Source organism: Scyliorhinus canicula, chromosome 13 (genome assembly GCF_902713615.1).
Source record: "Scyliorhinus canicula chromosome 13, sScyCan1.1, whole genome shotgun sequence".
Taxonomy (NCBI): domain Eukaryota; kingdom Metazoa; phylum Chordata; class Chondrichthyes; order Carcharhiniformes; family Scyliorhinidae; genus Scyliorhinus; species Scyliorhinus canicula.
The window spans coordinates 14,649,913-14,722,001 of NC_052158.1; positions in this window are offsets into that span (position 1 = coordinate 14,649,913).

Genomic DNA, 72,089 nt, shown 5'->3' on the forward strand with positions numbered 1-72,089 from the left:
TCCCTTAGCAATGCCCTTTGGCGCTCTGGCAGTGCCAACTTCTAGAGTGCGAGGTTAACACTGCCAGGGTGCCAGGAGCAAGCGCCAGAACACTGACTAACCTGACCTGTGTCCGACCACCTGGCCTCCGAGCCCCGGAGAGGCCGTCGTGTCTGGTTTGCATTTTTGGAAACCAGCACCGATTCGGTCCAACCTCACGGGCTGCCAGTGGGGCCTGTGAACCTCAGATGCCGAGAGAATCTGGCCTCCAAAGGGATGAACATATTTGGATGAGTTTAAAGACTCATTTAAACATGTGACTCTGGCTCATTTCCAGTGTCGGTGTGATGCCGATCACACCGGCTGCCGGCTGGCACAGGCCGGGCACATCGTGCTCCATTCGGTGCCTGACACAAACCATGTTTCAGATCTCTCTTGCTATTCTCCATGCAATAGCGGGAGGTGAGCCAGGCACAATGGGGAGTTAGAATTGCCCCAATGAAATCAGACAGTAAAGGTTTCTACAAGCAGATAAAAAGGAAAAGAGGTGAGACTGGGAAATTAATGGGAAGCAAGGAAATGGCAGAAACTTTGAACAAACATTTTGTATCTGTCTTCATGGTAAGCATCTCAGGAACAGTAGAAAATCAGGAGGAGGGAGGAACTTAAACCATTCACAATTACTGGAGAAAAGCTGCTCAGAAAAGCAATGGGGCTGTGAACAGTGAGTTCAATCAAGGAGCTGGGAGAGTGTACAAGAATATGGGGCAAGATTCTCCGGACTCACGACGGGTCGGAGAATAGCGGGCGTCGGAAATTTTTACGGCGACGCTGTTCCGACGCCCTCCCGCTATTCTCCGAACCCCGCAAAATGTCGGAGTCGCCATTCCCGACAAACGCCTCCTTCCCGCCCCTGACACGACCAGAATCGCCACTGATAGCCCCCCCGCTATTCACCGGCCCGGATGGGCCGAAGTCCCGACGTCATGGCGCCCTGCACGTCGTGAAACACGCCTGCTTTTTAAATTCGTCAACCAGTCGGCCTGGCTGACGACTGCTTGGAGGAGGTCAGGGCACCACTCAGCGCACCGCTCAGCGCACCGCTCAGCGCACCGCTCAGCGCACCGCTCAGCGCACCGCTCGAATCTGGCCACAACGGGGAAGGCATCCCTGAGAACGGGAGGGGGTCCAGAGCGGGGGCAGTGTGGGGCGACGGGGGAGGCAGTGTGGGGCGACGGGGGAGGCAGTGGGGGGCGACGGGGGAGGCAGTGGGGGAGACGGGGGAGGCAGTGGGGGGAGACGGGGGAGGCAGTGGGGGGCGACGGGGGAGGCAGTGGGGGAGACGGGGGAGGCAGTGGGGGGCGACAGAGTGGGGGGGGTTAGGTAGAGAGTGAGCCGTCCAACCCCGTAACAATATGTCTGCCAGCATGCCATGGTGTGCCGGTGACGAGGACACGGCCGCTGGTTGCCCTGTGGCTTACGGCCACAGGCCACTGACGCACCCGTGAGGAGGCCATAGTTTACTGGCCGTTGGATGCAGAAAGTGACCAGGGGTTAGGCTGCCCGCGTGTCAGCAGCGCGACCAGGCCACCGGGACACACTGGTATCCCATGGCTGGCGGCTGCCGAGGTGTCGACTAACCTCCGTCTAACATGTCCCGTTTCTCCGCCCCCCACCACCCTTCTGTAGGTCAGCACAATGTATGGGAACAGAACGGCTATGTTCTGCGCAGTGGTTGGGGCCGCTCTACTGGATTTGGAGATGCAGCAGCATCCACACCCACAACCCGCAGTGGATGCAGGGCCAGCTGCAGCAGCAGAGGGAAGGGCCGAGGAGTTGCCAGTCGTCGAGCAGCATGGGGGGGAGGAGGAGGAGGAAGAGGAAGAGGAGAGAGTGAGGGTGCAGCCACGGCGCCAGAGGCGACGACCAAGGCCGAGGGTGTACCGTGTCCGGGTCTCTTTCCTAACAATGACGGACATCACCTGCAGGAGAAGACTCCGGCTGAGTAGGCAGACGGTGATACATATCTGCCAACTCCTGTCGCACCTCGCCCCACGTGGAACGGGGGGAAGACACGCGATCCCGGTTGCCATCAAGGTGACGGTCGCTCTGAACTTCTATGCTACCGGCTCCTTCCAGTCTCCGAGCGGGGACGTCTCCGGGATCTCCCAGTCATCGGTGCACAGGTGCATCCGGGATGTGACCGACGCCCTCTATGCCATCGCGGACCGCTACATCACCTTTCCCGAGGACCAAGCAAGTCAAGACTCACGAGCCCGTGGATTTGCCAGCGTGGCCGGGATACCGAGGGTTCAGGGGTCAATCGACTGTGTTCACGTCCCCATGCGCCCGCCTGCAGGGGACAGGGAGGTGTTCACAAACAGGAGGGGGACATACTCCATTAATGTCCAGGTGGTATGCGACCCCCACATGAGGTTCATGAACGTCTGTGCAAGGTTCCCAGGGAGTGTGCATGACTCCTACATACTAGCGCAGTCGTTCATCCCTGCGATGTTTGAGGGACGTCCCCCCCCGGCTGAGGGGCTGGTTGCTAGGCGACAGGGGTTATCCGCTGAGGTCTTGGCTGATGACGCCTATACGGAGGCCTCAGACCAATGCGGAAACACAATACAACGAGGCCCATGCAGCAACCAGGGGTTGGTGGAGCGCTGCCTTGGCCTCCTGGAGATGAGATTCAGGTGCCTGGACCGCTCCGGAGGGGCCCTGCAGTACCAGGCCGACAGGGTCACTCGCATTGTAGTGGTCTGCTGTGCGCTGCACAACATCGCGATGCAGAGGGGAGATGACCTGTTGCAGGAGGAGGAGGGAGAAGCTAGTGGCAGTGGTGCCAGCACAGAGGAGGAGGAGGAGGAGGAGGAGGAGGCGAGGGAGGAGGAGGAGGAGGAGGAGGAGGAGGAGGAGGAGGAGGCTGGCGGAGTGGCGGGCGCAGAACGCAGACACGACCCAGGTGCTGGTGATGTCCAGGAGGCGGCACGACGGACCCGGCAAGGACAGCGGGCACGCGACGCCCTGGTGGCAGCACGGTTCACGCATCGCATGTGACGTCCCCGATGAACACCAAACCACCACCTGCATCGCTAGTCATGCAGAGGGTCACCACACAACTGCCACCACCACAACCCCCCCCCCCCCCCCCCCCAGTGTACACTGCTCCACTTCGACATGACGCTTATCACTGGGTGCAGACGGAATGGCACAACATTGATGGCTGTGTCAGCGGGTGTGATCAGTGCCATGTGGAATGATGACAGCCCGCTCTGCGAAGAGCTGTGAGCTCAGAATCGTTAGAGAGAGTCTGACCCATGGCAATAGCTGAACCATCCACCTTGGTGGCCGCTGAGTTCGTCACTGACACTCCATCACGTGCCCGCGTGGGCTAGCTGTGGGAGGGGGTAGGGGCAGGGACTGCACACCCGGCACCGAGGTTTCACCACCCGTCACCCCCAGCGACACTCGGTCACCATCACGATTCCTGTGGCTGTGGAACAATCACACGGTATTACAAGTAAGGTGGAACAGTGCGTTAATATTAACAATTATTTACAGGTGCCCTAGCCCCTACAACTAAACTGTGCCCTTCACCCGTGCCAACTTACTCAGTGTCTATCTTAGTTGCCTTACGGGCCCTACCACTACGTCTAAGTGACTCCCCAGATGATACAGCAGGAGTGGAGGAGGATTGCTGCGAATCGCCCCCCTCGACTCGTTTCTCCTTGGCTAAGCGTTTCCTGGGGCGACCTGGCCTTGATGGAATAGGCTGCTCTGCGAGCGTCTCGGGTGACATTGTGCCACCCTGCTCTGCCTGCTGCCCACCCGATGCACCAGGGATGGGACGGGGGAGGCCGAGAATTCCGGGACGTCCCGTGATGGAGTTAATGGGACGGGCCCCGAAACCTCCTCCTCCCTCGGGGAGCTCGTGGCCCCCGGGCCTCACTTTGGGACAGAGGTGCGAGCGGGGAGGTGCCCCGTCGCACCACCGACACCTGGCGCTGCCAGTCCTGGAGGCCTGCAACGGTATCCACCAGGATCCGAAGGTTTGCAGAGACGGAGTCCAGGGAGTTAGACATTCCTGCCAGGGACTGTGCGATCTCAACCTGTGTGTGCACGACGCCATCCAGCACATGTGTCAGGCGGTTGATGGTCTCCGCGACCGACTGCTGCGACTGGGCCATGACCTGCTGAGACTCGGCCATGGCCCGCAGGGCGCCGGCAATGTCGTTTTGGCTCTGGCACATTGCTGCCTGTGAGAGGGCAACCCTGTCCAGGGCCGAGGATGACGCGTGCACATTAACCCCAACGTCTTGCATAACCTGACCCATTGCCTCCACCGCGGATGCCACCCGTGCGGTGTCGGACTGGGTCTCTGCCATGAGCGGCACCACTCCCTGCTCTTGGACGCGGTTCGACTCCTCTAACAGCGTCTGCAGAGCCAGGAAGGCTGCCCTCCTCCCGCCATTGTTTCCCTGGGTTTCCTGAGGCATCGGCTGTGCGGGTGGGTTGATAAACTCCAGGAACTCAGAAAACGTCTGGGAGCCAGCTGCATCCTTGGCCTGGTCTGGCCTCCGCGAGGCCGGGCCCTCTATTGCTCCGACCTCCACCTGCTGTACCTGCTCAGCTGTGATGTGCCAACCAGACTGTGCCCCAGGAGACTCATCACTAAATAGGCCCGCCGGGGTGTGTGTCTCTGGGATGATGGATGTGGTGGGAGAAAGCAGTGCCGCAAGCCCGACGCTCTCAATGTTTAGGGCCTCCTCCAGGGTGTGGGGCTGCTCAGCGACAGGAGGGTTGTCCCTGGCCATTTCTGGTGGTGGTGGTGGACTTCGAACCCTCTGTGCGTCCTGGTCCGCAGATTGGGTTGGGGCGGATAGGGCTGCCCGCTGATCGGGCACCCTCTGTTGTGAGGCCCCGGGTGAGGTGGCGGCAGATTCCTGTCTCCGTCTGGAGGCAGACGGCCCTGGTCGTTCGGCATCACGTCCTAGGGAAGAGAATGAGACGGGTTATTTCGATTTGCTCGGCAGGCCGCTGGATGGTCCCAGTGGGCAGGGTTTGTGAAGGGACAGAGGAAGGGGGAGGTGTCCCAGTGGGCAGGGTTTGTGAAGGGACAGAGGATGGGGGAGGTGTCCCAGTGGGCAGGGTGTGTGAAGGGACAGAGGATGGGGGAGGGGTGAGTGTTTGTCAGGGAGGGTTGGCTCACAAGGCTAAATCGCTGGCTTTTACAGCAGACCAAGCAGGCCAGCAGCACGGTTCGATTCCCGTACCAGCCTCCCCGGATAGGCGCCGGAATGTGGCGACTAGGGGCTTTTCACAGTAACTTCATTGAAGCCTACTCGTGACAATAAGCGATTTTCATTTTCACTTGCTGCAGTTCCGCCAACCTTGCATTGCGCGATATCGCGGGTGGCAGACCCCCCAACAAGGTCCAGGGCCCTCTGTTCAAAGGTGCTGAGGGGGTGCAGGTTGGGCGAACCCCCTCCAGTCTTGTGCCGCTCACGGTGGTTATGAGCGGCCTTGGCCTGTTGGGGGAGGGAACATAGGTAGAACATTACAAAACGGTAGGTATCAGCAGTCCGTTCAGATACTGGCACAGTTTGGGGGGGGCAAGTTGTCATCAGACGATTGCATCTCTCCTCGGGGCCAGAGGGCTGGGTCTGTGACAACTTTGTGAACCACCCTCAAATAACTCTGCCCCAATCTCTCCCCCCCCCCCCCTCTCCCGTGCCGGGGGGGGGGGGGGGGGGGGGGGGTGCTTAAGTTAAGGGGGAGGGATGGTTGTGACTAGGGGGCGCCCTCATGGCACTTACCCTGCAGACCTGGTGAGGTCGTGTAGCTTCTTCCTACATTGCTCTGCTGAGCGAGGGGTCTGCCCCACAGCACTGACGGCAGCAGCCACGTCACGCCAGGCCTGGCGTACCGCGCTGGCAGGTTGGCGATGCCCTCTCCGCGGGCGGATGATGCCCCTCCTCTGCTCCACGGCATCGAGCAGCGCCTCGACGTCAGCATCTACAAAGCGAGGAGCAGCTCTCCTCGGCTCCGACATCCTGCCCGACAGATTCTGTGGTCGCCCGCGCCTTTTTACGGCGTCGGGCGGCGTCACGTGGGCGTGATCGTGTCGTCGTCGCGTTCCGTCGTCAACACGCACGTAATTGACGCGGCCGCGCTACTAGCCCATTTCCAGGAAGTGAATCCGTCGGGAAATGAAGCCTTCGCGACCGTCGTAAAACGCTCCCGATTTTTACGACGGTTTTACGACTTTCCGCGGGTGCGGAGAATTTCGCCCATGACGTTTTGTTAATACTTCACAGATCGATGAAATGTGAGGCTATACAGAAGATCTTTCGCATCAACCAGCAGACTAACGAAATGGAAGGTGAGCTCACAACATGAGGCAGCAGTGCCAACCACTGTGCTACCGAGTCGCCCCTGTCTAGCACAGATCTATGTTTTCAATTTAACAGACCCTCTGGGACTGGGTGGGACAGTGGGTCAGACACTGTCCTTTCCCCCTCTGGGACTGGGTGGGACAGTGGGTCAGACACTGTCCTTTCCCCCTCTGGGACTGGGTGGGACAGTGGGTCAGACACTGTCCTTTCCCCCTCTGGGACTGGGTGGGACAGAGTGTCAGACACTGTCCTTTCCCCTCTGGGACTGGGTGGGACAGTGGGTCAGACACTGTCCTTTCCCCCTCTGGGACTGGGTGGGACAGTGTGTCAGACACTGTCCTTTCCCCCTCTGGGACTGAGTGGGACTTGGTCCTGACACATCTTTTCCATTTCTCTCCGTATGCCAGGTAGCCCTTACACGAATACAGAGGTCATTGTGTTGAATCCTACAGATAGTTACTTGCTCCTGGAGACAGAGCTGAACAAGTCGGACGCACCTAAAAGACTGATTCTTTACGGTAGGAGTCAACTTATTGGTACAGCCATTGGCAAACACAATGATCAAAGCCAACACAGACTGGTTGGACCAAATGGCCTATTTCAATGTTGTATTCAATCATAAAATCTAAATAATGAGGACAGGCTTCAATCACTAGACTTCCATTACCTTGACTATCAGAGATTAAGAAATAAGCTAATTCAGATGGTTGACAGGATAGGTAGAGGGAGACCATTTCCTTCTTGGGGGAGAGTTCAGAAAAAACTTGGCCTTTAACTTAAAATTAGAGCAAGGTTGTTCAGGCTTATATCTGCAAGCACTTCTTCATATGTAGGTCTCTCTCTCCCTCTGTCTCTCTCTCTCTGTCTCTCTCTCTCTGTCTCTCTCTCTCTCTCTCTCTCTCTCTGTTGAGGCTGGGGTTTAATTGAAGATTTCAGAACTGAAATTGACATTGGACTAGGGCTCAAAGAAATCACTGCTTCGGCCTTAGCTGAAGGATTCTGCCTAATTCTGGGCACCGCACCTCAGGAAGGACGGCAAGACCTTGTCGCGGGTATAGACGGGGTCTACAGGAGATTACATTAAGGATGAGGAACTTCACTTGGAGAGGCGAGAAAATCTGAACTTGTCCCCATCAGAGCAGAGAGTAAGGACAGACCCAATGGAATCATAGAAGTTACAGTGAGGAAGGAGGCCATTCGGCCCATATAGTCTGTACCGGCCCTTGGAAAGAGAACCCTACCCAAGCCCACACCTCCACCCTATCCCCATAAATTCGTCAACCTTCTTGGACACTCAGGGCAATTTATCATGGCCAATCCACCTAACAAGCACATGTTTGGACTGTGGGAGGAAGTCGGAGCACTCGGAGGAAACCCACGCACACACGGGGAGAACGTGCAGACTCCGCACCAGACTCTGTCGAAGACACCACCAGGATACCAGAAATTCAGGAGAATCAGGGGATGGAGGTGAGTGTAGTGTCCATCACTAAGGAGAAGGTTCTCGGGAAACTGAAAGGTCTGACGGTGGATAAATCACCTGGACCAGATGGACTACACCCCAGAGCCCTAAAATAGATAGCTGAGGAGATTGCGGAGGCAATGGTGGTGATCTTTCAGGAATCACTGGAGGCAGGGAGAATCCCAGGGGACTGTAAAATGGCTAACGTAACACCCCTGTTGACGAAGGGAGGGAAGCAGAAGACAGGAAATTATAGGCGAGTTGGCCTGACTTTGGTCATTGGGAAGATTTTACCGTCCATTGTTAAAGATGAGATCGCGGACTATTTGAAATGCATGATAAAATAGCACTGAGTCATCACAGCTTTGTCAAGGGAAGGTCATGTCTGACAATTCTGTTCAGAAGTCAAACAAGGGATAATCAGTGGACATGATCTATTTAGCTTTCCAGAAGGCCTTTGACAAAGTGCCATATAGGAGGCTGTTAAATAAGTAAGAGCCCATGGTGTTCAGGATAAGATTCTGGCATTGATAGAGGATTGGCCGACTTGCAAAAGGCAGAGAGTGGGGATAAAGGTGTCTTTTTCACAATGGCAGCCGGTGACTAGTGGTGTGCCTCAGGGAACGGTGTTGGGACCACAATTTTTCACAATTATACATAAGCAAAGAACAATACAGCACAGGAACAGGCCATTCAGCCCTCCAAGCTTGTACTGGTCATGATACCAACCTTTGCCAAAATCCCCCAGCACTTCCTGGTGCTATATCCCTGTTTACCCATCCTATCCATGTGTTTGTCAAGATGCCTTTTGAACACCGTTAATGTACCAGCTTCCACACCCTTCCCTGGCAACGCATTGCAGACACTCACCACCTTCTGCTTAAAAAAACCTGCCTCGCACATCTCCTCTAAATTCTGCCCCATGGACCTTAAACCTATGCCCCCTGGTGACTGACCCCTCCGCCCTGGGAAAGAGTACCTGCCCATCCACTCTATCCATGCCCCTCATAATCTTGTAGACCTCTATCAGATCACCCCTCAACCTCCGTCTTTCTAATGAAAACAGTCCGAGTCCATTCAGCCTCTCCACATAGCAGGCCAGGCAACATCCTGGTAAATCACCTCAGTACCCTCTCCAAAGCCCTCACATCCTGCTGGTAGTGTGGCGACCAGAATTGCGCGCAATATTTCGAGTGCGACCTCACAAAGTATTGATGCAACTGTTGCATGACTTCCCAGTTTTAATACTCGATGCCCCGTCTGTGGAAGGGAAGTCAATGAGTTACCAATTAGAAGCATGCTGGGAATATTGACTACATTTTAGCACTGCTTTTAGCCAAATTAAGTAGGTAAGGTAATGTAAACTATGTTTTACTGGCCTTATTATGATAAATTGTTCTTCCGAAGGACAACAAAATGCGTACTCGAATTGTTTTTAAACCAAGGGCAAAAACATTCATATTTCCTCTTGCGTATGTTCTCAAGCTTTATCTCTTCAAAGTTGTTTATTTCACACTATAAATATAATGGTTTTCGACTCATAAGTCAGAGAGATTTTTGCAGCTGGTGCAGTTCTCTCTCCACAAATACATTTGTGTCAATAAATTTCCTTAAATCGAAACTCGAGGAATTTGTCTTTATTATGATTTCAACGACACCGTCCAATGAACGCAAGCATTCCGTATGTTCTCTTGCCTACCTTGCCACCTTCAAAGATCTGTGGACCTGCACACCCAGATCTCTCTGACTTTCTATATTCCTAAGAGTTTTGCCATTTACGGTATATTTCCCCTCTATGTTAGACCTAACAAAATGCATTACCTCAGATTTGTCCGGATTAAACCCCTTTTGCCATTTCTCTGCCCAAAGTCTCCAACCTATCCATGTCCTGCTGTATCCTCTGACAATCCTCAACACTATCTGCCACTCCTCCAACCTTGGTGTCATCTGCGAACTTACTAATCAGACCAGCTACATTTTCCTCCAAACCGTTTATGTATACTACAAACAACAGAGACCCCAGCACAGATCCCTGTGGCACACCGCTAGTCACAACCATTAGTCACAACAATCTGGAAGAAGGAACTGATGGCTCTATTGCTACGTTTGCAGATGATACAAATATATGCAGACAGATAGGTAGTATTGAGAAAGCAGGGGGGGCTGCAGAAGAACCCGGACAGGCAGGAGAGCGGGCAAAGAAGTGGCAGATCGAATACAGTGTGGAAAAGTGTGATGCTATGCAATGGAGGTACAGACTATTTTCTTATGGGGAAAAGGCTTAGGAAATCAGAACCACAAAGGGACTGAGGAGTCCGAGTTGAAGATTCTCCTCAGGTTAACGTTCAGGTTCAATCGGCAGTTAAGACGGCAAATGCAAATGTTTGCATTCATGCCGAGAGGGCTAGAATACAAGATCAGAGACGTACTTCTGAGGCTGTACAAGGCTGTGGTCAGACCCTATTTGGAGTATTGTGAGCAGCTTTGGGCCCTGTATTTAAGGAAGGATGTGCTGGCCTTGGAAAAGGTCCAGAGGAGGTTCACAAGAATGATCCCTGGAATGAAGAGCTAGTCATATGAGGAGCAGTTAAGGACTCTGAGTCTGTACTCGAGTTTAGATGGGTGAGGGGCGTTCCTATTGAAACTTGCAGGATACTGCGAGGCCTGGATAGAATGGATATGGAGAGGATGTTTCCACTTGTAGGAAAACTAGAACCAGAGGGCACAGCCTCAGACTGAAGGGACAAATTTCTTCAGCCAGAGGGTGGTGAATCTGTGGAACTCTTTGCCGCAGGAGGCTGTGGAGGCCAAATCACTGAGTGTCCTGAAGACAAAGATAGATCGGTTCTTGATTAATAAGGAATCAGGAGTTATGGGGAGAAGGCAGGAGAATGGGGATGAGAACATTATCAGCCATAATTAAATGGCGGAGCAGTTTCGATGGGTCAAATGGCCTAATTCTGTTCCTGTATCTTATGGTCTTATGGATGTGGAAAGGTGTCTCCTTTGATAAGAGGATCTAGAACTAGGAGTTCACTGTTTCAAAATAAGAGCTGACCGTTTAAGACGGAGATGAGGAGAATTTCTTTCACTCAGACGGCTGTGAGTCTCTGGAACTCTCTCCCTCAAAAGGCAGTGGAAGCAGAGTCTGGGAATATTTATAAGGGAGAGGTGGATAGATTCTTGATAAGCAATGGGGTGAAAGGTTATGGAGAGTAGGTAGGCCTAAGGTAACAATCTGACTGGCCAGGATCTTAATGAATGGCTGAGCAAGCTCCAGGGACCAGGGTGGCCTCCTGCTGCTCCTAATCTGTATGGTGTAAGGCGGGATTCTCTGGCCCTTCGTGCCACCAGGATATTCTGGTCCCACTGAAGGTGCAGCCCCCATGGTGGGTTCCCCGGTAGCCATCTTGGATGCCGGAATACCCGTCACGGCGCTTGGCCCTAATTGAATATCTCAAGGGACTGAATGATATCTTCCTGTTCCTGTGGGTGGGATTCTCCGGCTGTTCCCTCAAGGCAACCGGAAATTCCTATCCGTGGTCAATGGACATTTACATGGTCCGCGTACCGCTCGTGGCGATCGTACGGCAGAAGAATCCAACACTATATGTTGGGAAAGTAAAACATTGCTTTTGTTTGCCTTCTTCCGATTCTTTCACTTTAAACTCAAGGGTATTGATTCCAAGGGACATGTCCACGGCCTATCTCCCTCCCACTTCACTCAGCAACTGGTATATCACAGCCTCTCTCCCCACTTTAAATACCCCCTTCCAAACCCAGCTTTTAGTCGCTCTTTTTGAATTCTCTGCCTCTGTGCTGCATTTTAGAATTAAGTCTGTCAAACTTTAATGAAACTAATCTCTGCCTAACCTCGAGGTGCACCATGCGTACGGCATTCATACTGTGTGGCATCAACTCACCAGTTTTACTTTAATAGATAACAGAAATTATGGGCAGAGTTACCCTTTTGAAAGACTATGGGCGCCATTCAGCAAATGGGATCAAAGTCCCATAGCGAGTGTGTTTAGAGGCACCTGGAGTGCTGAGAAACACATGGCCATTCAACGCAACGCACGTTGTATAAGGGGCCTGAACCCACGACCAAGGCCACACATCGCCTCATTTTGTAAAGTGGGGATCTCCGCTCACCAGAACTCCCCAGTGTAGCGAGAGATCGAGACGGCATTTATAAATGGCATCCCGATCTCCAAGGCCCCCGAAGCAATCCCCGACCTCCCCCCACAACCTGAACACGCTATGGGAAGGCCCCTCAGCCCCTCCCATGCCCCCCCCCCCAACACCCACATAAATGGCCAAAAAATGGCAGCTGTCACTGCCACCGGGGCACATTGGCAGTGCCATGCTGAGACCCAGCTGGCAAGGCCAGGGTGCCAGGCTGGCATTGCCAGAGTGCTCAGGTAGCACCAGCAGGAGGAGAGCCTTAGATTACAGGATCATATAGACAGGCTGGTTAGATGGATAAATGGTAGAAAATCACTTGAAAAAATGTAGTGCATTTTGGGAAAACTAACAATGCAAGGGAATATGCAATAAATGACAGGACCGAAGGAAGTACAAAGCACCAGAGAGATGTTGGTGTGCATGTCTATAAATCGCTGAGGACAGCAGGACAAGTGGATAAGGTGGTTAAGAGGGTATTTAGGAAACTTGCCTTTATTAGGTGAGGCGTAGAATATAAGAGCAGGGATGTTATGATGGAGCTGTAAAAAGCGCTGGTTAGGCAACAACTGGAGTACGATGTGCATAAGGCTATTCATAAAGGCCCCTCTTCTCAACCTTGACCTTCGCCTGATCCTCAGGTTAATTCACCAATAGTCAACTCTCCCCCTCAAAGGGGACTGTGGCGAGTTTACCTTTACCTTACTGTGCAGTTCTGGTTTCCACATTATAGGAAGGGTGTGATTGCTCTCGGGAGCGTGTAGAGGAGGTGTACCAGGATGGAGTCTGGACTGGAACGTTTCAGCTATCATGAGAGACGGATAAGCAGAGATGCTGAGGGGGACCTGATTAAGGTGTATTAAATTCTGAGGGACACAGATAGGGTCAATAGGAGGAAACTTTTCCCCTTAGTGGAGGGGTCGGTAACCAGGGGGAATAGATTCAAGGTAAGGGGCAGGATGTTTAGAGGGGATTTGAGGAACAGCTTTTTCACCCAGAGGGTGGTCGGAATCTGGAAATCACTGCCTGAAAAAGGTGGTAAATGCGGGAAGCTACACAACATTTAAGAATTATTTAGATGAGTACTTGAACTGGCATAGCCAATGAGGCTATGGGCTAATGTTGGGAACATTGGATTTGAGTAGATAGGTGCTTGATGGCTACCTGGATACGGTGGGCTGAAGGACCTTTTTCCATGTTGTAAAACTCCTCGGACTCTACTGACCGTGATATTAAAATGTTTGTGTCTGTCTCTTTCCCATCTTTATTCTTTTCACCTCTCCTAATACAGGCAGATCTCCTACAATGTCTCCTTACGGTCGCTCGCAGTTTGACGACCATCGTAAGTCCTTGAACCTGATCAATGTTCAGGTTGCGGACCCGAGACAAGGTTAGTAATAAGTGGCATTTTCCCTTCTTCAAGACCTCCCTCACCCTCTCTCTCTGTAAGAACAGATTTAAATTAATAATTCATTTATTGAGTAATATGATTTAGAACAGACGGAAAAAGGACGAGGATGTTTTACTACCTCAGAGCTCTTTGAGGATGGAACAACCAGGATGAATAAGGGAGAACTGATAAATGTCATATATCTGGATTTTGATAAGATATTTGATAAAGTTCACAGAAAAGTTTAGCACACATGAGACGTGCTCAATGTAATATGTTAGAATGGTTGGAGGTTTGGCCAACTAACATGGAACAAAGAGTCTGGATAAGTGAGTCATTTTCAGGTTGGCGAACCATATCTAGTGTGACACAGGGACTAGTGCTGGGGCAGCAACTGTTTAATATATTCACAATTTGGTTGCTACAAGCACACAGGGAGTTAGTGAGACCACACCGAGAGGACTGCTTTAGTCTCCTTACTCAAAAAGGAATATGCTTCAAGGTTGTTGACAGAAGGTTCACTAACCGTGATATTAAAGTGTTTGTGTTAAGAGGCTGGCCTCTGAGGAAAGGTGGAGTAAGTTTGGGCTGCACTCATTGGAGTGCAGAAGAATGAGAGGTGGTCTTATTGAATCTTATAAGACACGAGAGGGTAGCTGCTGAGGGAATGTTTAACTCATTGTGGGAATCGCAAACTTTGGGGGCATAATTTCAAAATAAGGAGCGTCACCTTGAGACCAGGATGAGGATGAATTTTGTTTCTCAGAGTTTAGTTAATGTTTGGAATTCTCTTCCGCAGGGAGCAGAGGAGACTCGGGCGTTGAATATATTCAAGGCTGAGTTAGACAGATTGTTCACCTACAAGGGTGTTGGGATTTACGGGATACAGGCAGGAAAGTGAAGTCAGAGCCACAAACAAATCAGCCATGATCTTAATGAATGGCGGAGCAGTCTCAAGGGGCCAAGTGACCTACACCAGCTTCTATTTCTTATGTTCTTAGCTACTTCATTGGGCGCAAAATGCTTTCAGGTGCAGTCACTGTTACAACATAGGTCATGTGGCAGCCAAATTACACCAACCATGATTCCACAATCAGTATTGAGTTATTGACCAAGATGGTTTGCTCTCGCAATATTGTCTGAGGGAAATAAATAAATCCGCACAGAGGAGAACTGCCCCATCTGTTCTTCGCATGATGCTCCGGGACTTTTTACACACACTCGAGAGGACATTCTGGTGCTTCAGTTTAACATTTCAGTGACTCGGACAGTTCATCGTCCACTCAGTCGGAGCTGCAGCCCAAGTTTTATGCTCAAGGCTCGGGAGCGCTGCTTGAACCCACAACCTTCTGCCTCAAGATACAGGGGAGTACAGGCTGTACCTGCAGTGTTATCAAGTCATAAGGGATGCCTGCATTAAATCCACTGCACGGACATCACAGGACGGCAGGTCCAGGCAGGTGTGATTGTGACGTTCGCCAGTGATGAACTATCCGGGCAGAGGTTAGAGTAGATCATGTACCAGAGAGCTGCCCTTGCACATGAAAAGAACACAGCAAAAGTTAGTACCTGTAGGAGCATTGGTCAACTGAACTGCATTTATTTCAATACAAGGAGCCTGATGGGTAAGACTGATGGACTCTGAGAGCACGATCCAACGGCCATGCTGTACCCAAACAGCAGACTGGCTGAGGGAAGGCCAGAGACCCCACTCCCGGGATCTGCATATACACGGCTCGCAACGCCTCATGCGATCCAACGCAATCTCGCGAAATGTTGCAATGTAAATTCCGCCCATAATGGGCGGGATCACCTTTTAGCAAATCTGCTTTTTAAAGTGAGACAACTAGTCTCACTTCACTGTGTAGATTTACGAGGTACCCGATGCGTGCGATCAATCTCTCTCATCTCGGAGACCTCGGGCTAACACATTTCAGCACTGGTCTGCACAATGTGGGACGAGGTTGTATCCTAGCATTTCTGGAACCCTGGCATTACCATCCTGGCACCCTGGCAGTGCCACCTGGGTACAAGCTTGGCACTGTCCAGGTGGCACTGCCAATGTGCTCAGGTTGGATCTGTCAATGTGCCAAGGTAGCATTTTGTGTGCACTGGTGAGTTTGGGGGAATTGGGAGTCACGTTGGGGATCGGGATGCCATTCAACATGCCATCCCGATCTCTCGCTGCACTGAATTCCGGTGAGCGGAGGCCTCTTATCTAACACTCGTGCTATTTATGGCCATGTGTTTCTCAGCACTGTGATTGCTGGAAACATGCAGCTCCATGCACTCCCTATGGAGCTTTGTTCCCTTTTAGTTGAATCGTGCACAGGGTGTTGGTCAGCACATGGGATTATAATGTTATCACAATGACAGAAACTTAGTTGAAAGAATAACAGGACTGGCAGCTGAACATCCCAGGGCACAGAAGTTTCAGGTGTGATAGAAGGGAAGGTGATAGAGAAGGAGGGATTCCATTATTGATTAGGGAGAATATCACAGCAGTTACTCAGGGATGATATCTTAGTAGGTTCCTCAAATTAAGCCATACGGGTAGGACTTACTAATTAAAAGGGGGTGATAGGGTGGCACGGTGGCGCAGTGGGTAGCACTACTGCATCATGGCGCTGAGGACCCGGGTTCAATCCCAGCCCCAATTCACTGTCCATAAGACATATGAGCAGAATTAGACCACTCGGCCCATCGAGTCTACTCCGCCATTCAATCATGGCTGATATGTTTCTCATCCCCATTTTCCTGCCTTCTTCCCATAACCCCTGATCCCCTTATTAATCAAGAACCTATCTATCTCTGTCTCAAAGACACTCAGTGATTTGGCCTGCACAGCCTTCTGCGGCAAAGAATTTCACAGATTCATCACCCTCTGGCTGAAGAAATTCCTCCTCATCTCAGTTTTAAATGATCATCCCTTCAGTCTGAGACTGTGCCCTCGGGTTATAGTTTTACCCACCAATGGAAACATCCTCTCCACATCCACTCTATCCAGGTCTCATAGTATCCTGTAAGTTTCAATAAGATCCCCTCTCGTCCTTCTAAACGCCAACAAGTACAGACCCAGAGTCCTCAACCGTTCCTCATACGACAAGCTTTTCAATCCAGGGATCGTTCTTGTGATCCTCCTCTGGACCCTTTCCAAGGCCAGCACATCCTTCCTTAGATACGCGGCCCAGAACTTCTCACAATACTCCAAACGGGGTCTGACCAGAGACTTATACAGCTGCAGAAGTAAATCCTTGCTCTTGTATTCTTGCCCTCTCGACATGAATGCTAACATTGTATTGAGGAGGAATTTCTTCAGCCAGAGGGTGGTGAATCTGTGAAATTCTTTGCCGCAGAAGGCTGTGGAGGCCAAATCATGGAGTGTCTTTAAGATAGAGATAGGTAGGTTAGAACATAGAACATGGAACAGTACAGCACGCAACAAGCCCTCCGGCCCTCAATGTTGTGCTGAGCATTGTCCGAAAGCAAGACCAAGCTATCCCACTCCCTGTCATTCTGGTTTGCTCCATGTGCCTATCCAATAACCGCTTGAAAGTTCCTAAAGTGTCCGACTCCACTATCACAGCAGGCAGTCCATTCCACACCCTAACCACTCTCTAAGTAACGAACCTACGTCGGATATCCCTCCTATATCTCCCACCCTGAATCTTATAGTTATGCCCCCTTGTAACAGCTACATCCACCCGAGGAAATAGTTTCTGAACGTCCACTCTATCTATCCCATTCATCATCTTATAAACCTATATTAAGTCGCCTCTCATCTTCCTCCGCTCCAAAGAGAAAATCCCTAGTAAGGTGACCAGAACTGTACACAATACTCCAAATGTGGTCTCACCAGAGTCATGTATAGTTGCAGCAGAACCCTGCGGCTCTTAAACTCAAGCCCCCGTTAATAAACGCTAACACACTATAAGCCTTCTTCACAGCTCTATCCACTTGAGTGGCAACCTTCAAAGATCTGTGGACATGAACCCCAAGATCTCTCTGTTCCTCCACATTCCTCAGAACCCTGCCATTGACCCTGTAATCCGCATTCTAATTTTTTCTACCAAAATAAATCACCTCGCACTTATCAGGGTTAAACTCCATCTGCCATTTCTCGGACCAGCTCTGCATCCTATCAATATCTCTTTGCAGCCTACAACAGCCCTCCACCTCATCCACTACTCCACCAATCTTGGTGTCATCAGCAAATTTACTGACGCACCCTTCAGTCCCCTCCTCCAAGTCATTGATAAAAATCACAAATAGCAGAGGACCCAGCACTGATCCCTGTGGTACACTGCTGGTAACTGGTCTCCAGTCCGAAAATTTTCCATCCATCACCACCCTCTGTCTTCTATGTGATAACCAGTTACTTATCCAATTGGCCAAATTTCCCTCTATACCACACCTCCTTACTTTCTTCATGAGCCGATCATGGGGAACTTTATCAAACGCCTTACTAAAATCCATGTATATGACATCAACTTCTCTACCTTCATCTACACACTTAGTTACCTCCTCAAAGAATTCAATCAAATTTGTGAGGCAAGACTTACCCTTCACGAATCCGTGTTGACTATCCCGGATTAAGCTGCATCTTTCCAAATGGTCATCCTATCCTTCAGGACCTTTTCCATATATTACCGACCACCGAAGTAAGCCTAACTGGCCTACAAATACCAGGGTCATTCCTATTCCCTTTCTTGAACAGAGGAACAACATTCGCCACTCTCCAGTCCTCTGGCACTATCCCCGTGGACAGTGAGGACCCAAAGATCAAAGACAAAGGCTCTGCAATCTCATCCCTTGCCTCCCAAAGAATCCTTGGATATATCCCATCTGGCCTAGGGGACATGTCGACTCTCAGGATTTTCAAAATTGCTAATACATCCTTCCTCAGAACATCTACCTCCTCCAGCCTACCCGGCTGTATCACACTCTCATCCTCAAAAACATGGCCCCTCTCCTTGGTGAACACTAAAGAAAAGTATTCATTCAACGCCTCTCCTATTTCTTCTGACTCCATGCACAAGTTCCCACTACTGTCCTTGACAGGCCCTACCCTCACCTTGATTAAAAAGGGATCAGGGGTTATGGGCAGAAGGCAGAAGAATGTGGATGAAAAAAATATCAGCCATGATTGAATGGCGGAACTGGCTCAATGGGCCGAGTGGCCAAATTCTGCTCATATGTCTTATGGTCTTACCACTGGACACCGCCTTCCAGTCACAAAAACAACCTTCAACCATCACCCTCTGCCGGACCCTACAAAGTAGAGAGGATCAAAGGGACCTTGGTGTGCACGTTTACAGATCTCTGAAGACAGTAGGGCAGGTAGATAACATGTGTAAGAAGGTCTATGGGATTCTAGCCTTTATTAACCGAGGCATTAAACAGAGAGATTATGCTGGGACTGTATAAAACGCTGGTTAGGTACAAGCGAGAGTACTGTGTGCCGTTCTGGTCACCACACTATCGAAAGAAAGTGTTTGCACTGGAGAGGATGCAGAATAGATTTACCAAGAGGTTGCTGGGGCTGGGTCGTTTCAGCTATGAAGAGAGGCTGGATGGAGTGGGGCTGTTTTCACTGGAGCGGAGAAGGCTGAGGGCAGACCTGATTGAGGTGTATAAAATTATGAGGGGTGTAGATAGGGTCGAGAGGAAGATACTTTTCCCCCTACTGGAGGGGTCAATAACCAGGGGACATAGATTGAAAGTAACATATTTAGAGGGGCATGAGGAATAACTTTTTCACCCAGAGGGTGGTTAGAATCTGGAACTCATTGCTTGAAAGGGTGGTAAAGACAGGAACCCGCACAACTTTTAAATAAGTATTTAGATGAGCACTTGAAATACCATAGCATCATGGCTATGGACCTTGCTGGAAAATGGGATTAGAAGTTAGGTGATTGATGGCTGGCATGAACACGATGGGCCGAAGGGTCTACTGCCTTGCTGTAAAGCTCTATGATTCACTCTATGACTCTTAAAATAGGAAGAGGAGGAGGAGCAGCGGGAGGGGGGGGGGGGGTGGATTAGTCAACCAAAATCAGGATAAGTATTGGAAAAAGTGGCTTTCGTTCCATTTCCTCACCTTTTGCAAACTGCAGTAATTATTTTCCTCTTCTTCCTGCAGAACCGTGTGAAATTTGAGTTACAATCTCCAACCTTCAGCACCTTGTACATCAGGACCACATGGACACAATTCGTGACCGGCCTTCTCTGCACTTGCCCTTTCTGGAGTAAAAGATGCTGCCACATCTTGTCAGCTGATGATTACCTTGACTGTGCTGCGATTGATTCACTTTGGTTTCCATTGGCAACAGCCAAAGAAATGCCTTTCTTAGATGGGAGACTGGGAGGGAGTGAGAGAAATGAATGGAAACCTCTCTCTCTCTTTCAGTTTATCCAGGGTTTCTTTGGGAAAGGAGATTGATCACTTTTCCTGCACTGCAATACCGACCTTCTGTCCATAGACAGCACTGCTGCACCTTGAGGAAAACTGGGCCAATTGCAGGCAGAAATAACAGGATTATGCATGTAGTCCCTGCATTCCTCAGAGCCGAGCAGTCACTTTACGGACACACCTCAAATCAAAGAAACGTTCAAAGAAGGGGCTTCACACAGCTGCATTAGTGGAAGTGATCCAAAGAAGGAGAGGTGTAAGGGAGGGGCGGCTGTAATCCTGGTCAAGGGTTTCAAAGAAGATCTGATAGGAGAAGAACGAGGTGAGGGGATTTACGTCGGAAGTGCATTGTGTGGGGCCTGGGCCAGTGAAGGCCTAGCGACCAAAGGTGGTTGGAAGAGGGTTGGGGGAATGCGTAACTGACCAGAGTGAAAGGATTGGGCTGTTTGGTGGTAGAGAGAGAGAGAGAGACAATGGAGAGAGGGAGAGATGAGGCCACGAAGGGATTTAAACACAAGGGTGAGAACTGTAATGTGAGGCACAGGGGAGCCAGGAGCTGTCAGTACAATGGGGTTAATCTCAGCAATAAAGTTACATCAGATATATGTGGGAGCTCAGGAAAGGAAGATAATCCAGCACAAAATATAAACTCCTCTTAAATCCTTATCCAAATTAAAAGATTCTCTTTTCTTTTGGCTCCGATTTCTTTGGCTGATCCCTAAATGTTGAGACATTTTTAGGGACTGATTTTCCTGTTCCAGGATCATCTGAACACAATGTTTTTATTTTGTGCGGGGTGTGTACGACTGATTTTCCTGTAGCCACTGCACCCAGGCACTGGGACAGGTTATATCTTCCCCTCTGAATATTTTTCTTCCCTGTCTGGTCAAACATTCAATTGTGAGGAATGTGTAACCCATTCTGAAACGTGGAAGAGAAAAAGAATATTGACCTGCAGACATTACCGGTGATAATTGTGTGTGTGTGAATTTCTGTGTATATTGATGTGCCCCTCTCTGAAATAAATGGAGTGAATAAATATTCGGACTGTGTTGGAAATCTGTGGAACATTATGGGCTTCTCTCGGCACAGGAACAATTCTCACTGATAAAGCCTTTCCAAGCGCATGTTTCCCGCTGGCTGCCCGTTAATTGACCGGCAAGTGTGGAATCATGGGCGGGATTCTCCGGTTCCGTTGCTGTGAACAGAGATCTGGCTGAACGCCAAAATTTCCGTTTTCGCTGCCAGTGGCAGTGAGGCAGACCAACCATGGAGAATCCCGGAGCATGTCCTGGGGCCGATTGCAGCCTGAAGTTCGGTTTGTGCCGGCGAGGATGTGTGCCTGACAGATGGGAAATTCAGGCCTTAATCACTACACACTTGGTCTCTGTTTGCAATCACTGTGCACACTCATTGCCTGTCTGTTCACACTCACTGCATTTCACACTCAATGGGCGCGATTCTTCGGCCTTGTTACTCTCTCGCTCAAGCGAAACGAGGCTGGTGAATAGGCGGACAGGCCAAAAACAAGAACCACGCTAGGCGCCAAACAGTTTGTGATGTAACCGACACGCTCCCCTAGGAGAAAGCGCCGTAGCGAGGCGAGAAACCAATTGTCACCATTTAAGCCCAATTTTGATACAATTAAGGAGAGCCAATCCATATCCAACAGCCTCCTGTCATTCAACGACCTCCCCAGCAAGTGCTCACGCTGGGGCCAATTAGTAATCCTTTTGAAAAATGTGAACCTGGTGAAAGGGTCTGTGGGGAGTCGAGGAGGTGAGTAGTCATTTTTGCTCACAGGCCAAAAGCCCAGGGCGCTAGGATTGCCATCCCGGTGCTCGGCGGCTGGTGGGGACCCTCCACAGGGGTGGCCACCCATAGGAAGGTTAGGGGGGACGCTGGGTGGGCAACCAGGGGGGAGGGGACGGGGGGGGGTGGGCAACTGCTTTGGGCAGCCCCTGGATCGTGTTTACCCATTCCAGGGGTAACCCTTGTCCCTGCCCGTCGGCCCCAACGACTACCTACAACCCCCACCGAGGCCTCTGGCGACTGGGACAGGCTCCGCAGCACCTCAGCCATCCCCATCTGAGAGGCGGGACGTGTTCCGCAGAACCTCATTACGGTCAACCTGGTACTGGGTGACATTCCCCAGCGAGGCAGACATTCTGCCGAGACCCTCAGCCATGGCCGTCACCGAATGCGTGACGCCTTGAACACCTTCACTATTGGTGCTGGCATTGTGCACCTGATTCTCCACTGCAGTCAGCACCCAGTGTTGGCCTTGGTGCCACGACATCGCCTGTGCCCTTAGATTCTGGGATTCCTCCAATCGGCTATGGATCTGCTGGAGTAACGCTGACGTCCCCCTCTGCTTGAGTGCTGCTTCCCAAGGGACTATCCACCCCCCAACTCCCCATGCAACACCCAACCCTCCCTTCTCCATCCTCCCCCTTCAAGCCCCGCCGCCAACCCTCCCTTCACACACCCCTTCCTACCACTGTGAACAACACGTGCATGTTAACCGGGAGGGGGGGGGGGGGCTGGCGAACGCTGTCCCAGCGAATCAGCTGGCGAGCCTTCATTTGCGCTGAGAAGCCCCGTGACACTTTTTTAAGTGGACTAATTAACGTTGAATAGTGTTCCCGGCCTCACTGGGCTGAGCGCCGGGAAGCTCACAGCAATTTCCGCTCACTACCACACTTCAAAATGTTTCTGCAGCATCGCGCCCATTGTTCAAAATCACTTCACACCCACTGTCTGTTCACAATTATTGTTCATACTGACTGTACATTTACACTCAACCTGTTCACACTCACTGTTCACACTCACTGTTCACACTGATTGTCCATTTACCCTCAATCTGTTCACAATTCCTGTTCACACTGACTATCCGCCTCTTTACACGCACTGCCTGTTCACAATTACTGTTCACACTGACTGTACAGTCACTGTTCACATTGACTATTCGCCTGTTTACACGCACTGCCTATTCACAATTACTGTTCACACTCAGGCTGTATAGTCACTGTTCACATTGACTATCCGCCTGTTTACACGCACTGCCTGTTCACAATGCTGTTCACACTGGGCTGGATTCTCCTTCCCACCGCGCCAGATTTCTGGTTCAGCACGCCGTCGGGATTCTCCATTTCGCCGGCTGGTCAATGGGGTTTCCCAGAGTGGGGCAGCCCCACGCCGTCGGGAAACCCCCGGGCTGCCGGTAAAACGGAGCATCCCGCCGGCAAATTCAGTCCACTGTCTTTTTGCACACACTGTTCACACTCACTGCCTGTTCACACTCAATGTTCATTACAATCAATGCACAGAATCACTGTCTGTTTGCAACTACTGCACACACTCACTGTCTACTCACAATAACTGTATCCTCTTTCTGTCTGTGCACATTCACTGTCTATTCACAACCATTGTTCACACTGAACAGGAGGAAGCCATTCAACCCTCCGAGCCTTTTCCACCATTCACTATGACCATGGCTGATCATCAAGTTCAATACCCTGTTCCCACTTTCCCCCACATCCCTTCAGTCCCAAGCGTTATATCTAATTTCTTCTTGAAATTACACAAGATTTTCACCCCAAATACTTTTTGTCTAGTGAATTTCACACTTACTGCCTCTCTGTTCACACTCACTGTATGTTTACGCTCTCTGTTTGTTCACAATTACTGTTCACACTCACTGGGTGGGATTCTCCGTTTCTCAGACTAAGTGTTGACGCCAAGGCAGAGCTTGTGGACTTTAATAACAGGAAACTGAAGCCACACCTGACCAATCCCCCTACTGCTAAGGGGCTAGCACTGGCACCACATGGAACACAATTGATTCTAATGAGAAACTGTGCCGGATTTCCTGGTTTCGTGATTGACACTCAAAGGCTGACAAGCTGCAGCCTCATATACACACTGCACTCAACACACACCATCCCAGCCAACAGGATGGCAGCCAGGAGAGCAGCCCCGAGGTTTATCGATGCTGAGCTGGAGACCCTCCTGGACACGGTGGAGGGGCGGCGGCGACCTTGTACCCGGCCTGGAGAGGAGGCTGCCAGCTGCCAGCCGTTCGCTGTGCCTGGGCGCAGGTGGCAGATGCTGTGAGCGCTGTTGGCAACACCATCAGAACGAGCCAGGAAAAAGTGCACAATCTCCTCCGGGTAGCCAGAGTGAGTGGGCAGCACTGTGCCCCTGGCAGTAACCCATTTCCCACACACGCGTAACCCTACTGCCCCCGCCTGGAGGACGGCCCAACCCCACCCTGCTCCCCATGCCGATACCCATACCAGCCGCCATGGCCGGGTGCTCTGGCCACTGAGGCCACCAACTACCCATCTGCTGGGCTGCATGCGTCAGACTGCCCAACACAGTCTTTTTTCTGTTCCCCCCGACCCCCAGCCCTCGCCAGGAGAAGGCCGCACATAACTGCCGGGGGCAGGAGAGGCCAGGAGGTGGATGCTGGACCAGCGGCCCCTCACCATGGCAGAGAAGAGAGCCCTGGATGGTGGTCGGTGACCCGGTGGAATGGGAGGTCACCGAGGTGAAGGTCGGCCGCAGGCGAGGATGTCCCCGGGTCCAATGATGCGTCTTGTCCTGTAACTTTCAGGACCAGCTGGAGATGGGGTGGGTCTATCTGGCGTCCCCCGACCCCCAGCCAATGGCACGGTCGGTCCCCCCACCGTGGGCCGAGCAGTGATGGGAGAAGCTCGGACACCAGCGCTCCGCCCGAGACCCAGGACACCCCAGGGCTCGGGTCGGAGGATGACACTGACTTCCCGTCACAGCGTCTCCAACACCCTCCACCATCCCAGAGACACTCACCTCGGTTGGCCATGTTAGTGAAGAGGCTCCTGGGACACTCTCTGGTGCTCAGCACACAGCTGCTCCGGTACAGCAGGTGGAGGTAGGAGCCCCCGAGGGGGAGGATGGTCGGAGGGCCGATCCCAGGGACTAGCCGCCGTCCAGATGGGTCTCGGGCGTCTGGAACAGACAGTCCCATCGATAGTGGAAATGCAGTAACAGAGCCAGGGACGACATGAGGGGATGTCGGTGAGCATCCAACACCTGCAGGCGCAGGTGGAGAAGTCTAACCGCGTACAGGAGCAGGAGGTGGTGCCGACAATGTGCGTCACCCAGGGCAACACCGCATGGGTTGCGTCTGCGGTAGGGGCGAAAGTCGTGGCTATGACTCAGCACATCCAAGGCCTGGGGCATTCTGTGCAGGCGCTGGCCAAGGCCCAGGCAGTCATGTCCCAAAGCCACTTGGACATCACAGCGGTGCTCCTGAGCATGGCCCAGTCACAGTGGGCCAAGGCTGGCAACGTCAGCGACATTGCCCAGTTGCTGGCCAACGTGGCGTAGACACAGAGGGAGGTGACCCAGTCCCCGAGGGAGATAGCACAGTCACAGGCTAATGTGACACAAACCCAGGAGATGGTGTCACAGTCAACGAGTGATGTGGTGCAGTCCCAGAGGGAGATGATCCACTTACTGTGCTCCACGGTCACGAGCGTGTGGACCCAGGTCGAGACCAGAACGGGCCTTCTCAAGACTGGCAGGGCCAGATGGCGGGGGAGCCTCAGGGGATCGCGCTGCTCACACCCCCGTCCCATGGATTAGCCCAGGGGAGTCATCAGTCACGTCGAGGGAGGAGTAGGTGCTGGGGCCCATGCCAGTGACTTCCACAGGGCAGGTGCTGGAACACGGCAGCACCTCAGACTCCCCCCCACTCCTATTCCTGGTGCATCTGGTGGGCAGTGGGTAGAATAGGGCAGCTCCACGCCACCCTGAACTGCATCCTGAGCAGCAGTCGGGCCCATCCAGGCCCGGCCTCCCCAGAAGGCACCCGCCAATGGGGACCCAGGACACACGACAGGAATCACAGCAAGCCGGCTCCACTCCTGCTGTATCGTCTGGGGAACCACCTAGATCTAGCATTAAGGCCCGTAAGGCCAGAAATTTAGATACCGGTTGAGTTGGCATGGGTGCAGTGCAGAGTTTAGTTATAGGGGCTAGGGCACCAATCTATATATATTTGTTCACATTAAACAGCTGTTACTATTGTTCCAACCTGCCTCGGAGCTCTGTCCGACGGGTGTGAGGGGTGGGCTGCTCTGGGCTGGATGGGTAGGCGGCAGCGCCGGCCCTAGGGTTGCTGGCGCCCCGGGCAAGCTGAACTTCGGCGCCCTTCGGGGGGGGGGGGGGGGGGGGGGGGGGGGGGGGGGGTCGGAGGGGGGGGGGGCGGAAGGGGCCGCCCAGGGGGAGGGCGGCCACCGCGCATGCGCTGGTTGGCACCGGCCCAACTGCACATGCGCGGGACCCGAGTCTCTGGCGCCCCCTAGCACATGGCGCCTCGGGCGGCTGCCCGAGGTACCTTGGGCCGGCCCTGGTAGGAGGTGGGGATGGCAGGGGGGGAATGGGTGGTGTTGGTGGTGGGGTGGAATTGGTGGACCCTGGAGGGGATCAGAACGTCCCATGCGCGTTGACATGTCGTACGGCCTCCCGTGCCTCCCTGGGCCTCATGACCCGCCCACCCTCACCCTTCTCCGCATCCTCCTCGCCGGACAAGGCCTGGCGCTCCTCCTCCTCCAGCCCCTCTGCTGCACGATGTTGTGGAGGATACAGCAGGCTGCCACGATGCAGGCGGCTCTCCGAGCGTCATATCGAAGGGCCCCTCCAGAACGGTCCAGGCAACTGAACTGCATCCTCAGGAGGCCGAAGCAGCGCTCGGCCACGGACCTGGTCACTGTGTGGGCATCGTTGTAGCGGGTCTCCGCATCGCTCCGTGGCCTCCGGATAGGTGTCACCAGCCACAACTGCAGTGGATAACGTCCGTCTCCCAGGATCCAACGCCCCAGCCGGGGGGGGGGGGGGGGGGGGGGGGGGGGGGGGGGGGGGGGGGGGGGGGTCATAAACATATCAGGAATGGTTGAGTGTGCCAGGATGAAGACATTTTGCACAATGTCCGGGTATCAGGCACAGATGTATCTGATGCGCAGCTGACGGTCTCATATCAGCTGCACGTTCATCGTGTGGAATCCCTTTCAGTTTGTGTACAGACACCTATCATCTGCAGGTGCTCGTAGGAGGACATGCATCCCATCGATCACCCCCTGGACCCGGAGCATCCCAGCGATAGCGGCAAACCCTGCTGCCCAGGCAGCCTGGTGGGCTCGCTCCACATTGAAGTGGATGTATTGAGCCGCCTTGACACACAATCTCTCCCTCAATGCCAGCAAAACTAAAGAGCTGGTCATCGACATCAGGAAGTAAAGTACTGTACACACCCCTGTCAGCATCAACGGGGCCGTGGTGGAGATGGTTAGCAGTTTCAAATTCCTAGGGGTGCACATCACCAAAAATCTGTCCTGGTCCACTCACGTTGACGCTATCACCAAGAAAGCACAACAGCGCCTATACTTCCTCAGGAAACTAAGGAAATTTGGCATGTCCACATTAACGCGTACCAACTTTAACAGATGCACTATAGAAAGCATCCTATCGGGCTGCATCACAGCCTGGTATGGCACTGCTTAGCCCAGGACCGCAAGGATCTTCAGAGAGTCGTGAATACCACCCAGTCCATCACACGAACCTGCCTCCCATCCATGGACTCCATCTACACCTCCCGCTGCCGGGGGAAAGCGGGCAGCATAATCAAGGATCCCTCCCACCCGGCTTACTCACTTTTCCAACTTCTTCCATCGGGCAGGAGATTCAGAAGTCTGAGAACACGCACGAACTGACTCAAAAACAGCTTCTTCCCCACTGTCACCAGATTCCTAAATGACCCTCTTATTGACTGACCCCATTAACACTACACCCTGTATGCTTCAACCGATGCCAATGCTTATGTAGTTACATTGTATATCTTGTGTTGCCCTATTATGATTTTCTCATGTATTTTCTTGAATTTTGTTTAATTCCCTTTTCTTCCATGTACTGAATGATCTGTTGAGCTGCTTGCAGAAAAATACTTTTCACTGTACCTCAGTACACGTGACAATAAACTAATCCAATCCAATCCAATCCAGGGCTTCCGTGAGGGTGCGGGTGTTCCTGTGCACCGAGGTCTGTGAGATCCTGGACAAGTCCCCACTCGGTGCCTGGAAGGACTCCGTGGCGTAAAGGTCCAGGACGACCGTGACCTTCCAAAGAAGTGCCTTCTAATCACTCTTCATTCTGGTGATATCCCTTTGCCCTTAACTCAGCCCAGCCGCAGAACTGGTCATTCTCTTTCTCAACCCTATACTTCACAAACCTTATAGAGAGCAATCATGTCACCCATTAACCATTTATACACCCTAAAATGTACCACTCATTTACATCATCTCTCCTACCTAGTCTACTCTGTATAGAATTCACATAGCACCTTTAGACCCAGTGGTTGCTGTTGGAGGTCAATCACCTCAGCCCCAGGGCTCCCTGCAGCAGCTCCTCAGGTTAGTGTCTGAGACCCAACCATCTGCTTCACCCATACTCTTCCTTCCAACATTAGGCCGAAAATAGGGAAGATCACGAATGATTGAAGTGTTCAGTGACATTCACATCTCCTCAGACACTGAAGAAATCTGCATCGGTATGAGTAAAAGTGACAAGCACACAAGTACCAGGCAAAGATAATCTTCAACAAGAAAAATGTCCAACCACCTACCCCTAACATTCAATAGCATTACAGCATAAGGGGCTGAGTGGGGCAGACACTGTCCTTTACCCCCCCCCCCCCCCCCCCACCCCCCCCCCCCCCCCCCCCCCGGGGCTGGGTGGGCACAATGGGTCTGGGTGGGCACAGTGGGTCTGGGACTGGGTGGGGCACAGTGGGTGTGGGACTGGGTGGGGCACAGTGGGTCTGGGACTGGGTGGGCACAGTGGGTCTGGGACTGGGTGGGCACAGTGGGTCTGGGACTCGGTGGGCACAGTGAGTCTGGGACTGGGTGGGCACAGTGGGTCTGGGACTGGGTGGGCACAGTGGGTCTGGGACTGGGTGGGCACAGTGGGTCTGGGTCTGGGTGGGCACAATGGGTCTGGGACTGGGTGGTACAGTGGGTCTGGGACTGGGTGGGCACAGTGGGTCTGGGACTGGGTGGGCATAGTGGGTCTGGGACTGGGTGGGCACAGTGGGTCTGGGACTGAGAGGGCACAGTGGGTCTGGGACTGGGTGGGCACAGTGGGTCTGGGACTGGGTGGGCACAGTGGGTCTGTGACTGGGTGGGCACAGTGGGTCTGGGACTGGGTGGGCACAGTGGGTCTGGGACTGGGTGGGCAGAGTGGGACTGGGTGGTCACAGTGGGTCTGGGACTGGGTGGGCACAGTGGGTCTGGGACTGGGTGGCACAGTGGGTCTGGGACTGAGTGGGCACAGTGGGTCTGGGACTGGGTGGGCACAGTGGGTCTGGGACTGGGTGGGCACCGTGGGTCTGGGCAGGGCACAGTGGGTCTGGGACTGGGTGGGGCACAGTGGGTGTGGGACTGGGTGGGGCACAGTGGGTCTGGGACTGGGTGGGCACAGTGGGTCTGGGACTGGGTGGGCACAGTGGGTCTGGGACTGGGTGGGCACAGTGGGTCTGGGACTCGGTGGGCACAGTGAGTCTGGGACTGGGTGGGCACAGTGGGTCTGGGACTGGGTGGGCACAGTGGGTCTGGACTGGGTGGGCACAGTGGGTCTGGGTCTGGGTGGGCACAATGGGTCTGGGACTGGGTGGTACAGTGGGTCTGGGACTGGGTGGGCACAGTGGGTCTGGGACTGGGTGGGCATAGTGGGTCTGGGACTGGGTGGGCACAGTGGGTCTGGGACTGAGAGGGCACAGTGGGTCTGGGACTGGGTGGGCACAGTGGGTCTGGGACTGGGTGGGCACAGTGGGTCTGTGACTGGGTGGGCACAGTGGGTCTGGGACTGGGTGGGCACAGTGGGTCTGGGACTGGGTGGGCACAGTGGGTCTGGGACTGGGTGGGCACAGTGGGTCTGGGACTGGGTAGGCACAGTGGGTCTGGGACTGAGTGGGCACAGTGGGTCTGGGACTGGGTGGGCACAGTGGGTCTGGGACTGGGTGGGCACAGTGGGTCTGGGACTGGGTGGCACAGTGGGTCTGGGACTGGGTGGGCATAGTGGGTCTGGAACTGGGTGGGCACAGTGGGACTGGGTCTGGGTGGGCACAGTGGGTCTGGGACTGGGTGGGCACAGTGGGTGTGGGACTCGGTGGGCACAGTGGGTCTGGGACTAGGTGGGCACAGTGCCTCAGACACTGTCCTTTCCCCCTCTGGGACTAAGTTGGACAGTGGGTGAGACAGGCAATCAGTAGAAGAGCCTCTGTTCCTGTCAACGTCACAGATAAACTGGTTTGATCATTACACATCTTTTCCATTTGTCTATTTATTCCAGGTGACAATTGGAAGCATTTCTTCATATGTAGGTCTCTCTCTCTCTCCCCCTCTCTCTCCCCCTCTCTGTCTCTCTCTCTCTGTTTCTCTCTCTCTCCCCCTCCGTCTCTCTCTCTCTCTCTCTCAGTCTAACCTCAAGGTGCACCAAACGTGCGTCATTCAAACTACGTGGCCTCAACGTGCCAGTCTGCTTTAATAGATAATAAAGTAATATATTGTAGATGACACAAATCCTTGGAGGAGACAGGACAAGTTGATAAAGCCATTTGAAAGGATTGCAGTGTCCTTGGCTTTGTTAATAGAGGCATCGAGAGCAAAAGCAAGAACACTATGTTAAACCTTTGACAGCAACGATTTGGCTCAGCTGGAATATTGTGTTCAGTTCTGGGAATGGCTATCAAGGTCTTGGTCAGGATGCAGGAGGAGATTTACTGGGATATAAACCAGAGGTGAGGGACTTCAGTCATGTGGAGAGACTGGAGAAATCGGTTTCTATTGAAACCAGAGAACAGGGGTTGTTTAATTTCATTTCTCTTCATGCTTGAATGAATCTCAAATACCCTGTTGTTCAACCCAATGTTTATAGGGTTTGTTTCATAGCTCCATCTAGCTATGACCACAACAACAACTGCTAAGTGCTTTCTGTTGAGAAAAAGAGGGAGTGAAAGCACTTAACTCCCAGGGCCGGGATTCTTCCCTACCCGGCGGGCGGGGGGATACCGGCGTATTGGAGTGGCGTGAACCCTCACATTGAGGGGCTAGGCCCCCATTGGAGTGGTTCCCGCTCTGCCGGCTGACATGAACGGCCTTTGGCGCCACACCAGCCAGGGCTGAAAGGACTTTGCCAACCGGCGTAAGCCCGCGCATGCGCCAGAGCGTCAGCGGCTGCTGACGTCATCCTGGCACACGCGCAGAGGAGGGGGCTCCTCCGCATCCGCCATGGCAAAGACTATGGCGAAGGTGGAAGAAAAAAAAGAGTGCCGCCACGGCACATCGTTGGGCCCCGATCGCAAGCCAGGCCCCCATGGGAGCACCCTCCGGGGCCAGATCGCCCCGTGCCCCCCCCCCCAGGACCCTGGCGCCCGCCCATGCCGCCAAACCCGCCGGTACAAAAGGTGGTTTAATCCACGCTGGCAGGAGAGGCTTGTCAGCGGCGGGACTTCGGCCAATCGCGGCCCGGAGAATTACCGCGGGGGCCTGCCGACCAGCGCACGGGATTCCTGCCCCCGTCGAATCTCGGGAATTCGGGACACGGCAGGGGCGGGATTGATACCGGCCCCGGGTAATTCTCAGACCCAGTGGTGGGTCGGAGAATCCTGCCCCAGATGTTCATGTGGTCAGGTTCAAAGCAGGGGGCTTGAGATCCATTCAAGCATGAAGGGAAATGAAATGAAGCAACCCATACATCTGGCTGTCCAGAAGCTGTCCATTACAATGTAGTAAAAGCTTTTTCTCTTGGAGGGGCCTTGCAGAGAAAGCCTCTGAGGACGTTTAAATCCTGGTAATGTGTTTTTTTTTGCTTTCAATTAAGTTATGCTGCTGCTTTCTCTCCCCGAGGCAGCAGCTATAGGGGACAGGTGAGATTTAAAGCAATGATTCTTTTCACTGTTTATGTCTGGACTACTCTTTAGCTTTGAGGCAGGGATGATGGAAGTGGACAGTCTCTGTTATGGTGCTCTCTTTTGGGAGACTCTGGTTGGGGTCCCATGTGGGGGTCTCTGGTGAGGAATCTAGTAGGGGTCTCTGCTGGGGGTCTCTGAATGGTCTCTTCAGGGGTTTTCTTGTGCGGGTTTCTGCTGGGGGTGTCTGGTGAGGGGCCTGATGGGGGGTACCTGGAGGAGGTTACTGATGGGGGTCTCTGATGGGCGAATCTGATGGGGTGTTTCTAGTGGGAGCCTCTGGTTGGGCGCCTGGTCAGGAGTTGGCTGGTGGGTCATCTGGTGGGTGTTTGGCGTGGGCAGCATTTGCTTTGTTGGCGGAGGGAGATTAGGTGTATCAGGCATGCTAACTTGCCCCTCAGTATCCAAAGATGTTGCGCTAAGGTGGGGTTATTGGATTGGGCTGGGGGAGCGTGCCTAGGTAGGCTGCTCATTCAGTGCAGACACGATGGAACGAATTGTCTTCTTCTGCACTCTAAGGATTCTCAGATTCTAATGTGGAACAATCATTCAATAAAGATGAATGGCTAAACCAGGAAATTACAGCTCAGTGAGTCTAACTGTACTGGTAGGGAAATTATTGGAAAGAACTTTGAGGGACAGAATTAGTCTCCACTTCGGGAGGCAAGGATTAATCAACGATAGTCAGCATGGCTTTGTCAAAGGGATATCATGGGCTGGATTCTCAGTTTTCGGGACTATGTCCTCACGCCGTTATGAAAACTGGTCTTTCACGCTATTGTAGTATGACTAAGGGTATTACGGTATCTGGGAGTGTGAGTTGCCATTGGTGCAGAGGGCTTGCTGCCCATTGGCCCAAGTATCGTGTTCTCTGTATTCTCATTGGTCGAGAGGAAGGTAGCTCAGCCTACGAGGTGGGGTATAAGTACCTGTTGTCCCCAGCAGCCAGGCCATTTCTGTACTCCTGCTGCTGGGCTCAATTCTTGTTGATTAAAGCCTTTCGATTCGGACTACACCTACGCTTCGTCTTCATTGATTGTGTATCAATTTAATCAGCAAGATTTTTAAAGAATGGAGCTCTGCCTTAAGCCGGGGTGTCTTCGACTCAGCCCTCACGCAGCAATTGCAACAGCCACATTTAAGCACTGGCTGGCTTGCTTCAACAGCTACCTTAGCACGGCGCAAAATGTCCCGACGAAGGAGAAAAAACTGCACATCCTCCACTTGTGCGTCGGCACCGCCAAAAACACGCTCATCGAGGACACAAGACTACGATGCGGCTATGGATCTGCTCATACGGCCGGTAAACCAAGTCTACGCTGGGCACTTACTAGCCACAAGGCAGCAGATCCCTGGTGAGTCACTGAACGATTTTTACCGTGCCCTCCTTGTGCTGGGGAGGAACTGCGGCTGCCCACAGGTGTCTGCTGCTGAGCATACTGAACTCCTGATTCGAGACGCCTTTGTTGCAGGCATGCAGTCCTCACAGATCCACCAGAGACTGTTGGAAAGGGAAACATTAAGCCTCACGGAGGCACGGTCCCTCACCACCTCCCGAGATGTCGCGAACCGAAACGCAAGCTCGTACGCCCCCAACCGGGCGGCGGCCCCCTGGGCAGCGTGGAACTCAGCCTCTACTCTCCCCCAAGGACTCAGGCTCCCCCCCAGGCCTGCGCTGCAGGGCACCCCGGAAAACCCGCGGGGCCCCGTTGCTATTTTTGCGGCCAGGCGAAGCACCCCCGACAACGTTGCCCAGCCCGTTCCGCAACCTGCAAGGGCTGCGGGAAGAAGGGCCACTTTGTGGCCGTCTGCCAGGCAAAGGCGGCCGCTGCGGTCCCAGGCAGTTACGGCGGGGCTCCCCCTTCTCTCTCTTCAGGGGCCCTGTGCGGCGCGCGGACCTCGCTACCCCCATCCCCCAATGCCACGTGTGACCTCCAGGCGCCGCCATTTTACACCCCCAATGCCACGTGCGACCTCCGGGCACCGCCATTTTGGACCTCCGACTCCACGTGCGGGGAACGGGCGCTGCCATTTTGTCCACCACCCACCATGTGCGACAGATGGGCACCGCCATCTTGGGTCAGCTCTGAGGACCCTGCGGGTGACTACTCCCTGCCTGATGAAGTCTCTGACTATCTGCCACGACTCGAGTCACGCTGGATCAGTCTTGACCCCGCACCCTCTCTACAGCAAAAACAAAGATTTTACTCAACGGCCACAAGACGAACTGCCTGCTGGACTCCGGGAGCACGGAGAGTTTCGTCCACCCCACCACGGTAAGGCGCTGCGCTCTCCCTGTCTACCCGGTTAAGCAAAAAATCGCCCCGGCCTCCGGCTCTCACTCAGTACAGATCACGGGGTGCTGCATAGCGGACCTCATGGTCCAGGGGAGGGAGTTTAAAAACTACCGGCTATACATCCTCCCTCACCTCTGCATGGCAGCACTCCTGGGGTTAGACTTCCAGTGTAACCTCCAGAGCCTAACATTTAAATTCAGCAGCCCCATGCCCCCCTCACTGTTTGCAGCCTCACGATCCTCAAGGTCAATCCCCCATCCTTGTTTGCAAACCTCACCCCGGATTGCAAACCTGTCGCCACCAGGCGCAGACGGTACAATGCCCAGGACCGGACTTTCATCAGGTCCGAGGTCCAACGGCTCCTGAAGGAAAGGGTCATCGAAGCTAGCAACAACCCCTGGCGAGCACAAGTTCTGGTGGTAAAGACCGGGGAGAAGAATAGGATGGTCATAGACTACAGTCACACCATCAACAGGTTTACGCAGCTGGACGCGTACCCTCTCCCCCGTATATCTGACCTGGTCAACAGGAACGCGCAGTACAAGGTCTTCTCTACGGTGGACCTCAAGTTCGCCTACCACCAGCTCCCCATCCGCGCGAGTGACCGAAAGTACACTGCGTTCGAAGCGGACAGGCGGCTCTACCACTTTTTAAAGGTTCCCTTCGGTGTCACAAACGGGGTCTCGGCCTTCCAAAGGGAGATGGACCGAATGGTCGACCAATACGGTTTACGGGCAACCTTCCCGTATCTCGATAATGTCACCATCTGCGGCCACGACCAGCAGGACCACGACACCAATCTCCGCAAATTCCTCCAAACCGCAAAGCTCCTGAACCTGACCTACAACAAGGACAAGTGCGTGTTCATCACCGACCGTCTAGCCATCTCGGCTACGTAGTGCGTAATGGAGTGATAGACCCCGACCCGGAATGCATGCGCCCCTTGATGGAACTCCCCCTCCCCCACTGCCCCAAAGCTCTCAAGCGCTCCCTTGGTTTTTTCTCATATTATGCCCAGTGAGTCACCAATTACGCTGACAAAGCCCGGCCCCTCATCCAATCAGCCACGTTCCCCCTGTCGATGGAAGCCCGCCAGGCCTTCAGCCGCATCAAAGCGGATATCGCAAAGGCCACGATGCGAGCTATCGACGAGTCCCTCCCCTTCCAGGTCGAGAGTGACGCGTCCTATGTAGCTCTGGCAGTCACTTTCAACCAAGCGGGCAGACCCATGGCCTTCTTCTCCCGTACCCTCCATACTTCCGAAATCCACCACTCCTCAGTTGAGAAGGAAGCACAGGCCATAGTCTAAGCTGTGCGACACTGGAGGCACTATCTGGCCGGCAGGAGGTTCACCCTCCTCACAGATCAACGGTCAGTGGCCTTCATGTTCGACAACGCACAAAAGAGCAAGATAAAGAACGACAAGATCTTACGGTGGAGGATCGAATTGTCCACCTACAATTACGTATCGTCCTGGGAAGCTGAACGAGCCTCCCGATGCCCTGTCCAGCTGCACCTGTGCCAACGCACAAGTAGATCGCCTTCGAACCCTCCACACGGACCTCTGCCACCCGGGGGTCACCCGTTTTCCACTTTATAAAGACCCGCAACCTGCCATACTCCATCGAGGAGGTCAGGACAGTGACCAGGGACTGCCACATCTGCGCGGAGTGCAAGCCGCACTTCTACCGCCCTGAACATGCAAATCTGATAAAGGTTTCCCGCCCCTTTGAACGCCTCAGCATGGACTTCAAAGGTCCCCTCCCCTCTACCAACCGAAACATGTACTTCCTCAACGTGATTGACGAGTACTCCCGCTTCCCGTTCGCCATCCCCTGCCCCGACATGACCACACCCACCATTATTAAAGCCCTTCACACCATTTTCTCCCTGTTCGGATTCCCCGCTTACATTCACAGCAATAGGGGGTCTTTCTTTATGTGTGACGAACTGCGTCAATTCCTGCTCAGCAGGGGCATTGCCTCAAGCAGGACGACCAGTTCCAACCCCCGGGGTAACGGACAGGTCGAGAGGGAGAACGGTACGGTCTGTAAGACTGTCCTGTTGGCCCTATGGTCCAGAACTCTCCCAGTCTCCCGCTGGCAAGAGGTCCTCTAGTGACTCAATCCGGTCACTACTTTGCACATCCACTAATCAAATGCCTCACGAACACCTTGTCTTCCCCAGGAAGTCTTCCTCAGGGACCCCGCTCCCGACCTGGCTAGCTGCCCCCGGGCCCATCCTGCTCCGGAAACACGTGCGGGTGCACAAGTTGGACACGTTGGTCGAGAGGGTCCAGCTGCTCCACGCAAACCTGCAGTATGCGTACGTGGAGTATCCCGATGGCTGACAGGACATAGTCTCCCTACAGAACCTGGCACCCGCCGGATCCACGCCATCGTCCCGGCGCCAGCCCCCCCAACCTCCCTCCCCCCCAACCGCAACTACATCCGGCAGGCGCTCCCCCCCCCAGCCTGCCAACACCCTTACCCGTGCTGCCTAGAGGACCGGACGCCCCTTCCCCGGCCCTCGCCAGCTCCGACTAGGGGTACGGACGCAGCAACAAGGACCGGATCATTGCTCCCGGAGTCACGGACGGCCGCAACTCCAACTTCTCCAGCGAAGCTCCACAGGTTGCAGAGGACGTTCAAGGCCCTGATCACTGATCAAGTCTATGTGAACTGTTGATGGACCCTTTTTGCTTGTTCTCTCGGTGTTTTCTCTCTCAAACCTATATATAGTTACCATGTTCTGACACGACCCTGTACATAGTTTCCGGGCCAGTGGGCAGCCACCATTGGAATGGTATGATCCAACATTACTAGTCATACTACCAGTCTCTTTCCGACTCGCACGGGACACCCCCCCCCCCCCCCCCTCCATGTCCTCATCCCCGCACACACGCCTCTCCCCATCCTCCCGGTTCCTTTCTCAACAAGGGGTGAATGTGGTAGTATGACTCGGTGTATCACTACCTGGGAGTGTGAGCTGTCATTGGTGCAGAGGGCTTGCTGCCCATTGGCCCAAGTATCGTGTTCTCTGTATTCTCATTGGTCGAGAGGAAGGTAGCTCCGCCTACAAGGCAGGGTATAAGAACCCGTGTTCCCCAGCAGCCAGGCTATTTCTGTACTCCTGCTGCTGGGCTCACTTCTTGCTGATTAAAGCCTTTCGATTCGAACTACACCTACGTTTCGTGTCCATTGAGTGTGCATCACACGCCAGGAAAACTGGCGTCAAAAGGGCACCAGGATGTTGACTGGACTGGAGTGGTTCAGCTATCTAGAGACACTGGACAGGCTGGGGTTGCTTTCCTGTGAGTAGAGAAGTCTGATGGGGGGGCCTTATTGAGATGTGAGTAACCAGGGTCATAGATTTAAGGAAAGGGGCTAGACGTTCAGAGAGGATTTGAGGAAAAGTTTTCACCCAGAGGGTGATTGGTATCTGGAACTCACTGCCTGAAAAAGGTGGCAGGGGCGGGAAGCCTCACAGCTTTTACGAAGTATTTTGATCAGCACTTGAAAAACCATAGCCTTCGAAGGACCTCTTTTCATGCTGTAAAAACTTGTCTGACTGGACAAACCACATGATTAAAATGTGTGTGTCTCTCTCAGCCCCTTTGTTCTTTTCTCCCCTCCCAATACAGGCAGATCTCCTCCAATGACTGAGTTCAATCACCAGGAGTTTCAACACCCTGCTAAATCCATGAACCAAACAACATTTTTGTCCCATAACAAGCCCGAGGTTAGTAATAAGTAGCAACCCCCCCCCCCCCCTCCCCCCCCCCAGCTCTCATTCTCCCCTTCTCTTCTGGGGAAGCTAAAGTTTGTAAGAGTGGATAATAACCTTAATTTTTCAATTAATTTATTAAAGGAAATGAGCTAGAATGGATGGTAAAAGGACGAGGATCTTTTACTGCCTCAATATTCTTTGAGAATGTAAGATCCAGGATGAATAGCGGGATGAATAAAGGAGAACCGGTTGTATATCTGATTTTGAAAAAGGCATTTGATGGGGTGCCCATAAAAGATTACCACACATGAGATGTGCTCATGGTAATATGTTAGAATGGTTGGAGGTTTGGCCAACTAATATGGAACAAAGAGTCTGGATAAGTGACTCATTTTCAGGTTGGCGAACCAGATCTAGTGTGACACAGGGACTAGTGCTGGGGCATCAACTGTTTAATATATTCACAATTTGGGTGAATAGACCAAGTATGTTGCAGCCAAATTTGCTGACAATGCAAAGATCTGCAGGAAAGCAAACTGTGAGGACACAAAGAATCTGCAAAGTGATATAGATAGATTCAGTGAGTGAGCAAAGAATTGGCAGATGGACAACAATGAGGGAAACTGTAAGATTGTCCACTTTGACAGGAAGAATGGGAAAGTAGAATACTATTTAAATGGAGAGAGACTGCAGCATGCTGCAATACAGAGAGAGCTGGGTGTCCTCGGACATGAAAGGTTAGCCTGCAGGTACAGCAAGCAATTAGAAGGTAAATGGGATGTTGGCCTTGATCACAAGGTGGATGGAGGATAAAAGTGGGAAGTGTTGCTACAAGCACACAGGGAATTAATGAGACCACACCGAGAGGACTGCTTTAGTCTCCTTACTCAAAAAGGAATATGCTTCAAGGTAGTTGACAGAAGGTTCACTTCGTTGATTCCTGGGATAAAGGTGTTGCCTTCTGAGGAAAGCTGATCCAGCAGAGGGCGCAGACGAGGATTCTGAAAGAAGTCAACTCAGTCACCTCGACCGTACTGTGGGTAGCCGAAGAACTGATGTCAAGGAGCGGTTAAGCCCAAAACACTGTATTAGTGTTTCCCTCCCTCCCTCCTCTAACAAAAAAAAAGGCACTGTGAGGAGGTCGAGCAAGAAAGATTCTAATTATTTTATCTTTCTTCAGTGTCAAGGGCAGCGATGGCAGTTAGGGCAGTGATATGCTCCTCCTGCCAGATGTGGGAGAACAGGGAGCTTGCCAACATCCCTGACAACTACGTCTGCAGCAAGTGTGACCAGCTGCATCTCGTCACAAACCCATAGTTCAGTTGGAGCAGCAGCTGGAAATATTGCGGAGCACACAGGGGGACGAGAGTGTGACAGTCACTAGTTTCAGGGAGATGGTCACACCACAGGTTCAGACAGGTAGATGGGTGACTGTGAGGAGAGGCAGGCATGTAAGGCAGGAGCCTTCTGTGGCTATACCCTTCTCAAACAGGTAAACTGTTTTGAATACTGTTTGGGGGAATAGCCTCTCAGGGGAAGATGCCAGCAGCAGCCAGGCCTGTGGCACCAACTGGTTCTGCTGTAGAGCAGGGTCGGGCTAAGTTCAAACGAGTGAAAGTCGTAGAAGACTCGATAGTCAGGGGCACAGACTGATGTTTCTAGGGCTGTAAACGGGAGTCTAGGATGGTGTGTTGCCTCCCTGGTGCCAGGGTCCTGTATGTCTCTAAATGGCTACAGAACATCCAGAAACAGGAAGGTAAACAGATAGATGTCATTGTCCACATTGGTATTAATGACATAGGAAGGAAGAGGTCCTGCAAAGGCAATTCAGGGAGTCAGGTCGGGAGCTAAAAAGCGGGACCTGTAGGGTTGTAATCTCAGGATCACTCCCTGTGCCACGTGCTAGTGAGGGTTGGGACAGGGAGATAGTACAGTTGAACACATGGCTAAAGGGTTGGTACAGGAGGGAGGGCTTTAGATATATGGATCGCTGGGATGTCTTCTGGGGACGTTGGGACCTGTACAAGAAGATTGGGTTGCATCTGAACTGGAGAGGCACCAATGTCCTGGGCGGGAGGTTTGCTAGTGTTGTTCAGGAGGGTTTAAACTAGTGTGGCGGGGGAGGTGGGGGGGGGGGGGGGGGGGACGGAAAGCAGACCAGTAAGTGTAGAGACTGGGGTAAAAAGTGAGACTGAGTTATAAACATAGCACAGAGTAAGAGCAGGCAGAGGGAAGCTGCAGGGCTCAGCAGGACTGTAGGTCTGGAGTGCATTTGCTTCAATGCAAGAAGTATAACAGGCAAGACAGGTGAACTGAGAGCCTAGATTACTGCGTGGAACTATGATGCAATTACAATTATGGAGTCACGTTTAAAGGTGGGACAGGACTGGCAACTTTACATTCTGGGATATCATTTTAGACGGGGCAGAGGGGAAACAAAAGAGGTGCAGGAGTTGCATTTCTGATTAGGAAGCAGATCACATCTGCTTTGAGGGAGGACACATTGGAGGGATCTTGTAGTGAGGCATTATGGGTGGAGCTCAGGAATAAGAAGGGTAAAATCACAATGTTGGGAGTGTGCTGTAGACTTCCCAACAGCCCAAAACCAAAGCAGACAGATGAGCAGTTGTCTAGTCAGATACTGAAAAGGTGTGGAAAAACCCTGGGTAGTTGTGATGGATGATTTTGACTTCCTCCCTATTGACTGGGAATCCCTTACAGTCAGGGGCTTGGATGGAGACCAATTTATTAGTTGTGCCTGTCATGTTCTTGTCAGTTGGCCTGGTTTATATTACAAAAACATTAGTAGCTAAAGCTATAAACGATTTATTATCATTTATTATCATTTACTGTGGGGAACCTATATAGAAAACATCAGACGAATAACAGTAAAATCATGCACAAGCAACCTCTCTTCAGCTTCCTCCAGCCAGTCTGATGGGTCACCTGACATTCACTTATATACTAGTGAGACTCCTAGTGGTTAGCCGGTGAAGTACAACACAACCATGATATTACTACAGTGTCCGGGAGGGATTTTTGATCCAGTATGTCGACAGTCCAACCAGGGAGGGGACCATACTGGGCTTAATATTGAGAAATTATCGGCAGGTGTTTGATGTTTCCGCGGGAGAGTATTTTGGGCTGAGTGACCATAATTCCAAAAGATTTTGGGTTGTCATGGATAAAGACAAGAGTGTCCCTCATGTGTGTGTGCTTAATTGGGCGAGGTCAATTACATCCAAATTAGATGGGAACTAGGGACTGCGGGTGGGGAGGGCTATTTGAGGGAAATCCGCATCTGACACGTGGGGAGCTTTTAAATGCCAGTTGATTGAAGTGCAGGATGGGAATGTCCCCCAAAAATGAAGGGTGGAAATGGCAGGATTCGGAAACAATGGATGACAAGAGAAATTGTAAGTTTAGTCAAAAAGAAAAAGGAGGCATACACTAGGCCGAGGCATCTGAAAGCCAATGAAGCCCTTGAGGAATGCAGTGAAAGTAGGAAGGAACTTACATGTGGAATTAGGGCTAAAAGAGGCAATGAGATGTCTTTAACAAACATGGTCAAGGAGAACCCGGGGAAGGCTCCGCTGCTGCAGCTACCTCTTCCTCGAGCAACTCCAGCTCGTACACTCAATACATCTCCCAGGGCTCACTAGGAGGAATACAATTTTTATATTATTATTTATTATGGGATGTGGGTGTCGCTGGTTAGTCCAGGATTTATTGCCCATCCCTAGTTGCCCTTCAGAAGGTGGTGGTGAGTTGCCTTCAACCACTGCAGTCCTTGGGGTGTAGGTACACCCACTGTGCTGTTAGGTCCAGGATGTTGCCCCAGTGACAGTGAAGGAACAGTGATATATTTCCAAGTCGTAGTGAGTGACTTGGAGGGGAAACTCCAGGGGGTGGGGTTTCTAGGTGTTTGCTGCTCTTGTCCTTCTAGATGGTAGCGATCGTGGGTTTGGAAGGTGCTGCCTGAGGAACCTTGGTGAGTTGCTGCAGTGCATCTTGTAGATGGTACACACGGCTGCTACTGTTTATCGGTGGTGGAGGGTTTGAATGTTTGTGGAAGGGGGAGCAAGCAAACGGGCTGCTTTGCCTGGATGGTGTTGAGCTTGAGTGTTGTTGGAGTTGCACTCATCCAGGCAAGTGGAGAGTATTCCCTGACTTGTACCTTGTAGATGGTGGACTGGCTTTCGGGGAGGGGTCAGAAGTTGAGTTACTCACCGTAGGATTCCTAGCCTTTGACTTGCCGTCATAGCCACAGTATTAATATGGCTAGTCCAGTTCAGTTTCTGATGAATGGTAACCCCCCCAGGATGTCGTTTCTGGGGGATTCAGCGATGGTAATGTCATTAAATGTAAAGGGGTGGTGGTTAGATCCTCTCTTGTCAGAGGTGGTCATTGCCTGGCACTTGTGTGGCGCAAATGAAATGTGCCACGTCAGTCCAAGCCTGGCTATTGTCCAAGTCTTGCTGCATTTGGGCATGGACTGCTTCATTATCTGAGGAGTCGCAAATGGTGCTGAACATTGTGCAGTCATCTGCAAACGTCCACACTTCTGACCTTGTGATGGAACGAAGGTCATTGATGAAGCAGCTGAAAATGTTTGGGACGAGGACACTATCCTGAGCAACCTCTGTAGTGACGTTCTGGAACTGAGATGATTGACCTCCAACCACCACAACCATCTTCCTTTGTGCCAAGAATGGCTCCAACCAATGCAGCGTTTTCCCCCTCACTCCAGTTTAGCTAGGGCTCCTTGATGCCATACTTGGTCAAATGCTGCCTGATGTCAAGGGCTATCACTCTCACCTCACCTCTGGCATTCAGTTCAACTGTCCATGTTTGAACCAAGGGTGTAATGAGATCAGAAGCTGGAATACAACCATTGCTGGTTATATTCCAATATCCATTGTCTGTCATAGGATCATAGCGTCATAGCATTTACAGTGCAGAAGGAGAAAGGCCGACTTGTTAGCATGGTGCATACCCTCGTGCCCAACCAGGTCCAAAGGGCTACATGGCGGCCACAGCTGACATTGAAGACCCCGGCCCTGCAAGTTCCCCGCCTCCATCCCCGTACCCCTGACCCCATTGGTGATTGGCACGTTGGCGGCCTCTGGTACTGTCACCTGCTGTCAATGGTACCATCGGTTGCCACTGCCTTTGCCAGCGGTACATTCCACAGCCCCCAATTGGTGCTCCCATCAAGGGGCAACTGTGGGCGTTGCTCTTTGGTGGGTCGCGTGATGCCCTGCCGGCAGGTGGTGGCTGGTTGGGGAAGGGGTGGTATCGGGGACGGTGGGGTGCAGGGTTGGGGGACTGGGGTGCAGGGCTGGTGGGGTTAGAGGGTGAATGCGGGGTGGTGCGGGCACCCATACATCTGGCGGCACCCTGCAGAACCAGAGGCCATGGTGGGTGGTCAGTGGGGTGCGTAGGCTGCGGTAATGGCTGTCCAGGCCTGGAGACTGCCCAAGTCCTGTGGCAGAGTCACACTGGCCTCATGGCCCATCCCCTGGTCACCCCTCCCTTCTCCTCCCCACCGTGGCCGGCGGGGCACCCACCCAGCCAGCTCGGCCAGTGTCAGGTCCAGCAGCCCAGGGTGGCGTCTCTGCGTGCCCTACCTCCTCTCTCTCCCTCATCTGCCATGGCGCATGTTTCCCGACTGTTAAAAGTGCAAGTGAATGGTGCCACTGGGAATTCACCCTGGTGGATGCAGAGCACCGCGCAGACCCCGGAGAATGCCAGGTCAGGCCCGCTAATATGCAAATTCCGTTTACTGTATGTACGGAGCGGAACGCATTGCGGAACCGGAGAATTGTGATTTGGCTTGATCCCGGCACCCATCACAATTTCCACGTCAAACCGATTGTCAGCCCAATCACCTTTCCCGATTTTGGTGTCGGCCGACGGAGAATCCCGCCCTTTATGTTTTCAAGAAGCAGTTCGATGTAACGCTGATGGCGAAGGGGACTAAAGGATATCAGGGTAAAGTGGGATTAGGCTATTGAGTTGGATAATCAGCCATGATCATAACGAATGACGAAGCAGGCTTGAAGGGCTGAATGGCCTCCTCCTGCTCCTGTTTTCTATGTTTCCAAGTCAGTGTTGGGAGAACACATTCTCCTCACATCAATCCCAAGCTATGGTAATTGTGGACGGGGGCGTGTTGGAGAGGGTTCTATTCCTCACATCATCGGGGCGGGGGGGTCGGGGGGGGGGGGGGGGGGGCGAGGCGGTCAGGTCTATATATTTCCAAATGCGACCACAGGTTGGTGAAGTCACATTGGAGGAATCTGGAAACAAGGGGCGAGATTCTCCGCAAATGCGGAGAATTGTAAAGGCTGCCGTGGGACAGGCTAGCCCCGGGAGGGGCTAGGAGCACGGCCCCGTGCGTCAAAGTCGCACGTCAAGCATCACGCCGGCTGTCGCGGCCGATGACGTCACCCGCGCTTGCGTAGGTTGGACAACGCCAACCCGCAGATGCGCAGTTGGCGTCTTTCCCCTCAGCCGCCCCGCAAGACGTGACGGCTTGATCAAGCGGGGTGGCGGAGGGAAAAGAGTGCGTCCGTTACGGACACACGACCCGTGATCGGTGGGCACTGATCACGGGCCTATGCCCCCCTTGGCACGGCCGTGGTACTGCCATGCCAATCGAGCCCCCAGATGCCCCAAACGGGCATCTGGCGCCCGTTTCACGACGGCAGCGAGCAGGTGTGTTTGCTGCCGTGTTGAAACGGGCGTGAAGGCCCGGCCACTCGGCCTCAGAGAATCGCCACTCGCCGTACAAAACGGCGAGCGGCGATTCATGGCGTGGGTCGGGCGTTGGGCGGGGGGGGGGGGGGGGGGGGAGGGGGAGGGTGGGAGAATAGCAGGAGGGTGTGAAAAATGTCAGGAGGCCCTCCCGCTATTCTCCCACCCGGCATGGGGGGGCGGTGAATCGCGCCCAAGGTTCCTGAGATCAATTCCCTGGGGAAGCAAGGTCAGATTCACCAATTTGTTTTCTGGGATGAGGGTTGTCCTGTGATGAGTGGATGTGTAAATTGAGCTGATATTCTCTGGAATTCAGAAGAATTGAAACGTATGTGAGCCTGATAAGTGGGCTGCCGGGTGGATACTGAGAGGTTGTTTCACTGGGGAATCTGGATCACAGGGACACAATCTCAGCCTAAGGGGCTGATCACCTAGAATTGAGACAAGATGCAATTTCTCCATGACTCTTTGGAGTTCTCAACCACAGAACATTACGGACCCTCCATCGCTGAGTATATTTAAAGCTGAGAAACACATACTTTCGGTGACTTGGGAATAAAGTGGGAGAGATAGGGGGCGAGATTCTCCGATCCGACGCTGGAGACAGGATTGCTTATCCTAGGGGCCAGATGACGTCGTCATAAAACGCTCCGGCTTTTACGACGGCGTCAAGACGTAGTTCCAGGATCGGAGAATCCTGCCCAGGGAGTGGGCAGGGAAGTGAAGTCGAGGCTGAAGATCAGCCATGGTCGTATTGATTGGCGGAGCAGGCTCGAGGGGCCGAGTGGCCTACTCCTGCTCTAATCCCTTACATTCCTAGTAGACCTGGGAAAGGTTGTTGGTGATTTATTGTTCTGGGATGCTGTAGCAGCACTGTAGCACCATGGTTAGCACTGCTGCTTCACAGTGGCAGGGTCCCAGGCGATTTCTGTTGAGTCACTGTCTGTGCGGAGTCTGCACGTTCTCCCCGTGTCTGCGTGGATTTCCTCCGGGCGCTCCGGTTTCCTCCCACAAGTCCCGAAAGACGTGCTGTTAGGTAATTTGGACATTCTGAATTCTCCCTCTGTGTACCCAAACAGGCGCCGGAATGTGGCGACTAGGGGCTTTTCACAGTAACCTCATTGCAGTGTTAATGTAAGCCTACTTGTGACAGTAAAGGTTATTATTATTATGTGGAGGAGTAAAGGAGGGTCTGCATGAGTTGGAATTAGGGGGAAGTTGGACCATGTGAGGAGGGGGTGGGAGAGGATAGCAGAAAATAACCAAAGTAATCTGGCATAATTTTTCCCCATAATTTTGCCTCAATCAGTGACGGACTTTGACAGGATTTTCATCATGTGCCTGACAAGATTTTGATAAATGATGGTCAAACAGGAGTAGCTCTCCCAATATCATGGGCAAACTTTTCAAAAGTGTAGAACTGGTAAAGATTGGAAGCTGCGGGTTTGGTGTGAAGAATAGAAAATCAAAATTAAGGAATGGGAGATTGGCCCCACACACCATTCCTCACTGAGGAACATTATTTCCTCCTGATTGCCCCTCTGCAGCGTGGCTCAATCTGATTGGGAAATGCGGTTAATAATTGGCCTCCTGTCTATACAACACAACATAAAGGAGTTCAGAACTCGGAGTCCAGAACTTGGTGTCCACTCTGAGGCTGTCAGTGGGGAATCAGTCAGTCCAATTTGTTTTGGAAATTGCTGATTATCTTTTGTACAGTCATGTTCCAGCAACTGTGGAAAATATTTCTCTGCCCGGTCTTTCTCTTCCAACAATGTCAATTTGTTGAATCTGTGCCCACTGGAATCCTCAACACGGCTCCGGTAAGAAACAAACAAGATCAGGCGGATAGGCAGCTTCTCTCCAATTACACGGTGGGGGCCTGGACGGGTTAAATGTGCAATCCGATTCGACTTCCGGGCGGCGAGCGAGGAGGTCGCAGGGAGAGGGGCTCCCGCAAGCGCCAGGAAGGAACCCCCCCGACAGGCCGGACGGCGGAGGAGGAGCGGGCGGCAACGGCGGAGGAGGAGCGGGCGGCAACGGCGGAGGAGCGGGCGACAACGGAGGAGCGGCGGGCGGCAGCGGCGGGCGGCAGCGGCGGGCGGCAGCGGAGGAGAAGCGGAGGAGGAGCGGGCGGCGGCGGAAGGCGGAGGCGAGGAGCGACGGCGACAGGGAGGCCCAGCAGCGGCAGGTCCAACCCCTCTCTCCCCCCCCCCCCCCCCCCCACGCGGGCCGGGAACGGTGCGGTAGCGGCGGGCCCTCTTCCCCCCCCCAAACCAGCAGCGGGACACCACCTTCCCCCCCCCAATCAGCAGCGGGGACACCAACTCCCCCCCCCCCCCGCCAACCAGCAGCGAGGACACCAACTCCCCCCCCCCCCCCCCCAACCAGCAGCGAGGACACCAACCCCCCCCCCCCCCAACCAGCAGCGAGGACACCAACCCCCCCCCCCCCCCCAACCAGCAGCGAGGACACCAACCCCCCCCCCCCCCCCAACCAGCAGCGGGGACACAAACCCCCCCCCCCCCAACCCCCCAACCAGCAGCCCCACTCGCCCCTCCCCCTCCCCCCCAACTGCAGTGACCTCCACGTGGCAAGGACAAAGGGGGACTCTCTCTCTCTCTCCTGGGCGAGTGGAGAGAGAAAACAAAAGAAAAAAGAGACTTATATTTCTGTTCTTTTTTTTAAAATAAAAACCCAAAAGAAAACTGGTAAAGAGAAAAGGGGTGAAATAAAGGGGTAAAGGAAAGAAGGGGGGAAATAAATTTTTCATTTTTAAAAAAAAAATATGTACATATATTTTTATATATATATAAATAAAATTAAAATAGGGTGCGGAAAAGGGGGAAAAGAAGAACAAGGAGAGAAGAAACGATGAAGGGGAAGGGGGAGAAAAAAATGCCAGAAGGGACCCAAGAGAAAGGGGGCACCGGAGGTGGACGGGGCAAAGGGCAAACCAGCTTGGGCGAACGAGTCAACACGCGAAGCAGCGGGAAGAATGTATCGCCGCATCCAAAAGGGCTGGACGGGCGGGCAACCTCTCCCCTGGGGTTAGAGGGGGGCGTGAATTGGAAGGAAGCCATTGCAGAGGTGGTGAGGGAGCAGCTGCAGGCAATCAAGGCAGAGTTAAAAGCAGACACAGAGGCCGCAGCACAGGCAGCAATGACCAGGGCCATGTCAGGGGTGCAGCAGGCTCTGACCAGAATGGAGGAGAAAGTGGATGCCCAAGGGAAGATACTGGAAGCCCACGGGGCAACCATTAAAGAGCTGGAGAAGGCAGCGACTGACGTGAGCGACCGGGTCATGTCCCTGGAGAGGGAAATGGCGAAACTGAGTGCAACACAGGGGAGCCTGAAGGGCAGGGTAGACGACCAGGAGATCAACTCGAGAAGGCAAAACATTAAGATAGTGGGCCTGCCAGAGGGGATAGAGGGTAGAAATCCCACAACATTCGTGGCTGCGATGCTGGGCTCCTTGGTGGGGCGGGAAACTTTTCCCACCCCACCGGAAATGGACAGAGCTCATCGGTCACTGCGCCCGAAGCCCAAGGAAGGGGAAAAACCGAGAGCAGTTATAGCCAGACTGCACCGGTACCGGGATAGGGAGACAATCCTGCGCTGGGCCAAGGAGAATAGAGCCTGCAATTGGGACGGGCACGCCATCAGAATCTACGAGGATTTTGGAGCGGACATAGCTAAGAGACGGGCGGAGTTCAACAGAGCGAAAGCAGCTCTCTATAAGAACAAAGTACGTTTTGGTATGCTGTACCCAGCAAAACTCTGGGTCACATACCAACACAAGGAATATTTCTTTACAGCCCCTGCCGAGGCGAATAGATTCGTTGAGGAGCACGGGCTGGAAAAACGCCATGGGAAGTAGGGACGAGGGGCCCATGGCAAGGAGATACGTCATGCCGACGGGGGGGTGGGGAGGGGCGAGGCAAAGCCAGCCCCCTCCCCCCTGGCAGGAGCACCCAGGAAAAACAACCCAATGCCCAAGGGCCCGCTCCAGGTGGGAGGCCAGGCCCCGGCACGAGGGAACGGGAGTACTGGAGAGGGGAGAGGGGAAGGGGGACAGCAACCTCCGAGCGGGGAGCCACCGTGCTAGCAGGAAAGCTAGCGAAGGGGGCGCGCAACAGAGCAGGGCCGCAGCGCACCCCCAACAGGGGGGAAGGCGCCAGGCAGGGGAGGGGGGGGATCACCCATCAAAGGTGGGAGAGCAAATGGGGACAGGAATGGGGGAGAGAGGGGCAATGGAGGGGTACACAGGGGTATCCCCGAAAGGGATAGAGCGGGGGGGGGGGGCACTCGGGGGGCGAGAGACCAGGGAGGGGAAATGCAGGGACGAAGGGACAAAAGAGGCCAGAAAGGGAATAGGGCCACAAAGTGCCACAGACAAGGGCTCGAAACAGGGAACTGCTGCAAACACCCACCCAGTACGGTCTGTGGGTGAAGGGGCCCCCCGGAGTGCAGGGGGCTACCCGCGTGGCGGACACACAGTGGACGGCCATGGCGGGTGTCCCCGGGACAAGGGGGAACCCCGGAGCGCAGGGACCCGACCGCATGGGGAGAGCAGTGATAGTGGACATCCTGGACGGCCCCCTAACAAAGGGAAACCCCAGAGGGCAGGGGCGCGTCCACCGGACAAATATGGTTAACCCCACAGGAGCAAGGGGGCAGAAGCCCCCCACCAGAATAGTCACCTGGAACGTAAGGGGACTTAATGGCCCAGTGAAGAGATCTAGAGTCCTCACCCACCTTAGAAACATGAGGGCCGACATAGTCTTCCTCCAAGAGACGCACTTGAGGGAGCAGGACCAACTGCGGGTAAGAAAGGGCTGGGTGGGACAAACCTATCATTCCTGTTATGGGGCAAGGGCCAGGGGGGTGGCGATCCTGATTGGCAAGAGGACAATGTTTAGGGCGACAAAGACGGTTACGGACCCAGGGGGACGGTATGTCATGGTCAGCGGGGCCCTGGATGGGGCGCCGGTAGTCCTAGTTAACGTGTATGCGCCCAACTGGGACGACACGAGCTTCATCCAAAAGACCATGGCAGAAATCCCGGACATAGCGACGCACCGACTAATCATGGGGGGGGACTTCAACTGTGTACAGGACCCAACGACGGACAGATCAAACCCCAGAACGGGGAAAACCTCAAACATGGCAAGGGAACTCAGTCACTATATGGAGCAGATGGGAGCAGTAGACCCCTGGAGATTCGCCCACCCGGGGGAGAAAGAATTCTCTTTCTTCTCCCCAGTACACAACGTGTACACCAGAATTGACTTCTTTGTGGTGGGGAAAACGGTGCTTCCAGAGATAGACAAGGTGGAATACTCCGCAATTGTGATATCAGACCACGCCCCACACTACATGGATGTGCGGCTAGAGACGGGAAGGGCCCAGCGCCCCAAATGGAGGTTGGACGGTGCCTTACTAGCCGACAAGGCCTTCAGCGAAAGGATAGCGCGGGCCATAGCGGAGTACACTGAGATCAACCAAAACGGGGAGGTCTCACCCTCCACGTTCTGGGAAGCGCTTAAGGCCGTACTAAGAGGGGAAATCATAGCCTACAAAGCGCAAAGAGATAGGGAGGAAAGGGTGGCTAGGCAGAAGCTGGTCGACTCCATACTGGAGGTAGACCATAAATACTCCGAGGCCCCGACCGTAGAACTCCTGGCGGAGAGGAAAGAATTACAAAGGAACTTTGACCTGCTCTCCACCAGGAAAGCAGTACACCAACTCCGCCAGGCACGCGGGGCCCTATACGAACACGGAGACAAAGCCAGCCGCCTGTTGGCCCACCAGCTGAGAAAGCAGGCAGCCAGCAGAGAAATTGCGCAAATCAGAGATACCAGAGGCACGTTGGAAACAGAACCAGAGAGGATTAACAAAACCTTCAAGGCCTTCTACCAAGAGCTGTACACCTCAGAGCCCCCAACGGGGAAGGCTGGGATGAACCGGTTTCTTGACGGACTGGACATACCAGTTGTGGGAGAGGGCAGAAAACGGGATCTGGAAGCACCACTAGCACTGGGAGAGATCATGGAGAGCATTAGCTCCATGCAGACGGGGAAGGCGCCGGGACCGGACGGATTCCCGGCGGACTTCTACAAAAAATTTGCGACAGCGCTGGCCCCGCACCTGCGGGAGATGTTCACAGACTCGCTAGCTAGGGGCACATTGCCACCCACGTTAGCACAGGCCTCAATCTCGCTGATACCTAAGAAAGACAAAGACCCAACGGAATGTGGGTCATACAGACCCATATCTCTGCTGAATGCAGACGCCAAAATACTGGCCAAAATCCTAGCCAAGAGGCTAGAAGACTGTGTACCTGAGGTGGTCACAGAGGACCAGACGGGCTTTGTCAAAGGTAGACAGCTTACCGCGAACATCAGGCACCTGCTGAACGTGATAATGACCCCCTCCGGGGAGAGAACACAAGAGGTGATCGTCTCCCTGGACGCAGAAAAGGCCTTCGACAGAGTCGAGTGGAAATACCTCATAGAGGTACTGGAGCGGTTCGGGCTTGGAACAGGGTTCACCGCTTGGGTAAAGCTCCTGTACAACGCACCCATGGCGAGTGTACAGACCAACAATACCAACTCCCAATACTTCCAGCTGCACAGGGGCACCAGACAAGGATGCCCACTGTCCCCGCTGCTGTTCGCACTAGCAATTGAACCGCTAGCAATCGCGCTCAGGGCAGCAAAAAATTGGAGGGGGATCCGAAGGGGAGGTAGAGAGCACAGAGTCTCACTCTATGCGGATGATCTGCTCCTCTATATCTCGGACCCACAAAGCAGCATGGACGGAATCATCGCGCTCCTGAAAGAGTTTGGAGCCTTCTCGGGCTACAAACTCAACATGAGCAAAAGTGAGATCTTCCCAGTACACCCGCAAGGGGGGGGGGGGGGCAGCACTAAAGGGGCTGCCGTTCAATCAAGCCCGACATAAATTCCGCTACCTGGGGATCCAAATAGCCCATGACTGGAAAGGGATCCACAAATGGAACCTCACCAGCCTGACGGAGGAAGTTAAAAAGGACCTGCAAAGATGGAACACACTCCCGCTCTCCCTCGCGGGGAGAGTTCAGACGATCAAAATGAACGTACTGCCCAGGTTCCTCTTCCTGTTTAGATCCATTCCGATCTACATCCCCAAGGCCTTTTTCAAAGCGCTGGACAAACTCATCATGGCGTTCGTATGGGGGGGTAAAAATGCTAGGATCCCAAAGAAGGTCTTACAAAAAACAAAAACCAGGGGAGGGCTAGCCCTCCCGAATCTACAATTCTACCACTGGGCAGCAACAGCCGAGCGAGTAAGGGGATGGATCCAGGAGCCAGAGGCTGAGTGGGTGCGTGCGGAGGAGGCCTCCTGCGTGGGAACCTCCCTCCGGGCCCTCGCCACGGCAGCACTCCCATCCCCACCCAAAAAACACTCCAGCAGCCCAGTGGTGACAGCCACCCTCCAATCCTGGAACCAACTGCGGCAGCAACTTGGCCTGACCAAAATGTCGAACAGGGCTCCCATCTGCAACAACCATAGGTTCACACCAGCACTGACTGACGCCACCTTCAAAAGGTGGAGGCAGGACGGGGGGACACTGACAGTCAGGGACCTATACACGGACGACAGGATCGCAACACTGGACAAACTGACAGAGAAGTTTCAGCTAGCTGGGGGGAACGAGCTACGGTACCTGCAGCTCAAAAACTTCCTACGAAAGGAGACAAGGACGTACCCACAACCGCCACGACAGACACTACTGGAAGACCTACTGGACGCAAGTATCCTAGAGAAAGGGAACTGTAGTGACATGTATGACCGACTGGTAGATAGGGACGACACCGTACTGGACGCAACAAGAAGGAAATGGGAGGACGACCTGGGGATGGAGATAGGGTGGGGACTCTGGAGCGAAGCACTGCATAGGGTCAACTCCACCTCCACGTGCGCAAGGCTCAGCCTGACGCAACTAAAAGTGGTACATAGAGCCCACTTAACAAGAACCCGTATGAGTAGGTTCTTCCCGGAGGTGGAAGACAGATGTGAACGGTGCCAAAGAGGCCCGGCCAACCACGCCCACATGTTCTGGTCTTGCCCCAGACTCGTGGAGTACTGGACAGCCTTCTTCGAGGTTATGTCCAAAGTGGTGGGAGTGAGGGTGGAGCCATGCCCGATAGTGGCGGTCTTCGGGGTTTCAGAACAGCCAGATCTATTCCTGGGGAGGAGGGCGGACGCCCTTGCCTTTGCCTCCCTGATCGCCCGCCGTAGAATCCTGTTTGGCTGGCGGTCAGCAGCACCGCCCAGAGCTGCGGATTGGCTGTCCGACCTCTCGGAATCTCTCCAAATGGAGAAAATCAAATTTGCCATCCGAGGGTCGGACGACGGCTTCCACAGAACGTGGGAGCCATTCATGCAACTGTTCCGGGACCTATATGTGGCCAATGTACAAGAGGAAGAATAGTCGGGGGAAGGTAGCGGGAGGGGCTACAGGTTCGGTACGGGGGTTCGATGGCTAGCTAAGGCCCAAAACCAAACTAAATAAACATGTTGGGGGGGGGGGGGGGGGGGGGGGGGGGCGGGCACAGTTACTACTACGAAGATGCTTACCTGTAAATATGTATGTTAATTTTTGCGTGTTTGTTTGTTGTTTTTTTTCTCCTAACAATTTGTAATTTGTTCAATATAAAATATGAAAACTGAATAAAAACATTTATAAAAAAAAAAAAATGTGCAATCCAGCCAGGCAGGGACTGGGGTTGGAATTCAGGCCTCTTCTGACAGCAGCCAGGGGGTGACCTGAAGTGAGCCTCCGTGCCTGGAGAAAGGACGGAGAACTCAGCTTCGAGTCCTAGCTGATAGATTGCTACCCTGCTGGAGGAATGTGTGTGAGTGAGTGTGAACGTAGACGAGTGCGATGCCCTGTATTAAGCCCTCTGCAGTTGCCATGCAAGTCACTGTAGGCCATGAGGTGTAAAACAGGGCAAAGGCACTGAGAAGGGAGGCCAATAGTATCCCATAGCAGTACATGTCTGAACTGGCCAGAAGTGAAGGGATCATAACTGTTTGGGGGGGAGGTGGGGGGCAGCGAGAGTGGAATGGTGGGCAGAGGGGGGGAATATGGTGTTGGTCAGATTGAAAATATAATAGCCAAATGTCCAGAGGAGGCAGTGAACGAAAAGCTTCAAGAAATGAAAAAATCCACATTGTGAATCCATGCTAGCTTTGGGCAAGGCGGGACAGGGAGGAAAACAGTTTGCAGCTGGAGGGAGTGAAATAGCACAGTATTTAGGGCAGCACGGTAGCATTGTGGATAGCACAATGGCTTCACAACTCCAGGACTTTGGACTGTGGGAGGAAACCGGAGCACCCGGAGGAAACCCACGCAGATACAGGGAGAACGTGCAGACTCCGCACAGACAGTGACACAAGCCGGGAATCGAACCTGGGACCGTGGAGCGGTGAAGAAACTGTGCTAACCACTATGCTACTGTGCGGCTCTGGTCCATGGGATATAGGATGATGACAACCTGCTTTGCGATGAGCTCTAGTGCTCTGCATCGTTTGACAACGTCTGATTCCTGCCCCCGGTAGCACTTCCAGGTTAAGCTGCTGGTAATGAGGGGAGAGCTGCAGGAACATAGAGGGGAGGGGCTGGATTCTCCGCCCCGCCGTGCCACATTACTGCCCCGATCCGCCGGCGGGATTCTCCGTTACACCGGCCGGTCAATGGGGTTTCCCATTGTGGGGCAGACCCACGCCGTCGAGAAACCCTGGGCGCCGGCAAAATGGAGAATCATGTCGGCGGAGAATCTCAACCAGGCTCTCCCAAAATTTGAAGAGATGGGAGGTAGAAATGTTCTTTGGGGCTTTTGAGAAAATAACAACCCAAATGGAGTGGCTAAAAGGGAAGTGGACATTACCCCTGCAGGGTACATTGACAGGGTGAACACAGGAAGTTTAGCTGCCTTGTCAGGACAGGAGTACAGAGATTATGACACAGTAAAAAAGGCTATTCTAGATTCAGACAAACTGGTTCCTGAAGCATATAGGCAGAAATTTCAGAATTTGAAGAGACTGCTGAGACAGCCTTATGCGGAGTTTGAAAGGGGGAGGCAGAACAATTTTAATAGATGGCTACGAGCATTGGAAGTTGAGATTACCGATGAGACTGAGAGAGGTCATTCTCTGAGACGAGTTTAAGAATTCCATACCTTCAGATTTCAGAATGACATCCAATAAGTTACTAACGAAACAAGAGGAAGCTGCCAGTGAGAGTTGAAACATGTCCTCTGAATATAACTTAATAGCAGGGTTGTCAGAGTAACTTTGGATAATTGAGGGAGTCAGGGCTTCATGTGGTTTGGCCGGGATTCTCTGATCCAAATCCACCGTCCCAACAATGCCATTGAGAAGGGAGAATGTGACGCTCAGCCAAAACTCCATTCATTGCAGCGGGGTTTGTAAAATTTTACGGCCACGCTAGTCTGACGCCCTCCCGCTATTCTCCCCACGCCCGACTCCCGATACGAATCGCTGCCGCCGTTTTTTTACGGCCAGCATCGATTCTCAGCTGGCCGATGGGCCGAATTCCAAGCCCTTTACGGCCGTTTTTACGAACGGCAAACACACCTGGTCTGGCCGTTCGTAAAAACGGGCGTAAAGTGCCACGGCCGTGCCAAGGGTGCCATGGGCCCGCGATCGGGCAGCAGGTCCGATACCCGCGCACTCTTTGTCTTTCCGCCGCCCCGCTGTATCACTTCGCGGGGCGGCTGAGGGGCATTCCAACCCGCGCATGCGCGGGTTTCGCGCAAATGCGCGATGACGTCATCCGCGCATGCGCGGGTTGGAGTCTTCCAATCCGCGCATGCGCGGCTGACGTCATATGACGCGTCAGCCGGCGCAAACTCTGGCAAGTGGGCTTAACGAAATTCGTTAAGCCCGCGATGCCGGAGTTTACGGCGGCGGCATGCTAGCCCCGACCGGGGACCAGAATCGGTTCCCGGTCGGGGGGGCGGAGGCTGGCGTCAAACCCGCCCGGATTTGACGCCAGCCTTACGATTTCTCCCTCTCTGGGAGAATCGCGCCCAGAGAGTCTGGCTGGCATGAATAGCCAGAGAATCCTGGCCTTTATCTATTGATAAGGCTGCATCAATACCACACTATTCAGGGACGTCTTTTAACGGCAGCCCTGATATTCTACATTGACCACACACACAGACTGGAATCTAATCGAGGGGTTCAGATGGTTTATATACAGAATAATGGATACCTGGGAGTGAGTTACAGACTGGAATCTAACCGAGGATTCAGGTGGTTTAAATATAAAATAATGGATCCCTGGGAGTGAGTTACAGACTGGAATCTAACCGAGGATTCAGGTGGTTTAAATATAAAATAATGGATCCCTGGGAGTGAGTTACAGATTAGAATCTATTTAAGGGGTTCAGTTTATTTATATTGAGAATAATAGATTGAGAATTGATGAATGATACAAAAGAGCCCATTCGGTTCATTGGGCCTGAGCAAGCTCTGAGAAAATCTATCCATCCAATTCCACTCACATGGGGCCGGATTTTCCGTTTCTGAGACTTGACGTCGACTCAGAATTTGTGGACACGTCAGCAAAACTAGCGCCATCCCTGGTCCGTCTCCACGACTGTTAAGGGTCTGGCACTGGCGCCACGTGGAACACAATCGATTCTAATGAGAAACGGTGCCGGATTTGCCATTTCCGTGATTGACACTCAGGAGGCTGACAAGCTGCAGCCGCATATACCCACTTCACCCCCCACACACCCCATCCCAGCCAACAAGATGGCAGCCGTACCCGCGGCCCCATGTTTCGCGGACGCAGAGTTCGAGACCCTACTGGATGCCGTGGCAGAGAGGAGAATGACCCTGTACCCCGGCCCAGGAAGGAGGATTCCAGCCGCCACTGTTCGCCGTTCCTGGGTGTTCGAGGCGGTCAGCACCACGGCAATGTCATCCTGACCGGCCAGCAGTGCCACAAAAACCGCACGACACCCGCACGATGAGTAGGCAGTACTGTGCCCCTGGCACAAACCCCCATCCCACACACCCATACCCCGACATCTCCCCCACCCCTACCAGGGGGACGGGCAAACTCCCACACTGCACCACATGCCAGCACCCATACTGGCCACCCTGGCAAGCTGCCCTGGCCATGGTAGCCACCAGCTACCTAATCCCTGGGCTACAGACGTCGGACTCTCTAACACTGTTTCCACTCACCCTGCCCAAGATAAGGCCGCGCACAATCGCCAGGACACAATCACCCTCACCCCCACCCCCCACCACCCCAACACCAGTCTCTCACCACCCGGACACCATCCCCTCACCACCCACACCCTCACCACCCGCACCCACACGCTCACCATCCTCCGACCCGCGGTCGAATCATGAATCTTGTCTTGTGTCTTGCAGGGCCTGCTGGAGATGGGGAGGGTCCATCTGGTACCCCCACCCCCAGCCAGTGCCACAGCCGGAGCCCCCCCCCCCCCCCCCCCCCCCCCCCGTGAGCCGAGCAGTGATGGGAGCAGCTCGGACACCAGCCCTCCGCCCGAGACCCAGGACACCCCAGAGCTCAGGTCGGAGGATGACACTGACTTCCCGTCACAGCGTCTCCAACACCCTCCACCATCCCAGAGACACTCACCTCGTTGGCCATGTTAGTGAAGAGGCTCCTGGGACACTCTCTGGTGCTCAGCACACAGCTGACCCAGTACAGCAGGTGGAAGTAGGAGCCCCCGAGGGGGAGGACGGTCGGAGGGCAGCCGACCCCAGGGACTAGCTTCCGTCCAATCGGGTTTCGGGCCTCTGGAACAGACAGTCCCATCAATCGTGGAGATGCTGTCGCACAGCCAGGGACTACATGAGGGCACTCGCCACCTGCAGATGCAGTTGGAGGAGTCCAACCGCTTGCAGGAGCAGGAGGTGGTGTCGACAAAGCCTGTCACCCAGGGCAACACCGCACGTGTGGAGGTGAAGGTTTCGGCCTGGGGAAAACGGTGCAGGGGGTGGCCAAGGACCAGGACAGGACAGCCCTGTCACAGGCAGCATGTACCGGAGCCACATGGGCATGGCAGCGCGCTCCAGTCACAGCGGGTCAGGGCTTAGGGTGTCGGTGGTCAATGTAGCACAGACACAGAGGGAGGTGGCCCAGTCTCAGAGGGAGATGGCGCAGTCACTGGCTGATGTGGCGCAGTCCCAGAGGGAGGTAGTCCACTGCCTGCGCCCCATGGCCACGAGCATGGAGACCCTGGTTGAGATGAGAGTGGGACTCCAGGAGAAGAAACACCTGCAGGGGGTGAATGGCCGACATGTTAGCATGGTGCGTACCCCCATGCCCAACCTGGTACAACATGGTGGTTCCGGTTGGCAATGGGGGCTCTGCCCCTCCCCCCCCCACCCCCGCACCCAACCGTCCCCACCACCATCACCCCAGGGATACGATGGGACTGTGTGTTGGAATGGCCAGCTCGCATGCAGGGATCTCCCAGGCGGATGGTGGAAGTGCTACCGGGGGCAGGAATCAGATGTTGTCAAACGATGCAGAGCACTAGAGCTCATCGCAGAGCAGGTTGTCATCATCCTACATCCCATGGACCAGAGCCGCACAGTAGCATAGTGGTTAGCACAGTTTCTTCACCACTCCACGGTCCCAGGTTCGATTCCCGGCTTGTGTCACTGTCTGTGCGGAGTCTGCACGTTCTCCCTGTATCTGCGTGGGTTTCCTCCGGGTGCTCCGGTTTCCTCCCACAGTCCAAAGATGTGCAGGTTAGGCGGATTGGTCATGCTAAATTGCCCTTAGTGTCCAAAAGGGTTGTGAGGTTACTGAGTTACGGGGATAGGGTGGGGGTGTGGGCTTGGGTAGAGTGCCCTTCCAAGGGCCAGTGCAGACTCGATGGGCTGAATGGCCTGCTTCAGCAATGTAAATTCTATGATTCTATGAAATTCTATGACGCACACCCCATGGTGTGGCAGGGAGGGGCTGCAGGCGGGAGAATGTGGGGGTCGGATGCGGTTTCCGTGCCCCTGGCCCGTTCCCCCCCTAGTTGGTGAACCTGCTACCGTGCGGCTCTGCCCCCCCCCCCCCCATGCTCCCCCCCCCCCCCCATCCATACAACCTGGGACCCTCATGTCAGGGGTACCGTTGGCTGGCACTGCCTTCGCCAGAGGCTACTGTGGGTATTGACCTGTGGATAGCTCCGTTCGCACCCCTATCCCTTGGGCCAGGGGCCATCAGACAGCCCAAGGGAGGAAGAGGTGATGGGGCCCGTACCAGTGACTCCCGCAGGGGAGGTGCCGGAACACAGCAGCACCTCGGACTTCCACCCTCCCCCATGCCTTCCTCTCCCTAGCGCACCACATGGGCAACAGGCAAAACATGGCAGCACCACGTGACCTGGACACCTGAGCAGCAGTCGGGCCCATTCAGGCCCGGTCGCCCCAGGAAACGGCTGCCGATGGGGACCCAGGTCACAGAGCGGAAATCTCAGCAGGCCGTCTCGACTCCTGATGTACCTCCTGGGGATCCACCTGGACATAGAATTAGGGCCTGTAAGCCAGAAAGTTACACACCAATGCAGAGTGGGTTGTCATCACCCTCCATCCCAGCTGTTACTGCCAACCCAGGGCCCGCACCCGTTAGTGAGGCGTAGGAATCACGGAAGGGGTTGCAAGGGGTGGGGGAGGAGGGTGGTGTTCATGGGAGGGGGTGGTCAGCTGGGAGGGGGGCAGTGGGGTTGCCCAGGTTCAATGGGATACTTGGTGGCCCCGGTTTGCACACTCTGCGGCCCCCTGTAGGGGCTACTGTGGGAGTTGTCCTTGGGTGGGCCACGTGATGCCCCGCTGGTAGGTGGTAGCCAGTTGGGAGAAGGGCAGGGTGGTATGGCAGGAGGTGGGATGCGGGGGTGGTGGGGTGTTGGGGTGGATGATGGAGGCTGGGATGTGCAGGGGGGTGGGGGGGGGTTGCTGGGGCACTCATATAGTCGGTGTCACTCTGGAGACCCTGGGGCCACAGTGGGTGGTGAGTGGGATGAGCAGCAAGGTGGCTGCTTTGCAACCTGCAGCAATGGCGGTCTGTGCCTGGACACCCCATCCCCATGGTGAATCAACCCGGCCACACGGCCCATCCCATAGTCACTCCACGCCAACCCCACCACTACCTTCTGCCCCACCCCTGGCTCTGGCAAGGCCCCCCCTCCCCCTCATCAAGCCTGGCAGTGCCACCCTGGCAGTTCCAGGTTGGCACTGTCAGGGTGCCCGGTGACAGAGCCAAGGTAGCAATGCATTGCCGAGGTGTGAAGGTGCCAGCAGGAGTGTCAGAGTGCCGCTCTGCCCGATATCCGACAACCCGGTCATGGCTCATTCAAATATGGAAAAGTGGATCTCGCTCAGCCAAGGTGAGATTCAGATTGCAGCACGGTAGCATGGTGGTTAGCATTATGGCTTCACAGCGCCAGGGTCCCAGGTTCGATTCCTGCTTGGGTCACTGTCTGTGAGGAGTCTGCACGTTCTCCCCGTGTTTGCGTGGATTTCCTCCGGGTGCTCTGTTTGGACCATAAGACCATAAGACATAGGAGTGGAAGTAAGGCCATTCGGCCCATCGAGTCCACTCCGCCATTCAATCATGGCTGATGGGCATTTCAACTCCACCTACCAGCATTCTCCCCGTAGCCCTTAATTCCTCGCGACATCTAGAATTTATCTATCTCTGCCTTGAAGCCATTTAGCGTCCCGGCCTCCACTGCACTCCGCGGCAATGAATTCCACAGGCCCACCACTCTCTGGCTGAAGAAATGTCTCCGCATTTCTGTTCTGAATTTACCCCCTCTAATTCTAAGGCTGTGCCCACGGGTCCTCGTCTCCTCGCCTAACGGAAACAGTTTCTTTGCGTCCACCCTTTCTAAGCCATGTATTATCTTGTAAGTTTCTATTAGATCTCCCCTTAACCTTCTAAACTCCAATGAATACAATCCCAGGATCCTCAGCCGTTCCTCATATGTTAGACCCGCCATTCCAGGGATCATCCGTGTGAATCTCCGCTGGACACGCTCCAGTGCCAGTATGTCCTTCCTGAGATGTGGGGCCCAAAACTGGACACAGTACTCCAAATGGGGCCTAACCAGAGCCTTATAAAGGCTCAGTAGCACATCGCTGCTTTTATATGTGGGTTTCCTCCCACAGTCCAAAGATATATAGGTTAGGTGGATTGGCCATGCTAAATTGCCATTAGGTTAGATGGGTTACGGGGTTAGGGCTAAGGTAGGGTGCTCTTTCCAAGAGCTGGTACAGACTCGATGGGCCGAATGTCCTCCTTCTGCACTCCTTCTTTAACCAGCTTGTGACACTTGTGGCGCAACGCTTTAACCCAACCTTGTCGATAATTGTTCAAAGATATTGGTTTAATATGGCAGAGATATCCTCTGGTGAGTCTGTTACCGGGTTTGTATCTTGGCACAGAAGCGAGCTGAGTTTTGTGAGTATGAAACTGCTTTGTTCGAGATGCTCTGCGATCGCTTGGTCTGCGGTATGAATAATATGGAAACTCAGAAAAAGCTTTTGGGTGAAGTCTCCCTAACATTTCAGCAGCCGCTGCGGATCTCCCTGTCCCAATAAAGCATGGAACGTGGCTCTCAAGAGATAGAAGGGATGGAGGGGAATGTTTAGGGTGGTCACCCCTCACGTGGTATCACCACGGCCCGGACTGAGCAGCACTGCAACTCTAGCTTCTAGGCAAAGATCCGGCCGTCGAGATGTGCAACCTCCCTGGACTCGGCTGAAGGCGATTCCGACTCCTGTGCCACGTGTGGATGCCAGTCTAGGCATACCCATCAGAAGCAGTGACAGTGAACACAGCTTCGAGATTAGACCATTACCTCACATCAAGGATTTATTTATGCAACATTGCCCAGTGGCTGCACAATCACAAAATCCAACATAGAATCAAAGAATTCTTACAGTGCAGAAGGAGCCATTCAGCCCATCGAGTCTGCATTGACCCTCTGAAAGAGCACCCTACCTTGGCCCACTCTCCTGCCCTATCCCCATAAACCCACCTTGCCTGAACCTCGAGGTGGTGTTGAAGCGGGGTTCACCAGCTTTGCGTGAAGTGCGTGTTTCAGGTGAAAAAAGTGGTATATTTGGGATATCGGGTGGACCGAGATGGCCTACCGTGTCACCGAGAAGGTAAGGACAATCAAAATGGCCCCCACTCCGTGAGATGCAACGGAACTTTGCTCTTTTCTTCGATTAATGAATTATTATGGGCACTTCATTCTGAATCTGGCTACCCTTCACCCCCCCCACTTGCTTTTGAAAAACCATCAGCCTTGGGCTTCAGGCAAGGCCCAGGATACGGCGTTTAACAAGCTGAAGCGGTGATTGTCTTCTTCAGAAGTTGACACATTTCGACTCCTCAAAACATGCGCTGTTTCACTGTCTGACATTGGGGCTGTTTTGTCCCATCGATTGGACAAAGGCCGTGACCATTTGATTGCTTTTGCCTCCCGGACGTTGACTGCGGCTGAAAGAAAAAGGCCTGGATCGAAAAGAAGATCTGGCATTTGTATTCGGTGTAACGCGAGTTCATTAACATGTCGATGGCCGCCGTATTATAGTGTCATCGGTCATAAGCCATTGCGAGGCCTCTTCCGTGAAGAAAAGACGATCCCACGAATCGCATCTACGATTCAGTGCTGGGCTCTGTTATTGGCTGCACAATATTCTTTTCAGCACAGCCAGGGATCCCAGAATGTGCACATGCTCCGGCATCGGGCCTCCCCAAAGGTGCGGAATTCACCGCACCTTTGGAGGCTAGGCCCGCGCCGGAGTGGTTGGCGCCACGCCAACTGGCACCAAAACCGGCGCCAGCGGCCTTTGACGCCCGCTGCCCGGCGCCGGGGCTTGGTGAAAGGCCTTCGCCGGTTCGCGCTTGCGCCGGTGCTTCAGCTGCCGCTGACGTCACCACCGGCGCATGTGCGCTGAAGGATTCTCTTCTGTCTGCGCCATGGTGGAGGCCGTGGCGGTGGCGGAAGATAAAGAGTGCCCCCACGGCACTGGCCCGCCTGCCGATCGCTGGGCCCCCCGATCGCGGACCTAGCCACCGTGGGGGCACCCCCCCGGGTCCAATCGCTCCGCACCCCCGCAGGACACCTGGGGGCCGCTCGCGCCGCCAATACCGCCGCCACCAGAGGTGATTGAAACCACGGCGGCGGGAGAGGCCTCTCAGCGGCGGGACTTCGGCCCATCGCGGCCCGGAGAATCGCCGCGGGGGGCTCACCGATCGGTGCGGAGGGCATGCCGATCAGCGGGGTGTGATTCCCGCCCCTGCCAATTCCCGGGTGGTGGAGAATTTCTGCCAAGGCTGGGGCGGGATTTTCGCCGGCCCCGGGCGATTCTCCGACCCTGCGGGGGGTCGGAGAATTTCGCCCTCTGTCTCCATTTCAGAGAATCCTGCTCGTAGTGTTTACGAAGAACATAAAGCTATGTATTGAAAACAAAGCTAGTTTATTTTACACTACTTTAAATGGTTTGAACACTCTACTGAGTAATAGCTAACAAAATAATAGTATTGAATCTATGTTACAGTAATCTATCATGTCTCTCGTATACACCCAACACTCAACCTCACACTATCCTTCTCCATCAGCTTCTCACAGAATGCTTCGAAACCAGCCTTTTATAAGACTACTTAATGATGCCATCTAGTGTTATATACATGAACATCACCTTGTTAACCCTTTAATCGCCTTAGATTATACATATCATGACATGCATGACCCCGTATTCTACCCTACACTCTAAAATCCATCTCCCTCCAAATTCGTTAAACCCCCCCACAACAGCACGAACAAACCTCCCCGCTAGGATATTGGCCCCATTCCGATTCTAGCGGATCAATTATCTCACCAGCCACTTCTCACACCCTTGGAGGAAATTCAGCAGGACCCAAAGACTTGCCAACCCACACTTCCCTTATTATTTTTGTAGCCTTTAGCCTCATCTGTTGATTTGGTCTGTTTCTGTGCTGAAGACACCTTCTAATACTTTGTAACCTCTGTTAGCCAGGATAACTTTGTCTGTAATCTCCATGGAGTTTGCCTGATGGGGTTTGTTTTTCTTTCTCCTTCTGCAGTACTCGGGAAGATGGTACTTCCACGCGGTGGCAGCAAACCCGGCGAATTTTATGGATGAATTCAATATCATTGACAGTGCAAACTTCGTGTTCACATCCTTGGGCAGCTCCAAGTTGCACATGAAAGGAGTGATCCGGGACAACCTGTGCGTACTTCACTGCTTATATGGGCTTGGGTTGACCACACTTGTGCCTCTCAACATGGTTGCACAGGCAGGATGGACCGAATGGACTCCTCCCTTTGTGCTGTACATACAAACAAACATACGAATGAGCAGGTTGAGTCAGCCATTTAGCCCCTCACACCAGCTCCGCCATTCAATAGGATCAAGGCTGAGCTGATTGTCGCTTCAACTCCACTTTCAATCCTCTCGCCCATACCCTATGACTCCCTTATCGATAAACAATCTACCTAATTCAACCTTGAAAATATTCAATAACCCTGTTTCCAATGTTTCCTGGGGAAGAGAGTTCTAAAGACTCACGACCCTCTGAAGAAAAGATTTCTCTTCTTCAAAGTGAGACATCATTTTTAAAACTGTGTCTCCCGGTTCTGGGGCGGGACTCTCCCCTACCCAACGGAGCGGGGGGTCCCGGCGTAGCGGAGTGGCGCCAACCACTCTGGCGTCGGGCCTCCCCAAAGGTGCGGATTTCTCCGCACCTGTGGGGGCCAAGCCCTCACATTGAGGGGCTAGGCCTGCGCTGGAGCTGCTGGCCAAAAGGCTTGCGCCGGTTCGCGCCTTCGCATGCGCGCTGCGGGATTCTCTTCCGCGTCCGCCATGGTGGAGGCCGTGTCGGCGTGGGAAAACGTGCCCTTATGGCACTGGCCTGCCCGCCGATCGGTGGACCCCGATCGCGGGCCCGGCCACTGTGGAGGCATCCCCGGGGTCCGATCGCCCCCCCAGGACCCCGGGGGCCCGCTCGCGCCGCTGATCCTGCCGCCACCGGAGGTGGTTCAAACCTCGGCGGCGGGAGAGGCCTCCCAGCGGCGGGACTTCGGCCCATCGCGGACCGGAGAATTGCTGCAGGGGGCTCGCCGCACGGTGCCCCCGCCAATTCCCGGGTGGCGGAGAATTTCTGCCACGGCGGGTCGGGATTTTTGGCCGCCCTGGGCGATTCTCCGACCCTGCTAGGGGTCGGAGAATTTCGCCCTAAGTCTCTCCCACAAGGGAAATCCTTTCAGGATCCACCCCGTCAAGTCCCCTCAGGTTCTTATGGCCAGGATTTTTGGGATGGTATAGTTTCCCAACATGTCTTTCCCAGAGAGATTTTGGGCTCCAATGAGCGTTAATTGACCACAGGGAGGAGCTCCACCCCTCACTCCGGAGGAAGTCCCACCTTAGACAGAGAGATGCTGGACTATCTGATTGGCTCTCCAGACTCTGCAGCGCCAGAAGATGCAGTGGACAGGACTGGAACTGCATGCAGTCCCTGGAGCCTGAACCTTGAGATTCCGGGACGAGGAATGTTTGGTCTCAGGGCAGGAAGGGTCGCAAAGGCTTGGGGATTGGACAGTGGGGAATTGGAATTTTGGGGGAGCGGCTTGGAAAGGAGGGAGGAAGTGCCTGAAGTTATTGGAGCTTCAGTAGCATTTGGGTGGTTGGTGGAGTGGGGGGAGCTAAAAGTGGAGGAGCCCCCCAGACTTCCCACCAGAGTTCTGAACCTGATTATTTTAAGGCTTATTGCATAGTTGGAAACTCTGAACCAGCCTTAAACATTGAGGCTGTTTGTACTTTGCGACACCCCCATAAAATTGCAGAGGTCAGACCAGAGAGAACCCAGAAGGATGTCCATCCAAAGAGGTTTATGCTCACTGCCTTACCACCCGCTCCCCCCACCATCTACAAACCAACAGCAAAGACACGTAAAATGCAGGCCTATGTGTTACAGTACGATTGCATCTTATTTTTCTAAACTCCAATAGATATAGTCCAATCTTTCCTAATTGGATAACTTCCTTATTCCAGGAACCAGTCGAGTGAACCTTCTCTGAACTGCTTCTAATGTAATTATATCCTTTCTCAAATATGGAGACAAAACTGTACACAGTACTCCAGATGTAGTCTCACCAAGGTCTGACACAACTGCAGCAATTCATCCCTATTTTAAATTCCATTCCCTTTGTAATGAACAAGGGGCACAATTCTCCCGTTTTGAGTCTAAGTGCTCCCGCCAGCGGGAAAACCCGAGTGTTTCCCATTCCCACTGGGAGCGCTGCTCACGAGCCATTCAACGGCACATAGAAACTTTTTCTCAGAGGGTCTGTTTTTACATTGGACTTATTTGTAATCTATTGGATCTTTATCTGAATTGAAAGAAAAGACACTATGCTGCCACGATTAGTGGGAGGCCAGAAGATTGGGATTTTTTTGTTTTATCCATTTATGGGATGTGGGTGTCGCTGGTTAGGTCAGCATTTAATGCCCATCCCTAGTTGCCCTTCACAAGGTGGTGCTGAGCTGCCTTCTTAAACCGCTGTAGTCCCTGAGTTGTAGGTACACCCACTGTGCTGTTAGGAAGGGAGTTCCAGGATGATGCCCAGCGACAGTGAAGGAATTGCGATATATTTCCAGGTTGCTGAGTGACTTGGAGGGAAACCTCCAGGTGGTGGGGTTCCCAGGTATCTACTGCTCTTGTCCTTCTAGATAGTACTGGTCATGGGTTTGCAAGAAGTTGTCGAAGAAACCTTGGTGAGTTACTGCAGTGCATCTTGTAGTTGGTGCACACGGCTGTCACTGTTTGTCGGTGGTGGAGGGTTCGAATGTTTGTGCAATCAAGTGGGCTGCTTTGTTCTGGATGGTGTTGCGCTTCTGGAGTGTTGTTGGAGTTGTACTCTTCCAGACAAGTGGAGAGTATTCCATTACACTCCTGACTTGTGCCTTGTAAATAGTGGATAGGCTTTGGGGGTCAGGAGGTGAGTTAATCGCCGTAGGCTTCCTAGCCTTATGACCTGCCTTTGACCTGGCTTGGTGGTAGTGGAAGAGTGGGGGATATGCCGGATCATGAGATTGCAGATTCTGGATGCATACAATTTAGCTTCTGCTGATGGCCCACAGCGCCTCATGAATGCCCAGTCTTGAGTTGCGAGATATGTTCAAAGTCCATCCCATTTAGCATGGTGGTAGTGCCACAAAACACGATGGAGGGTATCTTCTCAATGTGAAGATGGGACTTTGACTTCACAAAGACAGTGCGGTGGTCACGACTACCGATACTGTCATGGACAGATATATCTGCAGCAGACAGATTGGTGAAGATGAGGCAAGTGTGTTTTTCCCTCTTGTTGGTTCCCTCACCACCTGCTGCAGTCCCAGTCCAGGAACCAAGTCCTTTAGGACTCGGACAGTTCGGTCTGTGGTGGTATTACAGAGCCACTCTTGATGATGGACATTGAAATCCCCCACATGGAGCATACTTTGCCTAATTGCCATCCTCAGTGCTTCCTCCAAATGCTGTTCAACATGGAGCAGTACTGATTCATCAGCTGATGGTGGCCGTTTGGGGTAATCAGCAGGATTCCTTGCCCATGTTTAACCTGAAGCCATGAGACTTCATGGAGCCAAGAGTAGATGTTGAAGGCAACGTCCTCTCGATTGTGCTGCCACCTCTGCTGGGTCTGTCCTATGCCCAGGAATGGTGATAGTGGTGTCTGGGACATTGTCTGTAAGGTATTATTCTTTGATTATGATGTTGCTTGACTGGTCTGTGAAACCGTTCTTTCAACTTTGGCACAAGCCCCCAGATGTTGGTAAGGAGGACTTTGCAGGGTCGGCACGGCTGGGTTTGCTGTTGTTTTTTCCGGTGCCGTGTGGTCCGTCCTGTTTCATTCCTTTTTTTCATTTTTGTATCAGTTGAGTACAACTGAGTGGCTTGCTGGGCCATTTCACAGGGCATTTAAGAGTCAACCACATTGCTGTGGGTCTGGAGTCACATGTAGGCCAGACCAGGTAAGGATGGCAGATTTCCTTCCTTTAAGGACATTAGTGAATCAGATGGGTTTTTACAACAATCAATGATAGTTTCATGGTCATCATTTGATTTAATTCCAGATATTTTATTGAGTTTAAATTGCGTCACCTGCCATGGTGGGATTTGAACCCGGGTCCACAGATCATTATCCTGGGTCCAGTAACAACACCATTATGCCACCGCCTCCCTTTTAGAAACTAACAAAGGGTGATGGAGAGAAAATCAAAAAAGAGGGAGAAATAGGAGTATTAGAGAAATCCAAGGAACCATTCTCTCAAAATAATACTAGGAGCTGGATTCTCCCGGTTCCCCAGCCGTGTATTTTTCGGGGAATTTTTACTGGGTTTTTACTGAAAAGGGACAGTCAAGACCAACTCCTCAGAGATTGGGGCAACTTTTTCAAAGGGTGGCCAGATCTCAAAGTTAAGTTGAATGTGCCCGATCATCCCACATCACTGGCTATCACAGACCCTAAACCCCCACTGAAGATGTGGTCAACAATTTCATGCCTTGACAAGGAGGGATAACTTCCCCCATCACTAACTGTCTACACCAGCATCCCCCCTCCCACGTCAGGCAGACATGAGGGTGAACCGGTCCCAATCCCAAACTTCTTTGCTAGAATCGGGGCATTGCCCCCTGCACCCTGTCCCCACAAGTGAGCAGAATTTGCTATGATGTCGCTGAGGGCCCCAACATCTTAAGGGTCGCCCTGCTTTTCAGTCCCCTCCCCTATTTCAGGTTGCCCCCCATCCATGCATCCTCTTCAGTTCCCCCTCTTTCATGCCCCATCAGGCCTCCCCTTCATCCCTCCTCTTCATTCCCTCCCTTTTCAGACCCCCTGCTTCAATTCCCCTTCCTTTCACGGATATGGTCCCTCTCAGGCCCCATCCCTTAGCAGTGCCCTTTGGCGCTCTGGCAGTGCCAACTTCTAGAGTGCTAGGTTAACACTGCCAGGGTGCCAGGAGCAAGCGCCAGAACACTGACTAACCTGACCTGTGTCCGACCACCTGGCCTCCGAGCCCCGGAGAGGCCGTCGTGTCTGGTTTGCATTTTTGGAAACCAGCACCGATTCGGTCCAACCTCACGGGCTGCCAGTGGGGCCTGTGAACCTCAGATGCCGAGAGAATCTGGCCTCCAAAGGGATGAACATATTTGGATGAGTTTAAAGACTCATTTAAACATGTGACTCAGGCTCATTTCCAGTGTCGGTGTGATGCCGATCACACCGGCTGCCGGCTGGCACAGGCCGGGCACATCGTGCTCCATTCGGTGCCTGACACAAACCATGTTTCAGGCCTCTCTTGCTATTCTCCATGCAATAGCGGGAGGTGAGCCAGGCACAATGGGGAGTTAGAATTGCCCCAATGAAATCAGACAGTAAAGGTTTCTACAAGCAGATAAAAAGGACAAGAGGGTGAGACTGGGAAATTAATGGGAAGCAAGGAAATGGCAGAAACTTTGAACAAACATTTTGTATCTGTCTTCATGGTAAGCATCTCAAGAATATTAGAAAATCAGGAGGAGGGAGGAACTTAAACCCATTCACAATTACTGGAGAAAAGCTGCTCGGAAAAGCATTGGGGCTGTGAACAGTGAGTTCAGTCAAGGAGCTGGGAGAGTGAACAAGAATATGACTTTTTGTTAATACTTCACAGCTGGAGCGAATGTGAGCATATAGAGAAGACCTTTCGCATCAACCTGCAGACTAACGAAATGGAAGGTGAGCTCACGACATGAGGCAGCAGTGCCAACCACTGTGCCACCTTGTCGCCCCTGTCTTTCAATTTAACAGACCCTCTGGGACTGGGTGGGACAGTGGGTCTGTCACTGCCCCCTCCCCCACTGGAACTGGGTGGGACAGTGGGTCAGAAATGGCCTTTCCCCCTCTGGGACTGGGTGGGACAGTGGGTCAGACACTGTCCTTTCCCCCTCTGGGACTGGGTGGGACAGTGGGTCAGAAATGGCCTTTCCCCCTCTGGGACTGGGTGATACAGTGGATCAGACACTGTCCTTTCCCCCTCTAGGACTGGTTGGGGCAGTGGGTCAGACACTGTCCTTTCCCCCTCTGGGACTGGGTGGGGTAGTGGGTCAGACACTGTCCTTTCCCCCTCTGGGACTGGGTGGGGTAGTGGGTCAGACACTGTCCTTTCCCCCTCTGGGACTGGGTGGGATAGTGGGTCAGACACTGTCCTTTCCCCCTCTAGGACTGGTTGGGGCAGTGGGTCAGACACTGTCCTTTCCCCATCTGGGACTGGGTGGGACAGTGGGTCAGACACTGTCCTCTCCCCCTCTTTTTGTTAAAAAATAATTTTTATTGGAATTTTCTGAAAAATATTTATCAACAGAACAATAATAATAACAATAATAATAAACACCCGCTGGCACCCGTAACAACGCATGTAACAAACCCCCCCCCACCCCCCAAACCCAATAAACAACAAAATACATTAAAATTAAGCAAATTAACTTAAACAATACCCCCCTGAGACCCCCCCCCCCCTTTCTCCCCCTCCCCCCTGGGTTGCTGCTGCTGCTGACCTCGTTCTTTATCGTTGAGCCAAAAAGTCATGGAAAGGCTGCCACCTCCTAAAGAACCCTTGTACTGACCCCCTAAGGGCGAATTTAACCCTCCAGCTTAATGAATCCCATCATGTCATTGATCCAGGTCTCCACACTTGGGGGTCTCGCATCTTTCCACTGCAGCAAGATCCTCCGCCGGGCTACTAGGGACGCAAAGGCCAAAACATTGGCCTCTTTCGCCTCCTGCACTCCTGGCTCCACCCCAACCCCAAATATCGCGAGTCCCCAGCCTGGCTTGACCCTGGACCCTTCTACCCTCGACACCGCCCTCGCCACCCCCTGCCAGAATTCCTCCAGTGCCGGGCATGCCCAAAACATATGGGCATGGTTCGCTGGGCTCCCCGAACACCTAATGCACCTGTCCTTATCTCCACAAAACCTGCTCATCCTCGTCCCGGACATATGAGCCCTGTGCAGTACCTTGAACTGGATGAGGCTAAGCCTCGCACATGAAGAGGAGGAGTTCACCCTCTCCAGGGCGTCCACCCATGTCCCCTCCTCAATCTGCTCCCCCAGCTCCACCTCCCACTTAGCCTTCAGCTCCTCTACTGACGCCTCCTCCACCTCCTGCATCACCTGGTAGATGTCGGACACCTTCCCATCCCCGACCGACACACCAGAAAGCACCCTATCCCTTACCCCCCGTGGGGGCAGCGAAGGGAACCCCTCCACCTGCCGCCTAGCAAACGCCTTGACCTGAAGGTACCGAACATATTCCCCGGGGCGAGCTCAAACTTCTCCTCCAATTCACCCAGGCTCACAAACCTCCCGTCAATGAACAGGTCTCCCAACTTCCTAATGCCCGCCCTGTGCCACCCCAGGAACCGACCATCCATGTTCCCTGGGACAAACCGGTGGTTCCCCCGCAGCGGGGCCTCCACCGAGCCCCCCATGTCCCCCCCGTGTCGCCTCCACTGCCCCCAAATTTTGAGGGTAGCCGCCACCACCGGGTTCGTAGTGTACCTCGTTGGAGGGAGCGGCAACGGCGCCGTTACCAGTGCCTTCAGGCTCGTGCCTCCAGAGGACGCCATCTCCATCCGTTTCCATGCTGCCCCCTACCCCTCAATTACCCACTTACGTACCATCGAGACGTTAGCCACCCAATAGTACCCAGAGAGGTTGGGCAGCGCCAGCCCCCTCTATCCCTGCCCCGCTCCAAAAAGACCCTCCTTACCCTCGGAGTCCTGTGCGCCCAAACAACTCCCAGAATGCTGCTGTTCTCCCTCCTAAAAAAGGCCCTCGGAATGAAAATGGGGAGGCACTGAAACAAAAACCAAAAACCTTGGGAGCACCGTCATTTTAACGGACTGTATTCTACCCGCCAACGACAACGGCAGCATGTCCCACCGTTTAAACTCTTCCTCCATCTGTTCCACCAACCTAGTAAAATTAAGCTTGTGCAGAGTCCCCCAACTCCTAGCCACCTGAACCCCCAGGTACCTAAAACTCCTCACTGCCCTCTTTAGCGGGAGCCTACCAATCCCCTCCTCCTGATCTCCCGGGTGTACAACAAACAGCTCACTCTTGCTCAGGTTCAATTTATATCCCGAGAAACTCCCAAACTCAGCAAGAATCTCCATCACCTCCGACATTCCCCCCACCCGGTCTGCTACATACAGCAGCAAGTCATCTGCGTACAGCGACACTCGGTGCTCCTCCCCACCTCGCACCAAACCCCTCCACCCCTTTGACTCCCTGAGAGCCATGGCAAGAGGCTCTATTGCCAGCGCAAAAAGCAAGGGG